Source organism: Melopsittacus undulatus, chromosome Z (assembly GCF_012275295.1).
Source record: "Melopsittacus undulatus isolate bMelUnd1 chromosome Z, bMelUnd1.mat.Z, whole genome shotgun sequence".
Lineage (NCBI taxonomy): Eukaryota > Metazoa > Chordata > Aves > Psittaciformes > Psittaculidae > Melopsittacus > Melopsittacus undulatus.
Genome location: NC_047557.1, coordinates 60683133 through 60752330, shown reverse-complemented (window position 1 = coordinate 60752330; position 69198 = coordinate 60683133). Strand labels below are relative to the sequence as shown.

At 50.6% G+C, this 69198-nt stretch overlaps 4 protein-coding genes across 5 annotated transcripts; 2 read left to right on the top strand and 2 right to left on the bottom strand.

Annotated features, from left to right (window-relative positions):
• Positions 1–1353: 1353 nt before the first annotated feature.
• Positions 1354–4417, top strand: FOXE1 (forkhead box E1). Its single transcript, XM_034072860.1, has one exon. It carries the CDS (start codon positions 1354–1356, stop codon positions 2251–2253), a length of 900 nt encoding a protein of 299 aa, XP_033928751.1. The 3' UTR covers positions 2254–4417.
• An 11563-nt stretch (positions 4418–15980) lies between these two features.
• Positions 15981–20011, bottom strand: HEMGN (hemogen). Of its 2 annotated transcripts, none has more exons than XM_031042267.1 (4): positions 19901–20011; positions 17819–17912; positions 17099–17436; positions 15981–16330 (listed from the first exon to the last, which is right to left on the bottom strand). In XM_031042267.1, exons 1-4 carry the CDS (start codon positions 19980–19982, stop codon positions 16224–16226), a joined length of 621 nt encoding a protein of 206 aa, XP_030898127.1. In that variant the 5' UTR covers positions 19983–20011; the 3' UTR covers positions 15981–16223. The 2 variants fall into 2 exon arrangements, with proteins under 2 accessions (XP_030898127.1, XP_030898128.1); XM_031042268.1 differs by having other exon boundaries at positions 17099–17403.
• A 5814-nt stretch (positions 20012–25825) lies between these two features.
• Positions 25826–28563, bottom strand: SPINK4 (serine peptidase inhibitor Kazal type 4). The gene is made up of 4 exons (XM_005141485.1): positions 28494–28563; positions 27465–27499; positions 27033–27145; positions 25826–25871 (listed from the first exon to the last, which is right to left on the bottom strand). Exons 1-4 carry the CDS (start codon positions 28561–28563, stop codon positions 25826–25828), a joined length of 264 nt encoding a protein of 87 aa, XP_005141542.1.
• Positions 28564–39582: 11019 nt separating this feature from the next.
• Positions 39583–68452, top strand: B4GALT1 (beta-1,4-galactosyltransferase 1). The gene is made up of 6 exons (XM_034073049.1): positions 39583–39875; positions 53948–54183; positions 61160–61347; positions 62713–62835; positions 64510–64614; positions 65189–68452. Exons 1-6 carry the CDS (start codon positions 39611–39613, stop codon positions 65322–65324), a joined length of 1053 nt encoding a protein of 350 aa, XP_033928940.1. The 5' UTR covers positions 39583–39610; the 3' UTR covers positions 65325–68452.
• The last annotated feature ends 746 nt before the right edge of the window (positions 68453–69198 follow it).

The window sequence follows — 69198 nt, the reverse complement described above, 5'->3', positions numbered from 1 at the left end:
AGCACTAAGACACAGGCAGAACTGGCTGTACAGCCACACACAGAAACTGCATGCTTATGCACATCCACCTTGCTCACCCAGCTGTCCATAGCCATTCCTACGTACCTGTGGACACTCATGCCATGGATCCAGCACACTGGCACATGTTTGGACACACACTCACATGTCAATACACAGCCACAAGCTCTAATGCACATCCTCGACCCCACACTGCCCTTGCACACCCATGTACCTGTGCTTGCTCACCCTGCCATGCCCATGCATCCCTGTGCACACCTGCATGCACTGACCCTTTTCTAGGACCTCCTGCTGTTCCCTTTATCCCGGGTCTCCCAAGGATGACCATGACAGCAGGCACGGAGGCTGTGCTGACTCCAGCCCCGCGGGTGGGTGCTGCAGGGGTACAAGCTCTGGCCAAGTGTTCCTCACCAACTGTGTGCACTTACAGCACTTGTTCTAACCCAGAGACCAAGGATCTGACCCTCAGCCCCAACTATCTGAGCAAGTAGGAGAGAGTTGACAGGTAGGTAATGTCCCAGCCACAGCCAGTGGAAGGATCCTTCCTAGTTGGAAGGATCATTTATCTGGAGATCCTGTGACACAAGGATCAACGACGAGCAGGTCTGACCAGGGGTAAAACAAAGCACGAGAGTCCAGCTGTGTGCCGAATTACTGTAGGGGACTGGAGGTGAGAGCCCCATTCTGACCGTATCTTACATAGCAACTCGGCACTCCAATTGTGCTGTGCAAGCACACACTTACTATCTCTCCCCACACACATCTGTCACCGGGTTGAGGGGGTAGCAACGTTTATTTCGTTTCTGCCTCTTCACTACCGTGAAGAAGTGTAGGGCTGCTCGGGCGACGCTTCCCAGTGCCGCCGACAGTCAGCATCCAGGCGGACAGCTGCGGCCGCGCACCACACCGCACCTCGCCTCCCCTCAGCCGCCTGGCGAACCGTCTCGGAGCCGCTCAGGAGTGGATCTGGAAATGCCCATGCCGCGACACCGCACCGGGACACGGGAGACCCTCCCGCTCCGCCCGCTGCTTGCTGCTTGCTGAGCGCTCCTAACGACAGCAGGAGGGATAGCGGCGCCCCGATGGCGCTGGGGATGAGGACCACGGGAGGGGAACGGGGACCGCGAGAGGGGGGCTGGCGCTGCCCCTGCCCGTTACCGCGGCGGCGGCGGCGGCACGCCCGGCCCTGCCCGCGCCTCCCGGGCTGCGGGGCGTTGCAGGGGGAGTGCCGGCCGTCCGGGCGCGGAGCCGCCGGACACCGCCGCATAAAAGCCGCAGCGGCGCCGAGCTGCGCCTCTTCGGCTCGGCCCGGCGCGGGGCCGCCCCGACGGCCGCATGACAGCCGAGAGCCGGCTGCCGCCGGGCCCCCCGCCGCTGCCGCCGCTGCCGCCGCTGCCCCCGCCGCTGAAGGCGGACGCTGCGCCGCAGGGGCAGGAGGCGGCGGCGGCGTTGGGGGCGCGGGGCGGCCGACGGCGGCGCAAGCGCCCTGCGGAGCGGGGCAAACCGCCCTACAGTTACATCGCCCTCATCGCTATGGCCATCGGGCAAGCGCCCGAGCGGCGACTGACGTTGGGAGGCATCTATCGCTTTATCACCGAGCGCTTCCCTTTCTACCGCGATAGCCCCCGCAAGTGGCAGAACAGCATCCGTCACAACCTCACCCTCAACGACTGCTTCGTCAAGGTGCCGCGGGAGCCCGGCCGCCCTGGCAAGGGCAACTACTGGACGCTGGACCCTCACGCCCGCGACATGTTCGAGAGCGGCTCCTTCCTCCGTCGCAGGAAGCGCTTCAAACGCAGCGATCTCTCCACCTACCCGGCCTTCCTCGCCGAGCGCCCCGACGAGCCCTGCCGCCTCTTCCCGCTGTCCGCCCCGCCGCCCGCGGCCGACCTGCCCCCGGCACCCCCCGCTGCTTCATGTTCCTTCGCCGCCGCCGCCGTTGCCTTCCCCCCGCAGAGCTGCGCCGCCGCCCTGCCGCACGGATACGCCCCGCTGCCCCCCGGCCCCGCGCCTTACGCACCGGGAGGTCCCGGTCAGCTGTACACGCCGTCGGGGCGCATCGTGCTGCCCGCCTCGCCGCCAGCCCCCGCCGGGCTCTACGGGCGCCGCTCTCCCGTGCCGTACCCGCCGCTGCCACACGTCTACGGAGCCGGCGGACAGCTGGGCGCCGCCGATCCCGGGCAGCGGCACGGAGCTTACCCCGGCGGCCAAGACAGGTTCGTCCCGCCGCTCTGACGCAGCGCCGGAGAGGCCGGGCGGCCCGACGGCGGGTACCGGAGCCCGGGAGAGAGCCAGCTGCGGGGTTCGCCAGGCGCTGCTGGACCAGCGGCCCTCCGGGAAGATGCTGGAAGACTTTGGTCTGCGGCTCTGCATCATGCCACCTGCCCGAGACTCCCGGCGAGGAGCGCTGCCGCCAGCCGTGCGGACCTGCGGGACCCTGCTCAGCCCTGTCTGCTCTCTCCAGAGAAGCCCTAGGGGCTCCCAAGTGCCTGGATGGGGCAAACAGCCCTTTCCTTCTCTATTGCCTTTTCTGGGGCAGGTGCCCAATGCTTCCTGACAGGTTTTCACCCCTCCAGCACCCCTCCAGCTGGGCTCCCTGGTCTGTCCAAGAAGATCTCACTTTTAACAACCTCCTCGCTGTTAATGATTTGATTTACAGAACTAAATGTCTGCTGTGGTGGGGGATGAGGGAGGCAGGAGAAAGCATTACCCAGCCTCGCATAGCCAGAGTTATAAAAGTGGGATGTGTGACACTAATGTGGCTGCTTGTCCCTCATGGTGCACAAGGCTATTGTGGTGATGCCAGGCTTTGCACCAACAACCAACAGGACCAGGGCTGGGAAGGTTTGGGTGCTGGGGTTGCAGCCAAACACGGGAAGTAAAATCCTGACGGGAGTCGTGCTCTGTGTTGTAGCAGTGGGAAAAGGTGGGACTGGAAGTATAAAAACTTTTACTGTGAGCATGTTCAGCCCCTGGAAGAGGGAGTCAGTGAGGTCCTGGGCTCTCTGTCCTTCAGGGTCTTCCCAACTTGATTGCACAGAGCCTGAGTGACCTGACCTGTCTTTGGAGTTGGATCCACCATTGAACTTGGACCTGCTTTGAGTGGAGATCTAGTCCAGAGGTCTGTGGAGGTCCGTATATCCTAAATTACTTTGATCTTAACATCAGCGTAGCTCTGTAACCTAGCAAAATCAGCACCCAGGGGGAAACCCTTCCTTCCTGAAATGAGCAAGAGTGGCAGGACATGGTGCCTTTTTATCTTTGATTGCTCCCTTGTCAAGGCATAGCTGGAAAAAAGGCTAGAGGAAAACACGGAGAGGGAACCACTGATAGGAACAGCTGTGAAGGGCTTGAAAATAGATCCATGGGGAAACTCATGAAAATCCCCCTCAACAGATCCTGCCACCCCTGAAAGTTTCCCAGTGAGACAGTGGATGCCCTGGGCTCTGTCAGGGGCTGTGAGCGGAGAGGGGCAGATATAGTGCTGCTACCACCCAAATCTCTTTAGACAGCTTCTTTTTCCTGTGGAGGTGGGACCATGTGTGATTGGGGCCAGGAGGAGGTTGGTGAGGGGTGATCCAGAGTGGTGGGAGCAGCAATGAAGAGAAGTGGGTGGAAAGTGCAGCCAGAGCCTCAGCAGGGGCTTTGGAAGAGCAGTGGGGGTGCACATACACCAGGGTCTCTTCCCACCACAAAAGGGTACAGATCATAGTATAACTTAGGCTGGGAGAGGCGTTGGGAAGCTTCTGTTCCATGGTTGTGTTCAAAGGATCGTCAGCTATAACCTGTAGTTTGCTCAAGCCTGTTGAAGTGCGTCCTGAAAACCTCCAGGGTTGGAGACAGCACTGTTTCTTCAGGCAACCTGGCTGCCCTCATGGGGGAGAAGTTTCTCCTTTTATCCACTCAGCACCTCTCCAGTCTCTTTTCATGTCCACTCTCTTGTCCTGCTGCTATGCACTGCTACAGAGAGCTCCAATCCCATGAAGACACCTGTACTTTCTGCTCCATGGAGAATTTTTCACATGAGCTCATCAGCAGGATGAAATCTGTGTGGACGCAGGTTCTTCTCTGTGTGCTATACTCCAGGTATCCAAGTGGGACATGAGAGGGAGGAAACAGAGTGGGGTGGGAAGGTGTTTGAGTGTTCCTGCAGAACAGTTTGGGGTAGAGGAGGCTAAAGCTCTCTGCAGTAGGTGAACATGAGGAGTTGCCTTCCTTGGGATTCTGAAGTAGGAAATGAGTCTTGGATTCAGGGCACCTACTCCTCTCTCAGAGATAGGGACGGTACATCCTGGGTGAGCTACCTTGTGGGCTGAGGCTGGGGCTGGGCTGGTGCTGCTGATCCTGGTCCATCTGGACCTTTTCTGTGGTACTGCAGGAAGCTGCAGCCTGTACACGGAGCTGGGGAGGTCGCATTGCATTGCATTGCTGCCTGGGGGGGAGGGGGGGGAGAGGGGGGATGCACGAAGCAGCAAGCGCAGCCATCATTCCCATCCTCGGTGCGGTGAGGTGAATCAGACGGTTTCCATCCTCATTTTCCCTCCTGAAGAGCTGTATTTTCTCTTCCAATGTCCTTCCTGGTCTTGGCATGTCTATAAGCTTCTTCCACCCTCGGTAGAGCAGAGTCCTGCCTCTGCAGCTTGGCTACCTCAGTGTAGGGCAGGTCTCCTCGGCTGCTGTGCCAGCTCGTCTCCCCACTTCCCTGTCACCAGCTGGAAGAGAAGTGAGTCTGCCAGCTCTTAGCTTTGTGACAGCTGCCTGCTGGCTCTCTGCCTGTCTCTCCTGCAAGGACTGCACTGCACCCCTTTGTTGGCAGGTTTGCTAGCTGCTTTGGGGGGTAGCCGGGAGAGGAATTGTCCTGCCTTAATGCCTTCCTTTCTTCCTTCCTGTCGGAGCAGCTATCAGTGTGGACTGGATTGTTTCCCGGAGTATAGAGGTCTTCTGGCCCTTGTTCCCCATTATTTCAACCTGTTTTTTCTCTTTGCACCAGCCCTGGTGCTAGTCTTAAGTTTCAGTCTAACAAAAAGGCATCACTGGCGATACAGGTCTTGTGCAATCTGCTCCTGAACTCAGCTTCTGCAGCAAGTTCAGGGAGCAGAACTCAGTGTCTGGAGGACATGCATGATAGAACTTGATGACTTAGAAGGCACAAATTGGGTAGGTTTGGTTGTGTATTGTTTGTGGATAAGGTCTAGATGCTTGTTATTTCTCTCCAGACCTTTTATTACCTGCAAGCTAGGGAAACCAGACATACACAGAAAGCATGCTTTCTGCAGCAGGTACAGTGGTGAGCCTGTTGCACAAGGACCTGAGACACATGGCCACAAACTGCATAAACTTCAGCCACAAGCAGCTGGAAACCATGGACAAGAGCTTTGTGCTTAGTAATGAGCTATATGGACGCTTTGAAGAACTCCAAATCTGCGCAGGGTCTCCCCTTGGGGGTTTTCAATATGAAAGTTGACCATGCTATACCTGCCCTGTGCTAGTGCTGGCAATGCTCCAATCTCCTGCTCGCAGCAAGCGTGGAGGCTCTGGAGATCCATTCCCACCAGTGCCGCTATGGTTTTGTGGCTATTGCAACCTCCCCAGGCTGCCGTGCAGGCTCAGGAGCAGCGGGTGCGCTGAACATCACACATCTGTCCAGGCTCTACCCTGTGCTGGTGCATGTGGCTGTGTGTCTCCTGCGTGACCACTGACAGAGGAAGATACAAGTTTTTGTGTCCTTTCAGAGCCATGGGGCTGAGCCTGCCTGTGAGGATATGGGGATATGCCGTGGGGATATGCTAGACAATTGGATCTCAATGTATGCTTGTTCCACGGGGATATGTTAAACATTTGGATCTCAATGTATTTTTGCCTGGCACTTTGCTTGTCATTTTCAGGCACTGTCCAAAATCAGGAAAATTTTGATTTCTGGAAGCTTTATTATAAATATCAGAGGGCCTTCCTTTTAGCACAGTTAGTCTAAGTTTCAAACTAATATTTTGATTTTTGGAGTAAGTGTCCAGTAGGTTTGGGTTATAACCCTGTAGGCAACACTTAGTGTAAGCACTGATGAGAAGAGAGAAGGGCCTTGAAAGTGCTCAGAGCCTCTTGGTTCCTGTTCTGTCTGAGGAGTTCTGGTGTGGTCAGGCCCTCTGCTAACTTTAAGAAAGGGGTGGATTGTTAGAGCCTAGGAGAACATTTTATTATGTATCAGAGGTTTTTTTGTATTTACTCTTCTACTTACAATGGAAATAAATTTTTTTTGTCCTGTTTGTAATAAAGTGTCTCTGGGAGTTTTTTCCCTACACTCCTAAGACCAGGAGAGTGATGATACAAAGCAAGATGCATGCCACATGCTGCTCCTTGCATTTTGCTGTGTCTGCTTTGCGTTGGCTTTTCTTGATCTGCTGGGATTGCTGAAGACATCGGAGGGAGGGGATGGCAATGCCAGGCCGGGGGTGGCTTACCAAGCTCCTGCAACCACTCAGGTCACCAGTCTGCTCTCCGGTCTCCCATCAGGCAATAAATGTGCCCCAGACATCAATGCATGAAGCTGCAGCCCAGCCGTGTACCTTTGCTAAAAAGGGGCAGGTATGGAAGCTAAGGTTGTTACCTGCATAAGGAACACAAGCTGAGAAGTGGGTGAGGGAATTGTGGCTGCTGTTAATGACTTTCTGATTGCTCCAGCTTGGAGCCAGGCCAGCTGGAAAAGATTTACTGTTGGAAACAGCATTGCGTTACCTGTCCTGTGGCAGCAGCACCAAAAATGTTTGGTCTGCCTCCCTGCACCCCAGGAAGGTGAGGATTGTTGGCTATAGAGGTGCAGTTCCTGCAGCTGCAGGCTGACACCACGTTCACCTTGTGCAGCAGCAGCATCTGTAGGAACAATTCACCAAGCAACGACTCTAGCTAATGCAGGGTGCAACAGGAGCAGCTCCACACCTTGGGGCAATGATCTGGCTTGCACATGGCAAAGATACTGGCAGATGCTGCCCATTCTCCTGCTGAAAGGGTGGTGACCGGCTTCCCAAGGGGTTTCGGGGAAAGCTGGTGCTCTGTCAGTAGCCCAAGCTGCCTGAAGGGTTATGAATGAGACAGAAACAAGTAGTTTAATTTGCTAAGTGATCAAAAAGCAGATAGTATCTTCTTCAATAGCTGTAGGACTCCCAGGTATGATTTGAATTAGATGACCTTTAAGGTCCCTTTCAACCCAAAGCATTCTGTGATTCTGTGATTTATCTGCCTTTGGAGGAAGCCAAGAAGTGCATCAAATTTATGAGAAGGAGTGTGCAGGGAAGGCAGCTGCCATTTGTCCAGGAGAGAGTATCTTGGAGGGAGTCCAAAACTCTGTAAGTTGTAGTTGGAGATCAGTCTGTGTGGCTGGAGATGAGCTTTAGCTGCATGGTCTAGCTGCATCTGTTACCAAGGACTGTGATGCTGGCATTAGTGCTGGCATAGAGACAATGTCCCACTCATGCAGCACCTTGATATGAACTCATGTGAGCACAGGAAAGCTGATGCTCTCTGGGAGACTGAATGTACAGAATTTTGGTGTATGGGGGTACAGTGGCCCAGGCTGGCACAGAGAATAGCTTCAGACTCTTGTCTTTACGTATGCCTGGAGCCCAGATTCATAGGAGGCATCATCTAGACAACAAAGCTGATTTCTCAGCTCACTTTTCCTGTTTGTATTTGTCTTCTCCCTATCAGAGGCCAAGAAGTCAAGGTAGGAGATGGTGGCATCAGCTGTACTTGGAAGCCAGGGTTATTTCTGGGAGCTACTTGAAGATCTGGAGCAGTCACCTGAATGTCTGTGTGAGCACACTGAGAGGGAAGGATCAGGAACCTTCTATTGGGTGATAGGGTTTAGTGTGAGGTGTCCCTGCCCATGGCAGGGGGTTGGAACTGGATGATCTTAAGGTTCTTTCCAACCCTAACTATTTTATGATTCTATAATTCTATTCCTCCCTCAGGAAGAAGGAACATGCAGCCTAACAGCCTTCATCCGTGGAAGAGGAAGGGCATCCACAAAGGAAACAGGACCCACTTCCAGTGGGATACGGGTCTCGGGGGCTTTTAAAATCCAACACCAACATTATCACCAGAGGTGCTTGACAGCTCTGGACCAGGCTGAAATACTGATTCAACATGAATCTTGGTCTTGGAGTTTACTCAGGTTTGTTTCTGTATGTATGTTGTTTTTCAGTGGTTCCCAAATTGGTTTGGTTTTCTGGTTGGTTGGTTGGCTTGGGGGTTTGTTTTGGGTTTTTTTCTGTTCTTGTTTTCAATAAAATTGCCTTTACTTGAATAACATGGGTTTGCACTCCTACAGCAACAAGTGACTGACTGCTGCAGTAGGCTGGGACCCATGCAATTGCCATGGAGTCACAGGCAATTCAAGCCATGAAGAATAAATAATTGTTATCAGTATAAAAGAAAGCAGATATAAGTGCTAGTTATCTTATTACTGACTGCTGTCACAGCCAAGCAAACTAAAATCAGCTCAGGCCAAGACAAGATCAGTCAAGACTCAGTCCTCTGCACTGTGAGGTCAACACAAAGCCATAGCCTCTGAAAAGCAATATATTTGGAAGCTGCATTCAAGACCAGGTCCTGTGTACAATGACAACCAAAGACCCCACACCAGTGGGCTGGGAGAGGACTGCCTCTTACACGGGCCAGGTTTATTATTCTTTCTGTGTGTCTCAGGGCTCTACATCTGTGTGGCCTGGTCTGCTATGCTGCAAGCAGCAGAGCCTGGGGGTTTAAGTAAGACAGGGACAGTTCTTCTCTGCTGGGGCTGTATCCACTGGCACCAACCCAGACTCCCTGCTGTGAGATGTAGGCTGGGAGCAGGGCTGGAGGCAGGGAAACATGGAGAGGCAATGGACATCTCAGCACCTCAACTGTTACTGTATGTTTTCTGCTGGCCAGCAATCAGCTACGTGTGATTTTGCAGAAGAAAGAGTGGGAGAAATTGCAGCCCTGTATGTGAGAGCTCCCACCAGTGTGGGATCCTGACACCAATGCAGTGGGAAGGAAAAGCAGAGGGGAGACACAGAAGTTCTCAGAAAGACCTGTCTGATCTTGTGGTTGCCGAGGTTTAATCATAGAAAGGGCAGACTGGTTTTTTCTTTCACTAAGTGAGCTGCAGCTAATGTAAATTCTTTGCCTGAGCACAGTCAGTGGCACAGCACAGCCTGAATTGTGCACTTGAGCACTTGAGCAAAAATGCTTTTTAGCAAATGCACTTTATATTGACTGGAGTAATTATCCTAGATGCAGGAAAAATTGCAGCAGCAAGGTCTCCAAACCCTGGCCCTTTGCTATGCACGTAGCACCTCAATATGCTCTGAGAGCTCTAGCAGGTGAGGTTTGGCTGCTTGAAAGGGAAGTGGACTGGTGGTCACATGAAAATTCCCTATTCTTCAGGTATCCTCTCATAAAGGCTGACCTCACCATGGCTCTGTTCTCTAGGCAATAGCAGAAATAACTGAGTTGGCCACAGATGCCTAGTGAGTGGTCCCACTCTGTGTGAGAGGCTGTGCCTGGAGTGCTATTGTTAACAAAGCAGAGGAATATTCACAGCTTGGACTTTTTATGCAGGGAATCAGAATCACAGAATGGTTTGGATTGGCAGGAAACTTAAAGCTCATCCAGTTCCAACCCCCTGCCATGGGCAGGACACCTTCCACTAAAGCAGGTTGCTCAAAGCCCGATCCAGCCTGGCCGTGAACACTGCCAGGGATGGGGCAGCCACAGCTTCTCTGGGCAACCTGTGCCAGCGCCTCAGCACCCTCACAGGGAAGAATTTCTACCTTATATCTGATCTATATCTACCCTCTTTGGACTTAAAGTCATTCCCCCTTTCCGGTCACTACATGCTCTTGTAAAAAGTCCCTCTCCAGCTTTCTTGTAGGCCCCCTTTAGGCACTGGAAACTGCTCTAAGGTCTTCCCAGAGCCTTCTCTTCTCCAGGCTGAACAAATCCAACTCTGTCAACCTGTTTCCATAGCAGAGGTGCTCCAGCTCTCTGATCATTTTCATGGTGCTCCTCTGGACTTGCTCCAACAGTTCCATGTCCCTCCTGTGCAGGGATCCCAGAGCTTAACACATTCATTTAGATTAAAAAAAAAAAAGGAAGTCATGTTGTGAAGAACAGTTTTTCCTCTTGGAAACAGTTTTTCCTCTGACCTATTTCATCTCCATGGAGGGTGAAGATCCCTTTTCTTCTAAATTAAAGAAAGAAGAAAGCCTGACTTGAAGCAACCATAGAACCACAGAATCATAGTACAGTTAGGGTTGGAAAGGACCTTTAAGATCATCCAGTTCCAAACCCAGGCCATGAGCAGGGACACCTCACACTAAACCATATCACCCAAGGCTTTGTCCAACCTGGTCTTGAACACTGACAGGGATGAAGCATTCACAACTTCCCTGGGCAACCCATTCCAGTACCTCACCACCCTCACAGTAAAGAAATTCTTCCTTATACCCCATCTAAACCTCTGCTGTTTAAGTTTCAACCCATTACCCCTTGTCCTGTCACTACAGACCCTAATGAATAGTCCCTCCCCAGCATCCCTGTAGGCCCCCTTCAGATACTGGAAGGCTGCTATGAGGTCTCCATGCAGCCTTCTCTTCTCCAGGCTGAACAGCCCCAACTTTCTCAGCCTTTGTATGGGAGGTGCTCCAGTCCCCTGATCATCCTCGTGGCCTCCTCTGGATTTGTTTTAACAGTTCCATGTCCTTTTTATGTTGAGGACACCAGAACTGCACACAATACTCCAAGTGAGGTCTCACAAGAGCAGAGTAGAGGGGCAGGATCACCTCCTTCGACCTGCTGGTCACGCTCCTCATGATGCAGCCCAGGATACGGTTGGCTTTCTGGGCTGTGAGTGCACACTGCAGATGGCTCATGTTCAGTTTCTCATTGACCAACACCCCCAAGTCCTTCTCCGCAGGACTACCATGAATTTCCTTTTTGCCCAACCTGTAGCTGTGCCTGGGATTGCTCCCACCCAGGTGTAGGACCTTGCACTTGGCATGGTTGAACTTCATGAGGTTGGCATCAGCCCACCTCACAAGTGTGTCAAGGTCCCTCTGGATGGCATTCCTTCCCTCCAGTGTATCAACAGAACCACACAGCTTGGTGTCATCAGCAAACTTGCTGAGGGCACACTCAATCCCACTGTCCATGTCAGCGACAAAGATATTAAACAAGACCGGTCCCAACACCGATCCCTGAGGGACACCACTCGCTACTGCTCCCCAATGGGACATTGAGCCATTGACCACAACTATTTGCATGTGGCCATCCAGACAGCTCTTTATCCACTGAGTGGTCCCTCTATCAAACTGATGTCTCTCCAATTTAGAGACAAGGATGTCGTGTGGGAAAGTGTCAAATGCTTTGCACAAGTCCACGTAGATGATATCAGCTGCTCCAACCCTGCCCATCATTTCTGTAACCCCATCATAGAAGGCAACCAAATTGGTCAGGCAGGATTTTCCCCTACTAAAGCCATGCTGGCTGTCACCAAGCACCTTGTTGTTTTTCCTGTGCCCTAGCATGCCTTCCAGGAGAATCTGCTCCAGGATTTTGCCAGGCACAGAGGTGAGGCTGACTGGTCTGTAATTCCCCGGGTCATCCATTTTCCCCTTCTTGAAAATGGGGGTTATATTTCCCTTTTTCCATTCGTTGGGAATCCCACCTGACTGCCATGATTTTTCAAATATGAGGGACAGTGGCATCAATCACTCCATCATGACACAATAATCAAACCAGGGCAAACGGTTTCAAGCCTTCCCATATGTGTGGGTACAAGATACCACCTCTCTGCCACATCAGGTCTCGACTCCGGTACATTAACGCTACCGGAAGCGCCGCGATTACCACTGTTAGGAAGGGAATCCTCCCTTTTGCATGTCCCACAGCGCCCGGTACCCCGGGAGCGGCGCTGCCGCTAGAGAGCACTGGCGGGCCGCGCTGGGGCTGGGGCCCAGCCTCTAGTTCCGCGCTGCAGCTCTGGTTCTCGGTAATGCTGCCACAGACCGGGGGCTGAGCTGTGAAAACGCGGCGCTGGAGCTGCGGCTCCGGTCTGCAGGTAAACGCGCTGGCAAACGAGGGGTGATTTCCAGGGACATGCAATTCCGTGCTCAAGCCACGTCCCGTGCTTTTGCAGATGACGTGGAAGATGGTGTGTGCAGAAGAGGGCTGAAAGTAGAATCCAAGAATCACAGGATCAACTAGGTAGGTTGGAAAAGAGCTTTAGGCCCAGCCGTCCACCAGCCAGCACTGGAATCAGACCACCGCTAAACCATGTCAGTAGGGGTCTCACCCACACCAGTTTTGAACACTTCCAGGGATGGTGACTTCCCTGGGCAGCTCTTCCAGTCACCTTTTGGTGAAGAGGTTGTTCATTCTATCCAATCTAATCCTCCCCTGGTGTAGCTTGAGGCTGTCACCTCTTGTCCTGCCGCTTGTTACTTGGGGAGAAGAGAAAGACCCCCATCTTGCTCCAACCTCCTTTCAAAGTCATTATTAAGCCTACAAAGATCAAATCACACTGTTTCTCACATGGTCATGTCTTGGTTTCTTTGTTCTCTGTTATCCGTTTTTTTAGTGAAAACCTCAGGCATCTTGTGGGTGACAAAGGCACAATCATGCTAAAAGTTCCAGGTTCAGACAGATGGATTGAGTTTCAGCCAGGGGGCTGAGGAAAGTGGCCATTCACCCTGCTTGATGTGTACAAGCCCACACTTGGAATACTGGATGCAGTTAGGGTAACCCAGTACAAGAAAGACATTGTTATTCTGGAGACCAGCTGAGGCCATAAGATACAGATCTGGAGCATAGGACAGGCTGAGGGAACCAGATTTATTCACCTGGAAAAGAGAAGGCAAGTGTGAAGTCTACTTTGCAGTCCCAGAGAGCTCCAGGGAAGATGGAGCTGGTGGGGTCTTCTCTGAAGTGCACCATCGTGGGGCAAGAAGCAAAGAGCAAAAGCTGTGATGAGGGAAAACTTTCTTCCCTTGCAGTGCCTGGGATGGGCACTTGGGGCCAGTGGTGTCTCTAATGTTGGAAATGGTAGCACTTCGTTGGAAAACCCTCTGAGCAGTCTGGTCAGAGCTGGATGTCCTTTGTGCAGGCGCTTGGTTCAAGATCTCCAGGTACCTCTTCACACTTTTTCCTACAGTTGTACGGTTTCCTGGTGAAACAGGAGAGCCAGGCCAGCAAGAGGAGCACTGCTGAGCTCGGTGGACACATAGCTACGATCCTGGCAGTAATAGAGAGGTGTTTATTCAAATGGTGAACACTGAACAGGAAGGATCAGAGCTTGCACTCTGAGCAAGAAATGATGCCCAAAGAGGGAGTGGGTATTTGCTGTCACCAGGATTTACTACTTGAAGTCAATATTAGTAAATCAACCAGAAAGTTTTCTTATCTCTGCAGGACCAGATTCTTGTGGGGTGGAATGGCTTTTCATTGACCTCTCTCTCTAAGTTGCTGTCCCACTTTTTTCTGCTCAGGCTTACCCATGACTTCTGCTAAGGGCCAGAAAACGCTCCCAGCTCAAAACACCACCCATGAGCAACATCCTGCCACAAATCACTGACTCTCTGTGAATGTGGGGGCACTCCGTTTCACAAGAGCAGTTTGAGAAGCAGGAAGGAGGTTGCACAAACCAAACAACTTCTTCCAGGGAAGAATGTTTCCTGGGAAGATATTGAAGGGTAATTAGCTGTGGACAGAGAAGAGTCTGGTTCTCCTGAGTATGATGTCAACTTCCTTCTCCCTGGCTGTCCTGTCAGCCCTCAGGGTGGCTCCCATGCTCTGCAGGACATGGGGGCAGGATCTGCAGCCCTGAGAGGACCTCACAGCAGTATGGGCAGCCTAAGCCCGTTGAGAACACCAAGCTGTGTCTCATGAATAAGGAGACAATCACAGTGGTCATACCCACTGCATATCATAGCATGCCCGCTTTGGTCTGTGTGGCTCAGGCAGCAGGTCAGAGCATCCTGGAAAAGCCTCATGCAACCCTCTTACACTGTAGTACAGCACAGCAAGGAGAAGAGCATTGTGCCAGGCACTGACTCAGTTCTCTGTGCTTGCCCCACGGCTCAGAAGCCATCTCCCTGCACTTACTCTTCATCATCAAGAAGGCTATAGTCCCAGCCTTCACCTTCAAGTCAGACCCACACCCTGTTTGTCATCCCAAAGGAAGGCATATTCCTTTATTGGACAGGTAAAGACATCTGTTTGGGGCTCAGAAAGGAGGGAAGAGAGGGATAAAGTGATGCACTGTTTGTGAGAAACAGCAGCCTCCCTCTCTATACACAGATCCATTCAGAGAGCAGGACCTACCTCGATGATGGATGCACATGGACCTCTTTGTGTCCAGCTTTGCACCTGCACCCTGTCTGTATACCAAGAGCTCTTTTACCTGACCTCTTATCAGAGAACGAAATGGTGTGTTGGGAGTGAAAGTGCTGTTGAGGAATGTTTTATCTTTTCCTTGTTTATTTTGCGATAAGATTTGTTGCTTGCAGGCGCATCCTTCTTACTGGTTGCCAAAGAACCCAGTTAGATTGAGAGCATCTCTAAGTCAGGGCACACATGCCCTGCGGTGACTGCCATCTCTGCAGAGGTCTTTTCTCTGGTTCCTGGGAGCCTGTGGTCACAGGGAGTTCTCCAGCCTTTGCAGTGCAGGACCATGTGTGTTTCAGCAATGATCATTGCCCCGTGTTCACCCTGCCTCACTCTGCCAGGCCTTTGCCACCTCTTGCACCTCCACTTAAACACTGGAGAAGGAAGGTTACGGTTGTTTTGTGCCCTCCATGACCGACAGGAGGGTTAATTTTCTTCCTAGTAGCTGGCACAGTGCTATATTTCAGCTTTAGTCTGAGAACAATGCTGGTAACACACCGCTAGTTCAGTTATTGCTCAGTAGCACTTACCCTGATCAAGGGCTTTTCAATCTTTCATGTTCTGTCCGGGGAAGTGGAAGGAGATGTTGTGTGAGTGACTGCGTGGTGCTGAGTTACCAGCTGGGCTTAAACCATGACAGTAAGAGACCTTGCTCTTTTCCCAGAGGTATAAGTCACTCAAGCTTGCATTAGCTGAGATGTCTGTGGAGACTGAAATGTCACCAGGATACATGTATAGAGAGACCCATCGCTCCAGAAGCTGCCTGTGGGGAATGGGCTGCGTTTGCTTTGTTATGGCACTGCTGGATGCTTTTTGTTTTGACACCCACCAAATGCTTTAGGGCTTCTGGTGGTGTAACTGCAGGGGTCATCCCAGGGTTTCAGACTGAGGAGGCTGTGCCCCTCAGTGTGACATCCCTGGGACCAAAGCAGGGGCATGACTCAGTGATGTCCATCCTGTCACTGGAGAGACAGTGTTACTTGTGTCACTGGTGACATACCACATCTGCTGAGACACAGAGACTTGCAGGGCTCTGGGACAGCAGCAGTGACATCCCTGAAGCCACAAAAAAGTCCTTAAATCACTCAAATGGAGGCCTGGCCAGCGTGGGAGACAGGCCTTGGTAAGACAGATAATGGCAAGAGACCTCCATCCCACATCAGGAGAAGAAAGACCCCTCGTGTCAGTTTATTACAGGAACATAAGACAGACATCTCCCCAGCCATGCACAGAAGAGAAGACCACAAAACCCGAAATGTGGGCCAAGAGGCACCCCATTCCTTCATGGCTTTAGGAGAAACTCTGTGTGTGAGGCTGCGGAGACAAGGGCACAGAGAGGTTCCTGTCTTTGCCCCAGATGCCATTTCCTAGCATGTTGCACTCAGATCTGTTTGCAACCATCTTCTGTTTGCTTGAATGCAGTGGCTCACCAAGCTTGCAGTGAGGCTGCCCAGAAACTGAAACCAAAATGGTTTCCAGGCTTTAGGAAACCAAGCTGTTTACTGGGAGGGAAAGAGACTATAAGAAAGACTTCAGACTTCAGATGATGAAACATGTGCCTGTTTTATTGTGTGCAGGAAAAAGCCCAAGCTAAGCAGCTCCAGCTAGCTAGGAGCGCAGTGAGTATGTTTGCCCTAATTCTAAGTTGAAAGAAGAGCAAAGAGTGACTAGGAGCGTATGGGCTTTGTTACAAGGAAAGAGCAGGTCAAAATCACTCTGCAGTACCTGTTGGAGTTTTTTAGGCAGGAGTCAAAACATCCTGAACAGGAAAACACCTGATCAGAAAACTAAAAGAAAAAGGGAATGTGTTCATTATCCTGGCAGAGGCTATCCAGAGGAGCATTCAGATCATCAGGTATCTCTGCTTCGGGCAGATTCAGCAGCTCCTCATCACCTGTAAGACATGTAAGAAACGGGTTATTTCACACTGTGGTGTTCTCATGTGTTACCCCTCCAGGCTGAGCTAAAGCCCCCATAGACAGGCTCCTGAGATTGCCTGTGGTGTTAGGCAGCTCCTGGTGGCCTGCCTGCATTTTAAAGGATGCAGCAGCCCAGGGGCAGCGGAGGGAAGTTGGAGAGGGTAAAGCCCCAGTGGGTTTCAAAGGGGTTTCTGCAGGAACCTGTTGCGCTAGTGACAACCTTCCCCCCATCCCAGTGTCAGCCCTGAAACTGGGTGTATTGTGGACAGGGTGTGCCCGGGTTTTGGCCCTCCCTTGCTGACCAGCTCTGGTCTGAAGAGACTGCATCTTCTCTGCACAGCATCTCTGCCCTAACCTGGCTTTTGGCAGAGCCACAGAGGTGTCTGTAGGACAAGCAGCCATTTAGGACCAGGGACCACAGGCCCCATGCCAGGAACTCTACTGACAGTAGTGGGCTTTTTATCACTCCCCATGACTTGGAGAGTGGTATCTGCCCCTACAGCCCCAGTATCCCCCCACCCATTCACAGTGTTGTGGTTTAAGTCCACACACAGCTACCCAGGTCATCACATTTGGTGGGGCAGGGACCTGTGCCCTACTGGTGCTGCAGGCTGGCTGTTGATCAGGTGGGTAACCTTGGCTGATAGTCCTCAAGAGGTGGCTCTGCACTGCTCTCAAGCCCCACAGAGCCAGCAGCTCACCCACAGCATCCTGGCTACTGTTTGCCAGCTCCCCATCCATACCTCCCATTGGTATCCCAGCACACGGGCCCTGGGCAGTCAGCACAGATGACTGCTCCTGTTGCACTGGCTCAGGTGGCGCTGGCTTGAATGCCACTGCCTCAGCCGTCTCCTGCACCTTAGGCTTGGGCTGGAAAACTTCCAGTTCTTCCACGTGTTGTTCCACTGATTCTTTTGACTGTCCTGCCTGCAGTTCCACCTCCGATTCCACCTTCAGTTGTGCTGCTGGTTTGGGTTCCACCACTGGCTGGTAGCTCGTTCCTTTCTTGTCTCCTCTGTTTTTCCTCTGCTTTTTGATCTTTGGCTCCCTGCAAGGGGATTTCACATGAATGATGGTTGGGCTTGGGGTGGAGGACTTTGCCTCCTGCCCCAAGGCCTCTTGCCTTTGCTGTAATTGTGCCCCAGTCCATCCCAGCAGAAGCTGCCCTTCCCCAGCCCTCCTCCCCTGTGGCTGCACTGGCAGGTGGGAGCTTGGCACCAAAATCTCCCCCAGCTCCACGCTGTGGCTGGAAATTCCTTGCCACCCAACCAAGCACCTACATAACCACCCCCATCTGACTCTGCCCCCCAGTGCCTGCCTAGACCTTCACCTTTCTCCACCGAAGACTGATGGGGCCAAGTTCTGCTCTCTCCCTGTGCAAAGACCGAACTGCTAGGATGCCATGCCTGGGCTCAGGTTAAGTGCACCAAGAAAACAACCCCACAGCATAAGCAGGTTTTTACCTATAAATCCAGTAAGCTGAGTTCTTCTCCTGGGCTTTTTCCTTTCTTTTCCGGAGCATCTCACGGTCTCTCAAGCGCCGGGAGATAGGGATTTCTGCAAGGAAAAATTGAGTGTTGACATGACAATTCAACACCTCCCTGCCTGTTAACAGAACACTGGTGCAAGAAGCCATGCTCTTTTTGTCATGAAGCAGGTGAAACTGTTTGGGTGCTGTACCTCCAGCTCAGCCTCAGTGGGTAGGATCTCATAATGAATACCCCCAAAGCTCTTGTGCTCCTGTGCTGAAAGTTACTCTGAACTTCTAGTTGCAATTTTCCTGCTGATGCTGCAGCTCTGGGGTGAGGAGAGGATGAGCCAGAGGGCACATGCTTTCCTGTAAGCACATGCTTGTGTGCATTAGGATGAGATATGGGGGGTGATGCTGACCCAACCAGAGAACAGGACAGGGCTAGTACACATTGCTGGAAGTGAGGAGACTGGTCCCTAGAAACAACAGCTGCCCCAAGCTGGACTGCAACTCTGAAGAAGACCATGTCAGGGCTGAAGATGGACTGACTCTTGTGGGTCAGACTGGCTCCGATTTAGGCAAGATGTGCAGGTTACCTACAGCCACCAGGAGAAAGAGACACCCTGCATCCCCATCACCCCATGCAGGGCCAACTTTAAAATTACATCAAGCAGTGCAGGGCCTTGTCCAGGGAAGGAGGAATACCTTAAACCCTGCATATTTGGTCTCTGCACCACCCTCAACCTTTATGTTTTTTCTGCTTTTCTATCCAGCCGTATTGGCAATGTGGACTGGGTGCCTCCTGCCTTTCCCTATGCACCCCTAAAAGGAGTATGGCTCTCACGTCTCTTAGCCCCTGTTAGACAGAGAATGACTGCAATGAGCCCTCCTCAGTTATGTTTTAATTCCTAGGAGCCTGTTCAGGGCCATGTTTGGTTTCAGTCTCAGGACAGTGCTGATAACACACTGATGTTTTTGTTGGTGCTAAGTAGCGCTTCTACTTCTCAAGGACTTTTCAGGGTCTTGTGCTTTGCCAATGAGCCAGGGAATTAGCCATTCTAGAGGAGATTTACCACCTTTTGCTCTGAGCACAGTAGTGCCATAGAGGAAAAGAGGGCTCCTCTCCTAAAAAAAAACCTAGCCTAACAAGAGAAAGGGCACAGCAGTATGCACAATTCTGAAGGCAACATACAATGATAGTGCCAGAGTCTCTTAGTGATGGCAGGGTCACCTCAGCATCACTAGAGAGAGTGTCAGCCTCTGAGTGCAGTCCAGCATTGAACTTGGTCTGCACAATACAAGCAGACATTCACCAGTTGTGAGGCTGTTCCCTGACACGAAGCAGTGTAAGAAGCAACAGGGTACAGCCAGCAGGAGATGACCCTGCCATGCACATAGCAAAAGGAAGAAAAGAGCCTCGAATGATGAGGTTACAAGGTGCAGTAGCAGGATCTGCTTCAGTTTAACTACTAAAGTACTTAATCCTTTGCACACCCCTTGCACAGCCAAGGTAAGTAACTTTCCCTTTTGATAGGTCCTGTGACCCATAAAAGCGCTTTAAGCTGCTTGCAATCAGTTTCCTTCCCTACCCATCCTGAGCAAATTGTTTTGCATGAGTAGCAAACACCACTCACTCCTTTCTCACTGGTCCAAGGGAGCACTCCCACAGATGCTCCAGAGCTGTCAGCTGTTAACACTAAGCAGGAAAGATCTCAGTAAAACATCTGTGTCCTGGTGAAAAACAATCTAGGTAAGAACACAAAGGTAGAGTTGAAATTAAAAGAAAAAACTATCCATCAAGCTAAAAGAGCAATGAGACAGTATTGCCAAGTCTGCAGATAGGCAATATATTGATGCTGCCAGAGGGATTTTGAGTTAGAAAGCATTTACAGGTGCTTCTGCCTCTGTGATCTGAAACATGACACAGAAAAAAACACCCTTGTAGTTAAGTGTGCATCCTCCATCCCCCAAGCATAAACTGTTAATTATTAACTCAATTTTTAGAAACCGCTGGTGACAAAGATCATCCTCTCTCCTCCCCAAAAACTCACGTTAGGAGTGTTCTCATCCTTACCTTCCTCTCCATGGTGTTTATGGGCCACAGCGGGTGGATCAGAAAGATCAAAATTAGTATTGCCTTGCTGTGGACTAGCCATGGCTCTTCCCGGTGTTGAATAGGAAGCAGCCTAACTCCCTCAGAAGAGCATCTGGAGATACTGGTGCAGCATAATGAGGGCTTGAAAAAAATGCAGACTGCCCGCCCAAAACCTCTTATCTGGCCTGGCCACTAGCAGGATAATAATGTTCTCCTTATCAGAGTGCAAAGGTATAGAGTCTGCCCAGGATCTACTGTGGATTGCGAAAGATCCACACAAAGTTGGAGCAAAAGTTAGCGCTTTTATACAGAAAATAATTATAGTTCAGATAAATTTACACTCATTGCTGCTAAACTGTAACTCAAATGCCCTCCTTTATAGCAGAAAGGAGCTGCACAGCAGGGCAGGATGCAGCACTGCCTTTCTACTGGTTTCCAGAGTGGGGTGCAGAGAACTGTTATTAGTCCTTAAGGACCCCTTGTGAGGTCTGAAATGGGATGTATGCTATTTAAAAGGTGTTCGCAGAGGACCCTAGTAGTGCTGGTGGGAAGGGACCTCTGTATCCACTGCAGCCCTTCTCTCAGCAAGAGTTTCTGCTGCACAAGTTTAGAGCCCTGTGGCATCGTACACTTTGGAAACCCCTACGGATGGAGATTGCCAAATTCATGCGACCTATCCAAGGGCTGCACCACCTTCCTGGGAAATCCAGACAGACTGTCACTCCAGCCTGTTTGTGTCACAAATGCCTGTTTGTGTTCAGGACTTCCCTGTGACTTGTTGGTCCAGGCTATGAGCAAAGCACTTCTCTCAGGAAGCAGGATTGCAATGAGTAGCCCTAGTAAAACCAGTGGGAAGACCCAGCTGTCCCCTTGTCCACTGCAGATTACAGGTTACCTCCAGAGAGGTGGGGCACGTTTAGCAGCCCCAAAAGGAGCAGCAGGGTGGTGGCAGCAGAGCAAATACAGGAAGGCTCTGATATGGACGGGTGGGCCAGGATGGCATAAAGAGATGTGAGGCTTCCAAGTCATTCACAGGGAAGTTTCTTGTTGCTCAGTCACAAGTGAAGGTGTCCTGTGCTGGTGAGGATGTCCATGTTCCAGTACTGTATGACGCTGCTGTGCAGTACCAGAATCATGCAGACTTCTTGAAAACTGTCTTGCAAGGTGCTCTACCATGCAAAGACAGAGCTGGGGGAGGAAGAAAACACATCACATCTCAAAGTTCTGGGCTTCTCACTACAAGACAGACATTGAGGTGTTGCTGTGGTTCCAGAGAAGTGCAACAAAGCTGATGAAGGGTCTGGAACACAAGTCTGATGAGGAATGGCTGAGGAAACTGAGGGGGTTTAGTCTGGAGGAGGGTCAGGGAGGACCTTATTGCTCTCTACAACTGCCTGAAAGGAGGTTGTAGTGAGATGGGCTTGGTCTCTTCTCCCAGGTAACAAGCAATAGGACAAGAGGTAGCAGCCTGAAGATGCACTGAAAGAGGTTTAGATTTGATATTAGGAACAACTTCTTCACAGAGAAGGTGCTCAGGCATTGGAACAGGCTGCCCAGGGCAGTGGTGGAGTCATCATCCCTGGAGGTATTTAAAAGATGTGTGGTGTTTAGGGACATGATTTAGTGGTGAACTTGACAGTGCTGGGTTAACAGTTGGGCTTCATAATTTGAAGGGTCTTCTGCAACCTAAATCATAGAATCGTAGAATCACAGAATGGTTTAGTTTGCAAAGCACCTGAAGATCATCCAGTTCCAGCCCCCGACCATGTAGACCATGCCACCCAATTCTCTGTCCAACCTGTCTTTGAACACTGCCAGGGATGGAGCATTCGCAGCTTCTCTGGGCAGCCCATTCCAGTGCCTTACCACCCTTATAGTAAAGAATTTCTTCCTTATATCTAACCTGAACTTCCCCTGTTTAAGTTTAAACCCATTACCTCTTGTCCTATTGCTACAGTCCCTGATGAAGACTCCCTCTCTGTCATCCTTGTAGGCCCCTTTCAGATACCAGAAGCTGTTATGAGGTCTCCATGCAGCCTTCTCTTCTCCAGGCTGAGCAGCCCCAATGTTCTCAGCCTGTCTGGGCAGTGATCAAGCCCCCTTATCATACTCATGGCCCTCTGGATTTGCTCCTGCAGCTCCATGTCCTTCTTATGTTGAGGACACCAGAACTGCGATTACGTATGCCTGGCCATAGCAAAACTTCACATCTAGAAGCATTCTTACAAAAAAACTTGATATATTCTGGGCTGCTTGTAGATGATATGAAACATAGAAGACGGGATGGAAATCTCTAGGTGTTTCAGTGCTCCGTGGGAACCAGCTGCGTGCTCAGTCTGTGGCTAACTCAGCTTCCCACACCCTCCATCTACTCAGTCACTCCAAAGCCTGGTGGGGTCCGATAAGTGGCTCTTGACTCAGCAAAACATTGCCATATGACACTGCAGAGATGGTACTGTCAATATTTCTCCATTCCAGCAATCTTCTGTCTGGGTAGAAATGAATAGATTTGTAAAGAACGTTTGTAAAAGAAAGAGTTGGTGTGCCTTTAGTGTCTTTAGGGGTGCTTAATGGAATAGATGAGCTTTAAAATCTTACACAGCCTGCACTTGCATCTTTTCAGAACTGAAATCTCTAGAGAGCCTCTTAGGTGCAAATTCATTTAAATCTCAAGGAAGTGATTATCCCATGGGAAAGCTTTGGTGATTGATGACTGAAAATTACAGATGCGGTTGCCTAGTTTCGAGTTGTTTCTTCTCTGAAGTGGAGGTACTGAGCGGCAGAGACTCTCCCGCAACACCAGTGACACTGGACTCATTTTAAAGCCCAGATTACCTTCCTGTCCACCACCAGCACCAGTAACAAAGAAGACTTCTTTTCCAGCAAAACTCTATAGCTGATGTGGCCAAAGCTGCATCCCTTTTGCTATAGAGATGAATTTGTGCAAGTATATTAAACTTCCCGGCCAGTCTCAGTTGCACGAGCTGTTACAGCTGGACACTTTACATATGCCAGGTGTTGCTTCCCTCCCTTCCTCTCCACATTTTGGTTCAGGTAGCCCTGGATTACCTTCACTGATGCTTCACAGGTGAGGAACTGGAGGAGCTTAACCAGATGTCTAGCCCCCTGAGCAGCACCAGTGTCACAGAACCCTTGAGTGTCGGTGGAGCTCCTTGGTAGGGGCACACTCCCAACCTTGGGTACATCTCACTGTGATGGTCCCCCACATGGCTTTTACTACCCAAAAGCTCTGAGAATGCTTTGTCCAAAAGACAGCTGGACATAGGGCAGGACCTTCTGTCCTAGGCCCATCTCCTGACACTGTTGGGACTGCCACTGAAGACACCAGGCTTCGGACCTATGCATAAGACAAAGCTCTTTACAAGACTCAGTGTATCTCTCTTTACCCCTATCTGTCATTTCTACTACAAAGCAATATCCAGAGACTTGCATATCCCTCCCTGCAGTCAATGGATGCAGCCATGAACCCAAGATTATCACACTGAACATGAGCAGCTGGGGAGCTGGTCTGCTGTCACTCTAACAGGGTGTCAGGGCACTTCTCCAGTTTTGTCTCACATGACAACAATAGAGAAGCCATTTTCAGGCTTGAACTTCACTCCCTGAATTGAGGCAGTTTTGGGGGCAACTTTCCTGGTTGCAGCACACTTCTCTGGGAGCTGGGCTACCAGTGAGTAGCTCTGTGTGATGAACTATGGTGCCTGTGAAAGCAAATAATCCCTTCCTCCCCCTGACCTGACTGAAGCATGAAAAGATGGGAAACAGGTGGATAAATTCAACAGGCAAAACTGCATGCAAAAGTACAAATCCAAGTTTATAGCCCCTGCCACTGACCTGTGCAGTGCATATGCCTTGTTGCCAACCAGCTGCCTCCTTAGTCTTGCCTGACCTTGCTAGACACAGATCTGCTAGGCTTCAAGGTTAGGCTTTCTGCCCAAGGTCTGTAGTGGTGTTAAATCAGCACCTCTCAGGGTCTGTCTCTTGCTCTTGAGCCATATCAAAATAAGCAGGTGAATCCAGCAATCCCTGGGGTGTATGGGTATCTCTGAATCCACCGCATGTAGCATCAATACTAACAGGGCCCCAAGGCTGCTCAAGCTTTGACCCTGCATGTCTGGCTCACAAGTGTGTGCTTTAGTTCTGTAGTATCTAGATAAACAATCCACATTGTGCTGGAGGCATGCAGCTTTCCTCTCCAGAGGAGTTGTCTGTTTCTTCCTAGCCTCTGCAAATAAATAGATGTGGCTCTAAGGGTATACAGAATGAAGGGCTGCAGCCACTCTGCATGTGCAGGGGAAAATGGGTTCCAGTTATGCACCATGCTATGCTGTATCTTCCCTCAGCCCTGCCAGAAAGCTGGGACAGAGCTGTCCTAATACATCCTGCATGTGGCTAGGCTGGCAGCATCAGGAACAGAAAACCCCATAGGGAAAATGCATTTGTGTTGTTCACTATGGAAGTGTTTTAGGGATGATAACCCCACCAAAATCCATCCCTATGGTGCATTTGATGGTCTGCACAGAAGGACTGGCAATACAGAGAACAATGTGCAGCCAGACCACCCCTCCCTTGCTACCTGAGGGTTGGAAGGGAGCAAACAGGCTCGCAGATCCCTGGGACAAATGAGCAGATGGTGTAGTAGCAGTAGCTGTGGGTAGGTGGGCAAGCTGTCTCCCCTCCTCTGCAGAAGTGGAAAGGGTCCAGACATGGAAAACAGAGATGATATAAGCTATGGAGAACTCCGAGCAGCTAGGTTGCTTGACCATCTCATGTGCACTGGGCTTTCACTCAGGTGCCTGCACGTGAGTTGTATATATAGCAGCAAATCAGAGCAGTGTGATTCCCTATGGGTGAGCACAGACATGTCCTGGAAGGGTTTCAGCTCACACTGAAGTACTTTTAAAGGCTGATCAGAAATATTAACCAGTCATTCTGGAGAAACACAACATCTTGTGCAGAATTGAATTGAATTCATCAGGCAAGTCCTGGATTAGCTAGCTCCTGCTGATGTCTGCCACAGCAAGCAAAGGGAGCCCCTTGCATACCCAAGTTGTACAGTCTTGTTACAGCTATCTTGTGAGAGGTCGGTTGTGTCCCATCTGGGAGACAAAAGAACAGAGGAAGCCCCAAGGACTGCGAACACACACTTAAATTGTTACCCTGGTTGGACTGTGCCAGTCCTAGAGATGGCCCTGACACCAGGAGCAACCTAGACCTGAAATTTGGCAACAAGACGGGAACCTGCAATTCCCAGAGAGCAGTTCTGGGTAATTAGTGAAGTTTGGTAGCTATTTTCAGGAATCAGGAATCCTTGATAGAGCAGGAATCAGGGGTCGCTTGTGTACAGGGTCTCCCCTTGGGCTCTTTCCAGACTCCTGTCATGAAAGGTTCTTGGATAAGAAGCGGAATAAGATCTTCACTGAGAAGTGCACATGTTACTATTTTCAACTTACATCAGCTCTGGAAGCTGTTGTGTCTGCTAGGGAGCCAGGAAGATGTTTTCTCCCATGCTGGAGAAACTTTCCTTTTGCTAAGTTGCCATCCTACAGAAAAAAAAACATCTGCACCTTCTCCACCGGAATCTGTGTGCTTCTTGCTACTCCCACATGGCCTTTTCCACAAGAATGTGCATGAGATAATACAGTGCAGAGCATCACTTTACAGTGGATTTGCAATGAATGTTTTGACTGTATGCTTTTAGTAGCCCTTTGTAGGAGCCACCTTATGCTGTTTTCCCTCAGCCTTGCATAAAAGAAGTGCTGTTGAAATAAGACTGTGCTCATCATTTTATTATTCACCATCACTAACTTTAACATGCAATCAGTACAGAGCACGCAGGATCAATTAATCACCTGTTTCTCAGCTCAGGAAAGCTCAGATGTCTCAACAGTCCCCATATTTCAAAATCCGGATGTCTTGCCTGGTTTTCCTAGAATAACAGAGGAAAAAAAGCGTAAGTGCTCAAAAAAGTACTTTGCATGTCATACTTTGGCTCCTGTCCAGCCCAAGGAACAGAGCCGACTGGTATAAAATTGGCTTACTTTCCTGTCTGGAAAGCTGCTGTGGCTGCAAGCCATCCTGGCCCACAGTGTCCCCTCCTTTGTGGGTGACGCTTGTGGTTGCTGCCCTGTTTTCCATCACCCACTGCCACCAAGAAGAGTGTGGCACCATCCCATGTGCAACCATAGGCTGCTGCTAGATCCCCAAGCCTCCCATGCCCCAGACTAGCTGGACACAGCTACCCTGTACCTCCCTGCAGCTTCCCTTGACAAGCTGGGCATCCCTGTCCTCCTGCAGCCTAGCACACAATTTGTGTTACCTGCTGTGCGAGTGCACTGGTGACCTGTGTTCAATCTCATCTTCACCCTCTGGCCCTTTCTAGTGGGATCTCCTGCTCAGTCACTCCCCAGTCTGGGTAAAATCAGTGCCCCAAAGCAGTCTGTGCTTCTCTTAGGGTTCCTGCTGCCCTAATCCTAAAGTTTGTGGTGGTACCTTTTGTTTGAAGTTATGCCAAAAGAGGCATGAGGCGCGTAACCAGACATCTGCATTCGCAAAAGTCCCTTTGAAGAACTTAGTGGTGCTGTTTGACTCTCCAGACTAGACGCTTAGTTGACTTTTTGCCCAAGATCCACTCTCCCTTCTCTGATTGCAGGCAGCCCAAACGGTGGGACCTGCTCCCATCCTGGACAGTCTCTGCTTGCCAGCACTCATGTCAGAGGCCTTTTGGCCATGAGCTCCTGACCTCACCTTTTTCATCTGCTGATCATGCAGCCACAGATGGTCTGACTTAGCAAGATGATCCAATGGATGAATAGTCAGCTTTTCTGTGGGATTAGTCCCCTGCCAACACAACAACCTAAATCCCCCAGCCTGCAGCTGAGTGGTAGTTACTGAACATGGTGCTAGGAATGGGGCAGGAAGCTGCAGGCAAGGGCTGGGGACATGCCTGCACCTATTTTCAGGCACTACCAGTGCAGGACGGTGAAGCTCCCAGGCACAGGGGAGCTTGAGTGACAGTATTTCCCAAGCACCCAGTTTCAGATGGCCACAATTAGGCATCTGGAGGTCTCTGCCAAGGGCATGAGCTTACATTTTCTGCACACAGAGCTGGCATTCATTGGTATATGTGTTCCCATCGGTCCCACAGACAGGCAAGTACAGGAGGGGGCAGGCCTGCAACTCCACTGTCTCTCTACACACCGGCTGAAAAGGAGAATCCACAGCACCCATGTCAGTACCAGAAGCACCCACTTCTTCCTCCCACAGCACCTGGGAAAGAGCAAGTCCTGCCAGTGACCTGGTTCCCCCTGCCCTGGGCAGGGCACACACAGCAGGAAAACAGAGGGCAGGGGCTACCATGTTGCTCAGTGGGGCCAAGAACAGGTCCTCAGATGTGGGCTTGATGCTGGAGCACCAGCACACATGAGGCTGAGGATGGTTGCTGGGAACAGCTTTTCTCCCAAGCATGCTAGGCACTGAATCTAATCTCAAGCCAGAAACCACAAAACCAGAAATCTCTTACCTTTCTCAGGCCATTCCCTTCATTCACCTCTGCCCCTGAAAAAGAGCAGAGGCCCATGAACATAGCAAACCAGTGACTGGTGGCAGGAGCATGAGACATCAACAGGGATCACATCCAGACCAAAGGAAAGGCAGGGTTGTACAGGACCCACTCAGGACCCAGATCAGCTGTGTGGGTTTTGTGAGGGGGGACCAGTTTCCTGCATGCCACCCTCCCAGCAGCACAGTGCACAGCCTCCATCCTCAGCTGAGATGGCTGGGGCAAAGCTGGCAATGCCTGTTCCTGCTCACTAATCCCTCTGCTGACGGCCTTCTCTCCCAGTGTCGGGACCAGGAGCTCCACAGTGCATCCAGCACATTCCATGAAATGTGAACCCGTGGAGTGCAGAGCAAGGGGTGTCTTCAGAGGGCTGAGGCTGGGTGACTCTGCACAGCCAGACAACAGCCATCCCAGAGAGAGCTGCATTCTGTGGGTTCTTCTGTAGTCAGGAAGAGCAGTAGCAACAGTTCACAGCCCATTTGTGCTGTGCATGAATATCCTGGGAACAAGAGGGCTTATACACAGGCTGCTGTGGGACCACCAGTGACCACCAGTATGTGCACCTAGGTAGCATCAATTTTCCAGAGTCTACAAATAGCTGCATCCCACATGAATACGCTGAGCACACAGTGTGCTTGCAAAGACTTGCAGCTTTTCATGGCAACAGAACAACAGTAGTTGATACCACAGTATACGTGCTGTCCCCACATATCCTGGTTCCTGCCTGCATTGCGGGCTGTCCCCTGGCCCACCACTCTCCTGAGGGCAATACAGTTGATAAACCAGCCTATAACACTTGCCTATAACTGGCACAGTCTGTTTGCCCCAATCCTTCCTCCCCACCATGCTGCCCCTGTGTGTGATTGCCCTCCCCACCTCCTCTCCAAACCAGAGAACCTGGTTCTTTCTGCTCTCCCACCCATTTCTGGTCCATCCATTGCTCCCAGCCCCCCACCACAGAGCCATCTGCCAGCAGCAGAGCAGGCTTACCACTGGCAGCGATGAGAGCAACCAGTGCTGCTGCCACCACCAACACCACCGGCAGCTCCTGCGCGGGCATGGCTGGTGCGGACGCATGCATTCGTGCACCTCGCTCCGAGCACAGCTGCCTTTATAGGAAGGGCATCTGTTTATCTCAGCAGTGCTGGGAAAAGCAGCACTTTGATCTGCACTGGGAGCAGCTGCTCTGTGCACCCAGAGGGATCACTTCGGTGCTCGCACGCTACTGATAAGCTGCTAGTGCCACTTGCTGGCCTAAGGTACTGGAGGCTGCTTTACAATGCCTTGCACTGTTGTCTGGGTTGGGCGATGCTGCTTCTCTCTGCTGCTCACAGCCAGCTCACCCTGGGTGTATCTCACCCAAACCATCCCTCCAGCTTGGCAGCTGCTGCTCTTCATACGTAGCAGGTATGCCCAGTTGGGCTGGGAGACTTCTCATGGAAAAGAGGAAATTGAGGCTCATTTGGGCGGCTGCACTGTGGCTTGAGCATTATGAGACCCAACCAAGCAGATACTCATCTGCCTGATGCACAGGTCTGGACCGCAGGAGTGGGGTCCCAAATACACAGGCAGGAGGCCTGCTGTCATGCTGCAGCAAGCACACCCCACCAGAGGGTGGGATGGGAATGGCTGGGGGTGGAGAGGGGCTGGAGGAAGTGAAATTCATGAATGGGAGCAGGGAGCTGAAGCGCAACCACTGCCTTTGCTCTTCTACCCATCCTGATGGGCAGTTTGATACCTTTCTCTGCTCACCAGATTGGTCACATAAATGGTTGCAGCTGAGACTGACAAAGCAAAAATATCATAAGATTCGGTGTGCTGGAAGGGGTCTGTGTGCATGGAAAACCAGCTTAAATACTCAGAGGGAGGGGCAGAGAGCATGGAGAGGATCCTCCATGGGAAGAAAAGACAACTGTTCACTGAAGAACTTTTCTGCAAGCATCACCAACCCAGAAGATCCCAGGCTCTTTGCCTGCAAGTCAGGATGCTCAGTGTCAGGCTTTCCACATAAGCATCTTCATCAACCCTTTGTGAAGATCTGAATTTACCACATGCATCCCCACCTTCCTCCGGTGAATCAGTGGCAAAGGGTAAAGGACGGAAACAAAGACCACTGTGTGGAAAGTCAGTGTTGTAGCTAAAGACCAGCACTGACTGAAAACTCCTCTGGGACAGACTTTGTGGGGTTGGAAGTGACAGAGGGTCTGCTTCAGTGTAGGAGCAGGCAGCAGATGCTGTGTGGGCAAGGGGCAGGAAGGGTGTAGGTGTCCTACAGAAGCCACCATTTGCCTGGGAGAGCTCCAGACACCCACAGCGGGCACATGTGCACTTGCTGAGGAGCTGACCATGACTGCTCAGGACATTCCTTCCCCACAGCCTCCCTGAGGCTTAGGAAGGTACACACTAGCCCTAGATGTCTGAGACAAGGAAACAGCTTGGTGAGCATCCCTCCTCATCAGAGGGGTATGGGCACTAAGCAAAACTGCTTTCATCCTTGCCACTGGGAGGTCTTTCCACCAGCTCAGCAGGGCTGTGAGCAGGTTCTGGGAAGGAGGAAGGTGACTGATTCAGGGTTCCCTTTGCAGAACCATTCCTCTGCCCTGCCAAGGCAGCTGTGCACATGTTTTATATTCCCTCTTCACAGAGTTTACACAGCTCAGTAACCTTTGGCTGTTATTATTATTCCACTTTGGAAATCCCTCAACTAAAGTAAATACTGAACTGCATTAACTGTTATTCCTGAAGCACATGGGGGCCTGTTGTTCTTTTTTAATCTAGTACTAGGAAGGCCAAAGTGGGATCCGATGGTAGACTGATAGTAGCAGCAGCAGCCATTGTTCCTGAAGCTAATGAGGGCCTGTTCTTGTTTAAACTAGTACTGGAGAGTCCAAGGAGGGATCTGACAGTATCCTGACAGTAGCAGTAGCAGCTGTTCCCAAGGCACATGGATGCACCTTGGTCTTGTTTAGTCAAGTGCTAGAGAGGCCATGGTGGGACCTGATACAGCCTCTTGATAGTGCCACGTAACAGAATAAAATGCAACAAGCACAGACTGCAGCCTTGAGATGTGCGGGTCACAAGCTAGGAAATAATTCCTACAATGGAGATCAAGCAGCAACTCAGACCAGCAGGTTGGTGAGAGATCTCCATCACTGGTGGCCTGTGTGCAGGGGCGCAGGTGCCCTGTCCAAGCTCTTCCATGCACAAGGTTTAGTGGGCCCTCCAAACCCACCACCAGTGTGCTGGGTCCTGGGGACACAGGAGCTCTCATCTCCAGCACGTGTGGCACTCACCTTTCAAATGTGGTCTCAGCCAACACTCAACTACATGGACACCATGGGGCCACATCCTGCAAATTGCTCACACCCCAACACTCAGCCTAGCTGAGGGCCTTTACAATAGTCTTCAATGCTTTCATTACCGAAAAACCCACACAAAAGCTGATGGCCTCCAGTGCCACCCCTGCAGAGAACCATGCTGTGTCACAGGTTCCAGGCATGGCCTGGCTCTGGATCTGTACAGGAGGCAGCAGGTTATGTGGTGCTGTTGAAAACCTGTTGGCTGATACATGGCTTGATCTGCCCCCATGTGGTTCTTCAATGGTATTCAAACATAAGAGATGACAAAGGGGAAATCACCTGTTACAAGCTGTTTTTGTCTTTTTCTGCTTTTCTCTCAAGCACAGGCTTCCAGACCCTGCTGAAGGTCCTGCCTGCTCTCCACCTCATAGAAGAGGTGGGGAAATTCTTCCTTGGGTGGAACTGGAGGGTTTCTGGGGGCTGTTTGCCCTCACACTGGCCACACAGCTGCAGCTATGTCTGACACAGTCACACATTTGAGTCTGGGCTTTCCTGCTGTGTGTTGCAGGTGTCATGAATTGGGCTACCTTTCTCCTGTCCTTGGTGTGTCCCAGGCTCCCAGTGCTACAGGAACACACGGGGGAGCTGCTCCCCATTCCCTTCATCAGGAACTGTAGCGATAGGACAGTGGGTAATGGACTTACACAGGGGGAGCTCAGGTCAGATATAACGAAGAAGCACTTTACTGTGAGGGTGCTGAGGCGCTGGCACAGGGTGTCCAGAGTAGCTGTGGCTGCCCCATCCCTGGCAGTGTTCAAGGCCGGGTTGGATGGGGCTTGGAGCAAGCTGCTCCAGTGGAAGGTGTCCTGCCCATGGCAGGGGGTTGGAACTGAATGAGTTTTAAGGTCCCTTCTAAGCCAAACCATCTCTCTTGTTGCCTCACGGTGCTGCCCCTGACTTTGTGCTTGTACCCACAAGCTGACTGGCACCCTGTGTCTGCGCTGCCTGCCCGGATTGCTCGTTGTAGCGTGGGCCTTTTCCATGGCTGTGCCTCCTAGTAACCACAGTGCCTGGGCACTGGTGGCAGCAGGTCAAGCTGGATTACATTACATTACTCTTTCTCTGTGTCTGCCAAGTGGCCTTATCTGACGTGTGGCCTTGGATTTGTCACCGCTCCTCCCAGCACCTGCCAGTTGCTGGCTGTTATCTGCTGCCTTTCCTGGATTTTACAGCTGTTCTCAGCCTCACATCTTCCTGCACTTGCACCAGTGTTTTAACTCCTCTTCTGCTGCTCCTCCAAGGGCTTTTGCATAGCAGCAGAGCTCCCCAAACACCCAGGTAACTCAGAGCAGAGCACTGCCAACCTCTGAGTCCACAGTCTACCTGCCTGCTGCACAAGGGAGCAAGTGAAAAAGAGGAGGGCAAGTACCAAACTCATTTCCATCCTTAGCTTCCTCCCTGCTCCAGATGTCTCTTTTACAGAGATGACAAGTCTCTGTTGTGCCTCTGCTCACCCTGAGGTGTCTTCACAACTAGAAGGGAGAAGGACTGATTTGTTCCTTTGGATGCAACAAAAACCCCACAGAGATGCAGGTGATCAAAGGTTTTCCTTTGGCTATAGAGGGGAACACCCCATCACACATGAGGTCATTACTCTGTGTAACCAGGGCAGGGAGCAGCTATCACCACTTCCCAGAAGTTTTGCCAGAATATCTTGGTTCACACCGCACCTTTGGCTGCCTGCTTCCTCTCTTTATTGCTGTGGGTAAATACCCCCACAGGGCAGGCAGTGAGTAACACTCATTGATGATTCAGGAATACCCCGGTGACACCACTGCATGCTGCAAGAGTGCAGGACAGGGTGAGCCCACATGTGAGTCCTCCTGCCTGCTGACCTCCCCACCAGCACAGGGTCAGTCAGGACCAAGGTGGCATCAGTCTGGACAAGACTAGAGCTTCCCACCAAGTCAGGCTGTGCGCCAGACCTCAGAGGTGCAGCAAGCAAGGGGCCCATCCATGGCACACCTTTTTCCCCTGCTTTAACTGCAGCTGGCAGCAGTTGCTGCAGCTTGCCCCAGTCCATGGATACCTGTGTCTCTTCTCCCTTGGATGTTTGCCTCTGCCTGTCTGGATCTCTGGACTACAAGACATGCTCTGAATGCATCTGTGGCATGCAAATGTCCTACAGCTCCTTGGCAGCTTAAGAACAGTGTCGACCTTCTTTTTCCCATATGCTCCCACATAAAGGAGGGGTGCTCAAACTGTCAGTGCAACAGATAATACAGCACAAAACCATGGATTTACATTTTCCCTAGGGAATTCTCAGCATGGGTAAACCAAGCCACCATGCTGCCATAAAGGAGGGGATGAGGCTATGCTGTCTGTGCTGGGTGGGCAGAACTCTGAGCTAGGTGGGCTGGGACTGCTGCATACTGTGCCTTCTTACTCTGAGCAGACAACAGTTAACCTGGATGCTGGCAGCAGGGATAGGTGTATCTCTGTCCCAGACATGCCAGTGTTCACTCTTGTTTATCTGAGAACTTGCCCTCACTGTGACTTACACAAAAAAATAAAGAAGAAGAAAAAAAAAAAAGAGAAAAGTCATATTGTGGAGCCTCTTTTTCCCTGGAGTTTGTTTCTGGGTGGACAAATCTATACTGATTTGTTCATCCTTAGTCTTTTTATACCGTCTGAGAACAGTGTTGCTAATTCCATCTTGTGTAGGACTGCATGCTGTCATCAGCCTGAATTTAGCATCACACTGGAGGAAAACAGGTAGCACATATGCTAGCTCTACTCTTCAGAATGACAGCTGCTCTTGACAAGTATTTGTGGAGGAGGTCCCTTGGCTTCTTCGGGAAAGGCGTGGTCTTCCCAGTCTGCCAGTTGCTAAAGCCCCCACAGCTACACTGGGATGAACCGACGTAAAGAGGGATGCAGTGTAAGAGAACCAGGGAAGTGGTTTTGTTCCTCCATGCATTGGGGGGAGGTTGTTCTGTAACACTGCATTTGCATGGATTGCTGGCAGCAGTGTCACCCAATTTTCCACATTGCTCTTGGTAACATTCACACTTCTCTCCAGTTTCTCCTACTCATCCGGGGGTGCAGCATCCTTCTGAAGAAAACTGGAGGAACGAAATGCTCTCCAATGCACTGTTTGTACAGTGACTGCAGGCACACACGCTGGTAAGTGCTCTGCCAGTAGCTGAATTGCTAGAGAAGGAAGAAGCAGGTCTTACACACAGATGCTAAAGGCAGAACTGTGTGTCATTGAAATTGCTGCTTCTGAGTTCAGAGGGTACATTGGCACCCTTCCGAAGCTGCTGCACTGCACAATACCGCCCCACAAAACCAAACCACTGCTGGCAGGAGAAATTAAAGAGGAGCTGTGCAAAAAGGCTTCCAGGTCTGTAAGATGATGTCAGGTGTGAGTCTTGCATTCTTTCAAAATGGACCAGTTTCAAGCCTTTATTTCACATAGCGGGCAGTGCACATTGTAGATAAAGTTGTTGTCTGGTCTCTCATGAGACTTCTTTCTGCAGAGACAGTGCTATCCCTTACTTGACTCCAACACCTTGGCAGAAGAGCTCTGCGTCCCACACAGGCAAGCGGTGGCCTCACAGAGCCAGACCTTGAGAGCAGGGGCCCATGCTGGGACATGCAGCAGGGTGACCTGCAGGTGGCATGGGGCCATGTCCTTGCCTCTGTTTCCTGCCCTGTGGAAGTGCCCTGCTCCACACTGCAGTCCCTGCAGCACTGGAAAACACTAGAGGAATGTGGCACTATGCCCCACAGTGATGTTCACCCATCCACCTACTCACTGTGTCCCAGAGTGGGGGAGAGACAGAGCAGGAGGATTCAGACTCCAGGGATATCCCTGGGGTTTTGTGTGCCTTGAAGGAAGCAGTGAACTGAAGAGGGCCTCCCCATCCCATTCCAGGAAGAGGAAGCATCTGTCCTGCTGGCATGCCTGGAAGTAGCCTTTCCATTACAGCACCCACACTGAATTTACTCTAGAGCATAGCTGCGCAGCACCACACACAGGCTGGAGCCCAGACTGTGTGTGCATACACTGTGTCCATCCCCACCATGCACACGCAGGGTCTGTCACCATCATTGTGGGTGCAGGGATCAGTAGTGGGCACTTGTGAACACAGGCACCCCACACACTGACACACCACACAGCATGGGGTGCACGGCCCCATGGCTCCCCAGCCCACTGCCCCTTAGCGCTCTTCACCCAGTCCCCACCTTGCCTTCCTGCCTCTCATCTTCCTTGCTTCCTGCACACTCTGTGCTCATCCCAGGCACCACTTTCATGATATGGGGATGCACAGTTCATGTTCATTGCTCCTGTGAGCAGCCCGGGGCTGCGGGCTTCACCCCAGTGCAGTCCCAGACTGGACACATGTGCAGAGCGGCTGCTATCCCCAGGGATGCTCAGGGCTGCTGCAACCACACTGAAGAGTGGGATAACAAGCACAAACTGCCATTTTCCCTAGAGAAGCCAACATCATGCATGGTGGGCTTGGGGCAGGCTGGTAGGAGAGCTGCTGGCAGGGCTGTGCTTCTTTGTACCCTCCCTGGCCAGAAAAGGGCTTGTGAGGCTTGGCAAAGACATACTCAGAACACCTCCTGCACCTCTATTGTCCTAGCAACCGTGTTTTCCCGTGGGACAGGGCATTTCCATGTGGATACACCCCTGCAGTGCTGGTAGTGACCACACGCTGCTCTTCAGGGGGGAAGTGGTTGCCCCATGGCAGCAGTTGGCTGAAACACTGACCTCAGCGTTGACCTAGAAAGCCAAGTCACACTGAAATAAATCCTTCTTTGAGCTGCAGGATTCATAAACCCCTGTTTGGCACATATTCACATCCTTCCCTGGGTTCTGCCATGCTCCTCAAGGACTTTGCTTTTCTTCCAAGAGCAGAAGGGTTTACAACCACCCTCTTCCCGCTCATTACAAATGTCTTGCTACATTACCAGCAAACTTGTACTCTGTTGCACCCTGATGGCTTGTTTCAGCAAGTATTTGGGATGTTTATGATCTCTTCCAACTGCCAAGTTTGATTAAAATCAGACTTACAAGTTATTAGCCATGGTGGACGGACAGATCTATTCATGCGCAGCAAAGCAGTATAGTCACTCAGCAGGTTTTTGGAGGGAGAAGGAGGCCAAAAATTATCTTCACCAAAAGAAGAATATCACCCCCACAATGAAGCCAGGGAGCTAAATACGGTTCAGGCATAACTGAAAAAGTGAGATCTCCAAGGACTCTTCAGAGGTTGCACTGGGTGGAGATTGCAATGGTGAAAAGCTGGAGAGGGCTGATGTGCAGTGTGTGCAGCTGGACCTTGCCCAAGGATAGGTATGTGCTCACATTTCCTTTAAGGTCTGCATCTCTATTTCCTCATTCACAGGTTCTGTAGGACATCTTACCTCTGTAACAAAAGAAGGTGTGTCGCTACATAATTAGATACCTATATTTACCCATACATACATGGCTGCATGCCTGTGTGTGTCCAGAGTATAAATGATTGATCCCTGATGGCAACAGAGGCTTCTTTCATCACAAAGCCCCTCTCTACTTCCAGATCTGTGTTGAGCAGGAGCAAGATGGTGGTCCCGTAGGAAAAACAGCAATATTTTCATACCACTCACACAAAACATGGCAGGCATTCGTGGCAGGGTGCCACAAAGGACCTGTGGAAAAATGTGTTGGACACTTCCCGTCCCTCAGGTGTTTGTGTGAACAGTGTGTTGCAACTTCGTTTGCTATTGCTAGATAAACTTCATAAGTGACGTACATAGCAGTGTCACAAGAAATTTACCTGAAGTCACAGTTGAGGTCTGACTCTCAGTGCACCGCAGGGAACTTCCCCTAAAAGTGCCCAGTTCAAAGCTGAAAGAAAGGGAGGAGATTTGATTAAGCACAAGTCCAGGCATTTGCTGGCAGCATGAAATGTGGGAACTCTAAACTGATTTGTGAGTTCTGAGGACCAGATTATCTGCTGAGAGTCGCATTGCTGGGTTGCCTCCTGCTAACTGATCCATAAAAGACATCTGGAGAGCCTGATGCTTAAAACTGGGTTTGCTCATTGAAGTAGGCAATTTATGAGCTGGCCATTAGCTGAATGTTGACCGAAGAGTATCAGCATTAATGGTATTAGTGTCATGGACACCAGCATTTTCATTGTGATGCTTACAACATCATGTTTAACTGAAGCACAGGGTGATTATCTGACTTACTTGACCTTGTGGAAGGTGTCAGAAAGAACTGAGAAATGTGTAAATGAACAGAAAAGAGGAAGTAGATTTTTCTGTCAGTGTGCCTTGACTGCAGAATAATTCTCCTTGAGCTTCCTCATGGCAGAAGTGGTGCCCATTTTTCAAAGGAGGTTTCGGGAGGTGAGTGAAAATCACTTAGGAAGGGCAAAGAGACACTTAGACCTAAAGTCAGATCCTTGTCCTGCCAGAAACAGGAAACTTCTTTGTCCCAGAGCAAGGTAGATTTGTCGAGATTCACAAAGATCACTGAGCATTTCAGCTTTTAAAGATGAGTGCAGATTCTCCCACCGATGGCAACAGCCATTCTTCCTGGGCGCTCTCTTTCTGTTTCTGCTCTCTTATCACAAACCGAGGCTGTGCCCTGCTGGTTTTCACCACGGTTAGTAGTAAAAAAGTGTATGTGCTTGCTTGTGTGTAGCGTTGAACAGCTATAGTCCATGGGACCAGATAACAAAACATCAATCTGGCACTGTCCAGCCTGTCCAAACCTCAATACAAGCCAAGAGAAACATCTGCAGCATGTGATCTCATGAAAGAGTGCCAGTCTTGAGACTGAGAAACAGCAGTGTTGGCAGAGGTCAAAGGATGGGACATGGTATGCTTCTTCAAAGACCACAGATAGCATACTAGCCTGGAAGAGTACTTTTGAGCAGTCACTGAACAAGCACTGAAGGAGCATCCAAACTCCTGGATGGGAGCCCAGTTCCACAGACCAGCACTTTGGCGGCCCACCAAGCAGCACTGGAGGCCACTGACATCAGTGGACCACAAGGGCTGAGGGCAGTGGGAGTGCTGTGTGTGGGTGTTGGGAAGTAGTTTTAACCAATGAGAAGAGGGTAGATTCACTTCTCCTTTCAGAGACTTGGCTTTCATGAGACCAAGTAAACAGTAACATTAAATAGTAGCGTTAAGGACTACTGGCAGAAGTCCTTATTTGTCACACTTGAAAACCACTTGAGTGTCACTGGGTGTCCCTGAAGCACTGTGAGGCCCATGGGGCTAACCAGATAGATGCAAGGCTGCCAGACCATCAGCTGTCAGCCTCACCCTGTGACTCACCGATGCCCGTTGACTTCTCTGCAGCCAGCAGTGAGCAAGGTGCCTGTAGTACCAGGGTTAGTGCTGGATTCCTGGCTGCCACTTCACACGTGAACCCTAAACCCTCTCACCACTGCTGCTGCTGGTTGAGACAGAGTTACAGGGCAGCTCCAAAGAGGTTTCTTTCCAGGCTGGTGAGCTTGCCACTCTTAAGAGATACATATAACTTCGAGGGATGTTGGATGGTGCCCAGACCTGCTTGCCCAGGCTCTTCTAGTGACTTGAAGGACACAAGGAAACTCCTGCCTTAGGAATGTGGGGCACCTCTGGGACAGCACACCAAGGAGGTGGAGATCCCCATACTGGACAGCATTCAAGGCTCAGAGGGATAAAACATAGCTGGCTTTACCTGCTGCTGGCAGTAGTCTTGCTCCAAACAGGATATTTGGCAGGAGACCTGCAAAAGGCCCTGCCACCATTACTGCTGGGGTCCTGTGATTTATTCAACAAGAAGGTGGTCCTGGCCTTTTTCATTTGGCAGAAAACACGTTGAAACAAGCTCCACTGAGCTGACAAAAAAACCTCCAGTTTACACTTAGTTGTGCCTAGTGAAGTCTATCTGTAACTCTCCAAGGGGCAGGAGCCCAAAGACATCCTGCGCTATCTCACAGCAGCTCCCAGGGGCCTCTTAACACCCTCTGATATAGCCCAGCGATTTTCCATGCTGCTAGTGACCTGCACGAACCCACAGCCACCGTTACCACGCGGTATTACCGGGAACCGTGCTGGAAAGACAGGTAGAAGGGAGCAGTGAGATCCCACGGGCCAGCGCTGGCAGGGGGAGGCGAGGGGACTGTGACGGGGATGACGAGGCGTGGATGCCGGGGAAGGAAATGCCGAGGGGAGAATGGCGGAGGGGGGGGGGGGGGAGGGGGGGGGATGGCGGGGAGGAGGTGCCGAGAGGGGGGATGTCGGGAGGCGGGTGCCGAGGCCGGGAGGTTGCAGGAGGTAGAGATGCCGGCGGGGGAGATGCCAGGAGAGGATACTGCGGGTGGGGAGATGGCGCGGGGGCTGCGGTGGGGAGTGCAGTGGGGTATGCCGAGGGGGGATGCTGTGGGTTATGCCGGGGGAAGATGCGGTGGGGTATGCCGGGGGGGGGTGGTGCGGAGGGCGATGCAGTGTGAGAAGCCGGGGAGGGATGTGGTGGGGAATGCGACTGGGGTTCGCAGGGGGAGATGCGTGAGGGAGGCCGGAAAAGGAATGCTGGAAGGGGGATGCGGGGGGATACTGGGGGGATGCTCGGGGGATACGGGGGGGCTGCGTGGGGGATGCCGGTGCGCCCCCTGAGGCGGGTGGCTGTGGGCGGGGCGCCGGGTACAGGGCCGCCCCCGGTGGGCGGAGCCGCCGCGGTCCCCGCCCCATCCCTGTCTCCCGTCGTCGGCGCGGCGCGGGCCGGGCGGCGCACCCCGCCAGCGCAGCGGCATGAAGGAGCCGTCGTTGCCCGGCACCTCGCTGCAGCGGGCCTGCCGCCTCCTCGTCGCCTTCTGCGCCCTCCACCTCTCGGCCACGCTGCTCTATTACCTGGCGGGCAGTGCCCTGGGGCCGCCGGGCAGCCCCGAGCCGCCGCCGCGCCGCCCTCCGCGCGCCAACCTCTCGCTGCCGTTCTCCCGCCCGCCACCACCCACCGCAGGGTCCCCGCCCGCCTCGGCGCCGATGGGCCCATGCCCCGAGCCCTCCCCGCTGCTCGGTGAGTGCCGCCCCGTGTGGGTTTGGGGCCCCCGTTTCCCCTCCTCCTGCCGCCCGACGGGTGCCCGGCGCCGTCCGCTCCGCGGGGAGCACGGGGCGGGTGGAGTGCCGCGGGTCCGCTCCCCGACGGCAGCTTCGCCGCCGGGTCCCGCCGCCGCGTGTCGTGTCCCGGTGTCCCTGTTGGGCGCGGGGTGACAGCGGCGTAGCTGTCCACGCATGCCGCTGGCCGGAGGGGGATTGTGGGAGAATCCCTGGGGAGCCGGTGACGTGGGGGATGCTCTCGCAGACGTGTCAGCGAAGAGCGGAGCCGCGGCGCTTTCGGGGAGCGCGCCCTCCCAGTCCGGCTGGGTTTCTGGTTGCCCTAGCGGTTGGGTAATTTCCTCTGGGAACTCGACCCAAAATACTGCTCTTGCGCAATCTCACAGGAAGGATCAGACGGGCTGTTGGCGCTGTGCAGCCTCCCGCAGCCTTTTGTGTGCGCGGACCTGCTCGGTGAGCAGCATGGATTTACAAAGCGCTGTGAGGCAGGGTCATGAATACAGTTGTTATGCATCCCAGCGGCGCTTCCCACGTATTTGGTGGTGTTATGCAGTATCCTGATACGTGGCAGCCTGGAGTGTTTTTTATCTACACTGGAGCTGTGCTCCCCCCAGGACAGCCTGGGTCCTGGCAGGCGATTGGCAGGTCTGCTGCCTGCTGGTGGTCCCCATGTCTACATTGAGCACCTGTATCTGGTTGGATCCACTTCCTGTGTCAGGAGGCAGCAGTGAGGGAAGGTGGGCTTCAGTTTTTTCCCTACCCTTACAACGCTCTCACCCAACCTGACATTTGGAGCTGCTGCTCTTGAATAGATCCTCCTGCGGCACAGGTAGAGTTCACTACCACAACCTGAGTCATCCCAGTGGATAATGACCTGGCCACAGGCTAATTGGGCCCTGCAGCCTGGGGTTCATCTCCGTCTTCATCAGTGTGCCACCTTAGCACGGGCACCTTTATTACCAGAGATCACAAAGGGGAAGAGACTTTCAAGAAGCTACCTGTGGTTTTCAGTTTACAAAACCAGCACAGAAATTCATAGATTCTCTAGGTACTCACTGGTCAGCTGTCTATGGATCAGTGTGTCTGCATAACAAATGACTGGCTTGTTATTTTAGGAAAGCGGTTTTGAGGTCACTAAAAGGAACTGTGCTATGTTTTTTGTTGTTTTTTATCAGTATCTTTCACTTTTTTTCTCCCGGATCACTTTAAGTTGAAAGTGGCTTTTCAGGCTTGTCCTCATGAAGTGGACGTGGGAGACCTTTATGAATATGGCTTTGCTTTAAATGGTCTCCACTTACCCTGATCCTCTCAAGAGGGAGTCATGTGCTTTTTAAATGCCTGGAATTCAGAGAAATGCTCTTAGTGTCCTCAAGATTGAAAGCATTTATCAGAGTTACTGGCTGAAGGATCAGTTAAAGTATTTTAAATTGTCATTGTAACATCTTCAATGGGATTTGCTGAATCTGCCAAGGGCCAGATGAGGCTATTGGAAGTGGTTACAGATGTTCAGGGTGCTCCAGAGCCATGTAGAAAGCAGCTCTTAACAACACAGTAGGCAGATGGTTTCTAGCTGTGTTACCTTCAGTACTTGTGGGGGTGCAGTTAGTTGGAGGCCAGCATCATCCCGGCTTCAAGGTTTGTAGCCAGAGTGTAGGTGAGAACCTTGAAGCCAGTGTACAGGCAAGAGACCTGATGGGTATTTGTTTTTTCCCCTGCTCATTTCAGGTTTTATTAGCAAACAGCATTTGTAAAGCAAAGCAATCATGCCTCAGATGAGTCTGCCCTGATCAGCATCTCCTGTATCTCCACGGCCAGTGTGGGGATGCAAAGGTGTACACTCCACAGGCATTTCTGCCACTTAATTCACCCACCCAGAATTAAAAGAAAACCCTCTTCTTTTTGTGCACAAAGCTCCTTATCAGTATGAGTGTAACAAGCAGTAGCCAGCCAGCTGTTTCTTGTAGTTCCCACCTTCCCAAAGCCATGGAGAAGTGCTCCGATGGGAGCAGGTAGCTCCAACTGACCTGTGCCCTCAGCATAAACCTAAATTACAAATGCACTTCAGCCTGGTTTTTATTATTTTCTGCCCTCTCCCTCCCCCATCATTGGGGAGCATGTGATGAATCACACAGGATATGTGTGACTGAGCTGCTCATGCTTTTTGAAAGGTCACATAGCCAGGTACTCATTTCAGAGGCACACAGTTTTCTTCCTAGTGATGTTTAGAGGAGTAGTTTACAATCCCTGCTTTCTGGCACAGCAACAAACACATTAGCTGAATGAGGTTTAATCTCTACAAGGAGCTGCCAAATTTAAAATGCTTTTATGGCTCACTTGCCTTTATTTGTTAAGCATAAATCAGGGCTGGGTAAATAATACTATAATTCAAGTTTGAATTAAAAGTCCTTAACAGCTGTAAAATTCTCTGATAAAAGTTAATATAAGCATTGTGGATTTATACTCAAGTTCAGAGCTGTGTGTCAATGAGTATTTTAACTGGCATATTGAGAAGCAGACCCTGCTTGCTGCGGTGAAATTGCAGCCTTCGAAAAAGCCCAAAACCGAGTGAATCCAGATATATTCTGTACGTGTCCATTTACCACACTGTTGTATTCTTTAGGAGCTGTAGAAAAGTATTGCTTGTTTGGTTTTTTAGAAGTTTTGAAGTTGTTCTGTAGAAGCAGGATATATGTTGGCCTGAATGCTTTTGAAACAGTCGAATGCTTTTCTTCTACCTATTCTATGAGGTCTTTGTGTTTTGATGATGGCGTAGTTTATGTGCCTGCTGATTTTAGGAGGGAACATGGAAGAGACAGCTTCATTGGTAGTAAGATCCCTCTTCAGAAGAGCTCATCTTAAAGCAGACTGTATGCTTTCTGCAGAGCAGATTCTCATGGCACAGGCTTACCTGTGTAAGGGATTTCAGGGATGTCATTTTCAAGTCCTACTCGATCAAGAGCACGTGTTGTTTATGAGGGTTATTTTAGAAGACAGCTGTCTCCCAGCCATTTTTGACCCTCATTCAGATACCAGGTGTGCCTGGTAGGGGATGGCAGGCTGAAGAGATCTGTTCATACCCTCAGCTCTGTGAGTTTCTCATGGCAGAGACAACCCAAGTGCCTTAGACATGTTGCCGTTAGGTGTCTGGCTCAATAGCTTTTCAGCCCCAGGTTTCAATTTCAGCCCCCCTTAGGCACTAGAAGCTGCTTTAAGGTCTCTCTGGAGCCTTCTCCAGGCTGAACAAGCCTGGCTCTCTCAGCGTGTCTTCATAGCAGAGGTGCTTTGGCCCTTTGAGCATGGCCTCCTCTGGACTCACTCCAACAGGTTCACATCCCTCTTGTGTAGTTGTCCCCAGAGCCGGATGTAGGACTGTAGGCAGGGTGTCACAAGAGCAGAGGGTCAGGATCACCTCCTTCGACCTTATCGCTCATATCAATAAAGTCATGCTCCTTTTGATGCAGCCCAGGATTCAGCTGGTTTCTGGGCTGTGAGCTCACGCTGAAGCCGGCTCATGTTGAGCTTCTCATCAGCCAACACTCCCAAGGCCTTCTCTTCAGGGATCTTGGGCATGCGGGAAAAACAACTGCTTCTTTGAAATGCCAGAGTTCTGGGTAGAAACTGTTGCTTCCCACTGTTGTCAATTCATGTTTAACAATAAAACAAGAATCGAGAGGAGCAAGCTCCTTTGACCAGCTTGTGGGTGAGCAGCTGTCATTTGGTTGGAGGACCCATGGCGTGGGCATTGTCTTCCATGCGCTGCTTCTGATGCTTGTGTAGTCAGTGTGAGCAGTCACTCTAACCTGTAGGTGCTGAAGTGATGAGGGTATTCTGATGCTTTGAGGTTTGGAGAAGACTTGTCAAATCTGTGATGATGCTGAGTGCCTGTATTACTGAAGTTTTTAGAGGCGGTATGCTGCCTGAGAGGCCAGCAAGTTCACAGATAATCTAATGTAAGGCCCCTGTATAGGTGGACATTGCATGGGCAAGAGTGGAGGATGCTTTAGCACTCTGGTAGAATCCTAGCAGAGTGTAATCTGAGGCCAGAGAGTGAAAACTCAAGAGGTGCTGGGAACACTAGTTTTTAAGGAGACTTAGCTGGTGTTTGTGCCAGAGGAGGTTGTTAGGTTTGGCATGCCTGGGGTCTGGTTCCTGTCACATTGCCCACCTGCAGTCATGGGCTCTTGTCTTGCTGGGGAGGATGGATTCTGCCCCAGAAACTGCAGACTTCTGAATCTGTGAAGTCACGATACCAAGTGGTGGAGAAGGCATTTGCTTTACATGCAGCATCTCTCCCTCCTCTCACCTGAGCCTGCTATTGTCTGATGTGCCTTTTTTTGCTTGTTATTTTGAACCTTTCCAATACAGCCACCATCTCTGCCTCTTCCCACCACTGCTACCTGCCCTGCCTGGGTGCTGTGGGCTTTACTTTGGTGGCTGCAAGTTGGGGTTTGTGCAGTGTCCCTCCACTGCCTTGTGTTGAAAAAGTAAAACAGAAACTCAGAAAGGAGAGCATGGAGAGGGCTGAGGGGAGGGGGAGCTCACATGTGGACTAGTTTGCTCAAGTTTAGGCTTTCTTGGCCTCAAAAGAGGGGTTGAGAGACTGTGTTAAACTCCTCTAAAGGGTATGTTTAAGCTGTTTGGCAAGGGATCGGGTGTGCGATCCTGGTAAGGCTGCTGACAGCTCCACAGCTACCCATGTGGTCAGGAGCACTCGCACCTCCGAAGTGCAGGCGTTCCCTGTGGCCAAGCAGCAGCCTCTGTGGTAAGAGCATCCCTAGCATCCTCTTAGCTGGTCAAAGTGGAAGTCAAGGACTATTCATTGGCTTTGCAAATGGAAAGGTACCGTGCCTGCCTGGAGCGCAGCTGTTTCAGGGATACAGCACCACAGATGGAATGCGCTGGGGAGGAAAGGAAAGTTTCCCATCTCATGCACGTAGAGTTTTATAATGTGCTTGTTCCTCTGCCAGCATCAATCTGAAGCAACAGCTAGTTTCCTTGGAAATTGGGCCAAGTTTGTGTTTGGAAGGAGACAGGCGTTCGCAGCTTCCCGAACTGCACTGGGATGCAGAATTCAGTTCGGTTCTCAGCTTTCCTCCTCTGGTGTGGAGCTCCTTAGTATGACTTTGCTCAGCAGATGGAGGACATCGTCACTGTGTTAAGGCCCCCCACACCCCAAAGGGTAGCGTGCTGGGGGTGCTCTGGGTATGGTGGCCTCAGAAGCAGCTTGAGGAAGCTGCTGTGCTCCACTGCTCACCTTCCTCCTCTCCTAGCTGATGGACCCTCCTCTCCTGGCAGCATCTTGCGGCCACTGCCCCATTTCCTCCCTTCTACACACTCTTCTCCATGGAGGAGGAGCGGTTTGGGTGCTGCGGTGGTGGTGCCAAAGATGTGGGTTTTCTGAGATGTGGATGGAGGAGCAGTGTCATCTCACTGAGCCCTGTCTCTCTAGCCTGGAAACAGCACATAACTCAGCCCGTTGCCCCTGCAACAATGTTTTCTACTGTATGAACCAGTGCCCAGAGACCCTTGCTGCAAGATGTGCTCAGTGAGCCAGGCGTGGATTAGCACCTCTGGGCAGGTAGGCAGTGGCTGCTGGTGGCAACAGGGTATGGCAAACAGCCTTTCCAGCTGCCTCTCAGCTGCAGCTGAGCTGCCGTGGCTCGGGGCAGTCCCGAAGCCCCTGCAGATGTTTGTCTGAAAGCGGGCTGCTTTGCTACCTCCCCACGTTGGACTTGCTTTGAGAGTGATTGCCTACAAGCACATCTTGCTGAAGCTGGAAGAGTCCCTGCAAAGGCTTTATGGGGTGGGTTTCCCTGTGCGCTGGGGCAGTGGGGTCTGGGCAGCATCACCCCAGGCATACAATGCTCTGCTCCTGTCCTCATCTCCCTGCTGCTTGCTGGCAGCACCCCGTGCTTTTAGGGATGTTCTAACCCTGGCATGGTTTTATGCAGATAGACACACCTCCACCCCACCCAGGATAGCACTGGGATCTGGATGCAGGCACTGCTAATTGTGTGGGATGGGATGGGATGGGGCAGGATTGCTGGGGGCTGCCTTATGTGTTGGGGCTGCCCTGGCAGAGCTGTGTTCCCGGGATGCCACTCATCCTGAGATTGCTCCTGTCTTCCCATTCTGCCCCGCGGCAGGGTGGGGGGTTCCTGGTGGGGGGCAGCTCAGCCTTTTTCTGATCCAGGCCCCTGTGTTTGTTTGTTTTGAGTTTGCTGTTTGAGGGCCTGGAATTTAATTTCACAGAGGCAGTGAGAAGGGCTAATCGCATGCAGATTTCCCGGCTCAAAGGGAGACAGTTCAAAGCTGCCACCATGAGCGGGAGCATGTGCTGGATTTCAACCACCCATGAGGACTCTGCTTCTCTCCCAACAGTACCTTCTGTGGAAACAGCAAACTTTTCTCTTGAAAGACACCATGTCCTGATGGTATGAGACCTTGTGTTGGAATAGGCAGTGTTTGGAGTTGAGTTAATATGTGTTTGTCTCTGTCTGTAAGTGCTCAGTTAATCATACAAACTTGCCATCATGCAGACCCAGTGCTGCCAGTGTATGTGATGCACCCTTGTGGGTTTTTCAGCCTGTTTCCCCCAGTCGAAGATGCCAGACACAGTGTGAGTCTGCCTAAGACAGGCCCTGCACTGGTGTAGCAGCAAACGACAAGGCTCAAGCCTTGCACTGACATACCTGACATCTGTAAGGGGGTGCAATTTTGCCTTTGTACACCAGCAATAGAAAATGTATCCTTGTCCTTGGGAAGGCTTTGTTTCCTCAGTGGGATATTTCTAAGCAGACCTAAGGATTATTTTTCTTTAAGAACACTCATGGGGGACTGAGATGTGCGGGCAGCAAGGGGCAGCAGCTGCCAGCCGGTCTGCAAGGAGGCAGAGATGTTTTCATAGAAGCACAGGAGGGTTAGGGCTGGAAAGGACTTTAACATCATCTAGTTCCAACCCCCTGCCATGGGCAGGGGTGCCTTACACTGGACCATGTCATACAGTGGTTCCCATGCCAGGACAAGGGCTGCTTGGGGAACCAGTCCCATCCTCCACCACAGGGCTGTACCCCCATTTCAAGTCTGGCTGGTCCTGTCTGCGTAGGCGCTGGCATGGCTCTGAAGTCGAGCTGATTTTAATGGGAAATACTTTCTTTGCTGAGCTCTGGGATGCAGGTACCTGCCTGCCCTGGAGTGCTGCGTGGGTCTGAGGGACCCCTGCTCCACAGCCTGGGGTGGGGGGACATGCCCCTGCATTGTCTGGGGTGGAGCAAGGTTTGTTTTTCCCAGCCGTTCCCTCTTCTGCCGGGCCCCTGCAAAGAGAAGTTTGGGTTGGGGTTTTTTTTCCTTCCTGTAAGTTTTGCTTCTCATTTTCCAGCTTTCTTTTCGCATGAGGTTTGTCTGAGCCCAGCAGTCCGGGTGTGCACGTGGCTTGGCGGCTGGAGAGCACTCAGCCAGAGCAATGGAAATGTTCTTCTCTGCTCTGTTTGGAGAGGCATTCTTTCCAACCTCCGTGCTGCATGCTTTTGCTTTCATTCTCATCAAATTAAATACCTGAGGTTTGTGCCTGGCTTAAGGCGTGCAGGTGAATTGTGCCACTTTTCCCAGAGGAGTGCTTAGGAGGGCGGTTTGCTCTGATGGGTACCTCTGCAAACCAACCCATGAGCCCAGCTGCCCTCTGTGACATCTTCTTCTGACGGGGCTGCACTGCCCTCCTGGGGAAGGGGTTCTCCCCCACTGCATCCCAGCTGAACCCCTCGGGGCTGCCCTTCATAGCTGCTGCCCCACCTTGTATTACCTGCTGCCACCTTCTTCGATGGAGCACGATGCTGCACCCCTTGGGATGCAAGGGTATAGTTCTGGGCATCTCTTGAGTTTTCCAGTCTCTTCTAGTATCTGTGGTCTAGGGAGACTGGAGCAGCTTCTAGATTTGTTCTAGCATCCAGCCAAACAGATTCTGGGCTGTTGGTGCAAGGTCCTCTCATTTGGGTCAGGGGGATGCGAACCAGCGAGTACACGTGCTGGCAGCCTCATGCAACAGGAGGACTGGCTGTTGTGGCACGTGTGGCTGCTGGGAAGTAGGGGATGGGAAGATTACCAGGGCTATGGGGCTGGTTCCTGAGGCTTGAGTGTTGTGCTGCCTCTGGCGTTTCGCAAGCCTCACCTTTTGCTTCATGTGAGAAGCTGCTTCCTGTTTGTGTACACCATGACGGCCGCCCCGGTGTCTGAGCCTGCACAGTACTTTTCCTGTGCACCTTCCCTTAGAGAGGAACGCTTCTGAGTGTCAGAGAGACTGGGGGGGAAGGAGGAGGTTGGCTTATTTTTGTGTGCACCTTTCCTATTAACCTACCACTGCCAGCTGTAAATCCTCCTTTCCAGTCTCTGAAGTGTTTGCTTTGGGTGAGTGCTTTTGCCAGCTTCCGGCAGTTGGTTACTCATGTTTTCGAGGTTTTCTTTTGCTAAACACGTACAGTGGAGGCTTGCAGAGCTGCTGTTGGGACTCCAGAGGAGGCCACAAGGATGATCACAGGGCTGGAACACCTCCCATGTGAAAACAGGCCGAGAAAGTAGGGAGAAGAGAAGGCTGCTTGAAGACCTCATAGCAGCCTTCCAGTATTTGAAGGGGACTGTCCTCGGTTCAGCAGTAACAGTCATTTTTCTCCTTCTTAGTAGCTGCTGCAGTGCTGTGGTTTCGACTTTCAGCCTGGGAACAGTGCTGATAACACTGATGTTTCTAGTTGCTGCCCAGTAATGTTGACTCTGACCAAGGACTTTCTGAGTTTCATGCTCTGCCAGGGAGGACAGGAAGCAGGGAGGAAGCAGAGACAGGACACCTGACCCAAACTGACCAAAGAGGTATTCCAAACCACAGAACATCATGCCCACTATATAAACAGGGGCAGTTACCCGGTAGGGCTAGATCACTGCTAGGGTCGGGCTGGGAGTCAGTCAGCAGGTGATGAGCAGTTGTATTCTCTTCCCTTGTTATTTCCCTTATCATTATTATTGGTGGTAGCAGCAGTGGTTTGTGTTATACCTTAGTTACTGGACTGCTCTTATCAAAACCTGTGGGAGTTACATTCTTTCAATTCTCCTCCCCATCCCTCTGGGAGCTTAAGCCATGACAGAGGCCTACAAGGATGCTGGAGATATACTCTTCATCAGGGACTGTAGTGATAGGACAAGGGGCAATGGGTTCAAACTGAAACAGGGGAAGTTCAGGTTAGATATAAGGAAGAAGTTCTTTACTGTGAGGGTGGTGAGGCACTGGAACAGGTTGCCAAAATAAGTGGTAAATGTGGCATCCCTGGCAATGTTCAAGGCCTAAGGCAACATGGTCTAATGTAAGGCATCCCTGCCCATGGCAGGGGGTTGGAACTGGGTGACCTTAAGGTCCTTTCCAACCCTAACTGTTCTATGGTTCTATGAACTCTGTAACTCTGAACCCAAGGGGTGTCTGCCTACAAATCCTAGGCCGTATGGGTGACCAGAGTTACAAGTCCACATAGCTCTCTCATGGCTGCCTGCTTTTAGCAAGGGGCTTAATATACAGTGACTCCTATGTCAGGCAGTCACCTTGACCTGGAGCATAAAGATTGAAATGGAGTGAATCGGGCTGAAAATTTTACCTAGTAACCACAGATGAGGATAGAATTTTGGCCAGTGGGACAGCACTCCTAGCAAACTTCACACGCTTTCATGGCATCAGCAAATCGTGTCCTGAGTCGGCATCCTTGTGAGGCAACAGCCCTGGCTCTGCTTGCTACCCAGGCAGTCAAATTTCAGTCAAAGTTATTGTGCTGGGCTCAGCAGTAGCAGTCATTTTTTCTCCTTCTTGGTAGCTGGTGCAGTGCTGTGTTTTGACTTTCGGGCTGGGTATGGTGCTGATAGCAAGTATGTTTTGAGTTACTGCTCAAATGTTTACTCTGGCCAAGGACTTTCTGAGCCTCATGCTCTGCCAAGGAGGAGGGGAGGCCGGGAGGAAGGAGAGACAGGACACCTGACCCAGGCTAGCCAAAGAGGTATTCCATACCATAGCACGTCATGCCCAGGATGTAACGGAGAGTTACCCGGAAGGGCTAGTGCTCTGGGAGGTTGGAGGAGGTATTGGTCGGTGCTCGGTCGGGCAGGGTGGGGTGAGTTATGGATCGGCAGCTGGTGAGGTGTTGTATTCTCTTCACTTGTATTTACTTTATCATTATTATTATTATTGGTGGTAGCAGTAGTGATTTGTGTTATACCTTAGTTATTAAACTGTTCTTATCTCAACCCACGGGAGCTACGTTCTTTTGATTCTCCTCCCGAACTCTCTGGGATTTGGGGGAGCAAGGGGGGGAGTGAGTGAACGAGCTGTGTGGCTGGGTTTAAACCACAACAGTTATTTAAAAGTAGCAACTGGAACCATAATTCTAGTCCCCAGCTGGAAAGCCCCTGTTTGCAGATTAAGCTTCAGCTTTGTCCTGCTTGGGAAGTGAACTGGAATCACTGATGCGCAGCGGGTGGTATGGTGCTGTTGCTTTTCGTCAGCCACATTGCTTTACCAGGTCTAGCTTGTTTTAGCCATTCTGTATTTGAAAACAGCCTATTCAGGTTTTTCACCTTTTTTGTATTCTTACTGACACCAGTGAGTGTATTAACTGGGTGATTTGCATCAAGCCTGCCTCAGAAGCATCTGCCTTCCTGTACACGTACAATGCCAGTGCCTGGGGTCTTCTCACTGACCTCTGTGTAGGCTGCATCCCTCGGGGCAGCATTTGTATGAGGGTGTGTTGCGTTTAAGCTGATTTGATTAACTGGAGGTCAGAGCAGCACAGATCGTCTCTCATCAGTGTCCGTCAGGCCCCTGAAACTGTTAAATGTCTGTCTTCCACAGCTGGTTTTTATCATGAATGTTTTCCTCTCCCATCTTTTCCTTGCTGACCTTCTAGCCTCCTGAAGGCAAACAAGAGCAAGCACTGGCAGGGTTAGTTGTCCATGTTTAGCCCTGGGGGGCTGGTGAGTGCCAGCCTGCAAAAAGCCTTGCTTGGAGTGTCCTGGATAGCTTGGGGCTATCCTTGCCCGGCTGGAGCTCACAAACCACCAGTAGATTTCCCCTCTAAATTTTCCTAAATGGAAAACTTTTGTGCTGTGCGAGTGAGTGTGAGATATTAAAGGAGCCTTTGTTTATTAAACCAGAAAGCATCCCCTGGGCTGATGGGGCTTGCAGCTTCCCGGGAGCAGAGACCTCATCCCTCTGTGGCAGGAAGGGGCTTGCTCCATAGGATGGCAGCTGCCCAGTGCCTGGGAGTGGGTAGTGCTGGCAGGGCCCTGTGAAAGGATATGCTGCTTCAGCCCTGCTGGTTCCTGCAGTGTTCAGCTGGGTCGGTCCCGCTGCTGGCAGCAGCACATGAGCAAGGCAGGGAGATAGCATCCCTGGGCACAGATGCCCAGCATAATCCCATTTGCTGGCTATGGCCATGGTTAGGTGAACCATTCCCACTGCAACACCCTTTGCTGTAGGCATCATCCTGGCTGTGAGTGCCAGTCTCCTACTGGAAGTAACACTGAGGGACAGAGGGACAGGGGGAAGCAGGCATGGATGTGTGCTGGGGCCAGAGGCAGCTCTAAGAGAGCATTCACTGCAGGAAAGAGGTACCCCCATTCAGAGGAACAGACACACTCTCCCAGCTCCTACTGTGCTGCTCCAGTGCCTGCCCTCTGCCTGTCCTACTGCATGGGGAGGCTGTGCCCCATGCCTGGTCATGCCACTGCATGTTTCTTCCTGCGCTGGTTCCTCCCATTCTTGCCTCTTCCTCCCACTGCAGAGTGCCCTCCAGACTCTCCCTACAAGCTGCTTTTTGACAGAGGAAGCTTTGGCCCTGGCTGTGCAGCTGCAGGGCAGGCGGCTGCAGGACCTGTGGGGCAGAGATGGTGGGGAGCCAAGCAGGCACACTGGGGTGAAGCTGGGAACCATAGGGGTGCTGAGGGCACGGACAGACTGATACCAATGCTGGAGCCTGAGAAATCATTGCCTTCTTTCTCCTTGTGCAAGAGAAACATGCAGGCTTGCCCATTTAACCTGTGCAAAATGTGGAGATCAGGAGATCCCTTCGCATCCTGCCCATGATGGCAGGTCCTACAAGGTCTTACCTCCATTGTGCTGGCAGCAAAGCCTCCTCACTGCCTCTGGGGATACACCAAGCACCTTTGCCTGTTTGGCTGGTCTCCTTGCCATCTTCAGCCTTGAGGGAGCATGCATTTTGAGGAGCAGCACAGCTGAGCTAAAGCAGCTTCTAGATCTGTAAGCAGCAAGTGAGCTGTACACCTGGAGCATTGTTTCTGCTTTTAGTGCAGTCACATCTTGGGGTATGCACAAGGTTGATTGGTGCTGCCACTGTCTTTCACAGCTCTAAAAGTCACTTGTGTCTTTTCTCACAGGGCTCTGTGAGGCACTGTGACACACACACACAGACATGTACATGCTGTGTGTGTCTTCAGAGGTGCATTGGGCGTCTCTTCAGCAAGTGCAAAGAGGAGATGGGAGCTCTAAGACACATGTGCCAGTGAGTGCATGCACACACATATGTGTGTTCACACCCATGTGGAGTAGAGGCAGAGGGTACAGCAGCTAAATCTCTAAGGAGTGATCCTCAGCCTGGTGTTTACAGTTAAGATCTGCTTTATGTGCGGGGGCCTCAGCATCTCTGCCCACTGCAGAGGCTTCAGTGGGAACAGGGTTTGCCTGCAAAGCCCAGTTTAGTAGCTCACCATTACTGGGAGCAGGACATGGCAGCAAGAGAGGTCCTTCTGCAGACCACTGCTGTGCTCACTGGGTTGTTGCAGCCAGCCTGTTCACCAGGGCTGGAGCTGCTGGAAGCAGATACCGTGGAAAGGCCAGCCTGGATCTAAAGAGGGGGCATGCACAAAATGTGATCCAGTGCTGTAGAGCCACGTGGCAGAGCAGAGAAACCCTGGCAAGTGATGAGCACTCGTGCAGGCACACGAGCCAAAGTCTTGCAGAGTAGGTCTTATTGGCTGTATCAGTGCCTGGGGCTGTCACTGCCCTTTCTCACTGAGTTCGGTTTTGAACAGCTATCTCAGTGGCTGCTGCCCTCTCTGTGGTGCCAGGGGGGCTTCTCAGTTTTACACATCAGTTTTGGCACAGATTATTTTGGCGGTTTCAAAACCTGCCACTGTTGAAACCATATGCAGGAATTGCCAACCACCATGCAAATCTGGATGTGTTTTTTTATAGCAGTTCTAATGTGGGACTTCTAATAAATAACAGGCATGCCTACAGAACACGGAAAATAGGAGAGAAAGAAAAAAACAAGAAGAGGGGTTTTTTTCACTTTGCATGTGTTGAGCCTTGGTGTAAGTAGTGGCATTGGTAGGAGAGCAGGGTTGTTTGAGGAGTGCTCTCAGTGTTGTGCAAGATGGGTGAGAGCACAGAGGTAACACTCTTCTGTAGACCGGTTTTGTGGCACACATGCCAGTGCTAGCACCGCTTCTGGTTTGCCAAACAGATGGGATTGTAGTGATAGGACAAGGGATAATGGGTTCAAGTATAAACTAGGGAAGTTCAAGTTGGATATAATTAGAAGTTCTTTACTGTTAGGGTGGTGAAGCACTGGAACAGTTGCCCAAAGAAGTTGTGAGTGTTCCATCCCTGGCAGTGTTCAAGGCCAGGCTGGACAAAGCCTTGGGTGACATGGTTTAGTGTGAGTTGTCCCTGCCCATGGCAGAGGGGTGGAACTGGATGATCTTAAGGTCCTGTCCAACCCTAACTATTCTATGATTCTATGACTCAATTGGCGTCAGTGACTTGGTTGGGGTCTAATACCAATAGGCTACAGCACTTGCAGGTTTGCTCTGAATGCTATTGTACGGCTGTGCCAAGCTTCAGCATCAACGTGCACCACTGGGATGTTGTGTGCATCCAGCCCACTGTATTTAAAGAACAAAACAAACCAGGAAAACAAACATGTAAAGGATGTATGCTCAGAGAAGCAGATCATGTGTGCTAAGTTGCTTTGTGCTGTGCCTCTCTTCCAGTTGGTGCGCTACATGTGGAGTTCTCCCAGCCTGTGAACCTGGACGAAGTGGCGAGACTAAACCCAGAGGTCAAAGCAGGAGGTCGTTTTGCTCCGAAGGACTGTATAGCACTTCAGAAAGTAGCAATAATCATACCCTTCAGGAACCGAGAGGAGCACCTGAAGTACTGGCTCTATTACCTGCACCCAATTCTCCAAAGGCAGCAATTAGATTATGGAGTGTATGTTATCAACCAGGTAAGATGCTCAAGGCTTAGATAGGCCTTTGTACCACTATGATTAATAGTGTCTATGCCCCGTGAAACAGAGGAGTGGTTTCTTTGTCCTCAGCAGCAGTGGTGTGGCAGGCAGGCGTAAGGTTGCTTTACAAAATAAATAAGAAAAAAAGAAAAGTGAAAATTAACATGAGCAATTAGAGCAATTTTGCTTCAATGGTTGTGATGGAAAATCTGAGGTTCCTTCTTCTGGTCAGGCACAATTCACTCTGAAGAGCTTCTGCTTAAAGAGCCCACCTGGTGAGGAGGGAGAAAATGCTTAATTGCACAACCCAATGTAACAATCTGCTACCTCTTTCCAAATGGTCCTTTTTCCCAGCTGCTGCAGGAGTTGCATACAGAGATTTTTAAGGTGACACAGTAGCATTAACGCATAATCTGGCATTGGGTGTGCCATAAAGCTGTAGGATTTCACTTTCTTGAGCAACTTCTATTCTTGTCAGTAATAGTACACAAAGTGTCAGGATGAAGAAAGAAAAGCTGTGGCAGTAGAGTCAGGTGAGTGATCTTCAGGTGAATAGAACAGAAAAGAAACAAGGGTTTTTTTTGTTGCTTTGTTGCATTTTTCTCTCAATATCTGATAGCCTTAGACCTGTCTAAGGAAAGAAAAAGGCATGTTTCATTCCAAGTAAGCTGTCTTAATTTATACCGTAATGGCGGTTAAATAATTGAGTGTTGTTCACACCTGGAGAAGCCTAAGATGTGTAGGCATTTGCATGGGCTGCAGTGTGAAAGGGCAGATGTAGTTCTGAGGGCCCCAGAGGAGATCACCAGCTGAACAATCTCACAACACAGTTTCTCTTTTGGATATGTATTTATATCCTGTTTTCTCAGCTCTGTGAAAACTGGTGTGAAATAACATGATTCTTTAAAGGTAACTCCTTAAATGTGTGGATCAGCTGATGTGTTCGTGCATATCAAACACCAGGAATACTGAAAGTGGTCGCCCAAGCGATACATTTCCTCACAAATTGAAAGCAAGGAGAGACCTTTTTCTAGAGAGGAAACTGATACTCCATTACTACTATTTCTCTTACTTTGTTCATTTCCAGGGTGCCAGAGATCTGGGCAGAAGCGATTTGTGGGGAATTAGTGGTAGCTCCCAAGCACAGCAGCCAAATTGCTCTGGTGTCTGCAGCCAGCTGTGTTTGTGGCTGCACTGCTGAGGACACAAGGTGTTTCTGCAGCATTCTGTGCCCTAAAACTGAGCCCTATAAGGTGTCCCTTCCTGTGTAATGCAAAGAGCGACTGGTGCTGCTGCGGGACAGCAACACAGGGCCAGCCCCACCCCTTCATCCTTCAGGCTGCATTCCTTGCACAGCAATGTTTACTTGTGCAAGGTACTGGTGCCACGAGGCTGCTTGAGCCATGGTCCCCACCGGTCACTGGGTGCAGGTGGGTGATGGTGGCAGGGCAACGCACCTCCCTTTCCTGAGTGTGGCTTGGAAGCAAGGTGTGTTGCCAGCAGTGGTCCTGCAGTGGCTTTGCGGAGGACCCTGGTCTGGGGACAATGCTTGTGAATGAGCAGCTGTCTCAACTGCAAAGAGCCACCAGGCAGGCATTTCCCCATCAGTGGTGTTCAAGGGTAAGGAAAGCAAGGGGCCCGGTCCCATAGTACTAATGTCGGTGCCTGTAAAGGCAGACACTGTCTGAAGCCCAGTTGGAGTTCCTGCTGCTGCTGCAATGCTGCATGCTGACTTGCATTGCCCTGCATCGCTGGCTCCTCTTCTTCTCTGGTCCTGTCCTCCAGCACTAGGGTTATGGGGCTGTCTCTGTGCTCTAAAGTAACGCTAAAGTTACTGAAGCAAATGCTGTTTTCAGATCCCTTTAGCAAAGTTTGGAATGAGAGAGAGTGATACGCAGTACACAGGCTATATACACCCTGGACACATCAAGCAGTCAGATCTAGGTTAGTAAGTGAGACTCCTTGATCTGTAAATTAAACATGCTCCTTCTGCATGCCCCTAACAAGGTATGTCTGGAAGAGTCGGAGCGATCAGTGGTAGTAAACCCACTGGATGTGTCTCTCAAGGGTGAGTGGAACACTGAATGTAGAGCGCTGCAGAAAATGTATTAATTCTGCCAGAAGTACAGTAGGAAAATGGTCTTATTTCTCTGCTGTCTTGACGATTGCTTTTCTCTTTTTCTTGTCTGTCCTTCCCTTTGCATCTGCCCTCCTTTTTTTATTTTATTTTTCCTTCTAGTGGGGAAATATTACCTTTACTTGTTAATCCTGTCTATATCAAAGCAATCACTGAAGCAAGGAGACTTACTGTGTGATCTGGTTCTTACACGCTGCCTACGTGCTCTTCTGTGCTCTGCATCTCATAGAAAGAAAGAGGAGCGCTGAGCCCTGCTACTGCTGCACTGGTAATGTCAAACTTCTTCCTTTCAGCGCAATGTGTTTCCATCACAAGTCTGTCCTGTCTTCACCATGCTGTACTTGTGTGCCTGAATGCCTCAGGGCAGGACTTGGCTGAAGTCAGGGGGATAATGTTTGTAAATGTAACAGGAGCCAGTGGAAAAAATATATATTATGCTTCACCCTCCTCACGTGCCCCAAGCAAAACCTAGGCCTGACACAGGAAATAGCAGTTGTAGGACTTTTCAAGATGTGGACATGCGGCTGTACATGCTTGCTGTAGCATCCACTCGCAGCCATCCGAGCTTGATTGCACCGAACGAGAAGGCAGTGGTGACATTGTGGTGCCGCAAATAGCTTTGCAGCTGGACTGAAGTTGGGGAGGCGTTGCAAATCCCCTGAAAACCATGCAGTTCAGCCGTGTTCCACTGGCCCCTGCAGTGTTCTCAATAGTGATTTTCCAGAGTGTGTGTGTAGATGTGCCTGCAGAGTGGTTAGGCCATCACACTGATCCATGTTATTCTGCAGGAGGTATCAGGACCCCCCAGGTTTGTGGGCAGAGGAGGGAATTGTGCTCAGCTCCTTCTTACCCTCTCAGTGGTGGGGGAGGTGAGTTTCCTCTGCAGCTCCTTTCTCCTAAGCATCTCCTTCTGTCTCTGTAAGACTCTGGAAATCTGTTTCTACCTGCTCCTCAAGACCACTGGAGCATGGTCTTTAACATGGACATTGTGGGTCAGGTTGATGTGTCAGATCTCTGACATAGCTAGCAGCCTCCTGTTGGAGGTGATGGTTCTCTTCTAGCTGTCCAGAAACATGTATCCTCACCATTACCATCCTGAGACCTGGAGAGCATAGGATTCAAGTGAGAGAGATGCAGCTACAGGTCCTCTGCAGTGCTGTGCAGTGTTCAGGAGGATCTCAGATCTGCCTTCTATATGTAATTGGGCTGCAAGATAAAATTGGGATGGATGTCTTCTTGCTGATTTTCAGGTGCTTTAGCTTGAATGACAGTTCCAAAACTTCAGTTTTATCTGGTGCTAAAAGAAGGTAGCATCCTTTGGAAGGTCTGGCTGAGCAAACCAGAGTCAGCAAAGGTAAGGGATGGGAAGTAAAAAAGCCTCCATGTTCTTTTGCTCAGGCTGATTGTCTCTGGGTGTGAGAATGAGTTAGTGTCAGATCCTGTAAGACTGAGGCAGGAGGTTGTCCTCCTTCAGCCAGTCTCTTGTGGACCACAGAATGGGGATGGACTTGAATGTATTGGATGAGACAGGGAGACTGAAATCAGGAGCCACAACCTGGTGCTGAGTACCAGCGCTGAACTCAGACATGGGCTGAGTTTCAGGACAAGAGAACATAGGGAAAGAATTGTCAGGGGAGAAAAACAGCAAAAGTGTTCTTGGACTATATCTCTTCTGGTTGAAGACTATATCTCTTCCGGATGCTGTGTTTAGAGCTTGGCTGCACTGTCAAAGCAGCAGCCCTTGTGCACTGTCTGCATCTTCAGGATGATGCTCCTCTGTCTAAGCAAATCCAAACTAATCCATTTCCTTGTGACAAATAACAGGGAGCCTCTGTGGGATGAACTGCTGCCAAGCAGAGGCAAGGACTGGAGGTTGCTTCAGCTGTGCTTCATCTGTTCACTGAAGGAGTGGTACTGTGCCTTTTGCTGTCCTGGCAGGGACAGCAGCACAAAAAGGAGATTTCCCAACTCTGCTTTCTTTCAAAAAGCTGTGGATCAGTCAGAGATGGAAGTTTACAGCATGTGTCTGAGTTTTGGGAGATCTGAATCTCAGGTACTGCAAGCACACCAGTGCTTCCACACTGCCTTAGGTAAAGAAACAGAGCTTTCTCCAAAAGAGCAAAACCTCTTGTCAGTCTTCTTTCACTCCAACACAACGCTGTAGAGCCCTGCATACCTCCTGGGACAGAAAACCAGCCTCCTACCATCAGAGGAGTCACCACTAATACTAGCATTGCAAGGCTTGCTGCATGAGCTACCTGCTCACTGTAAAGTTACTAAAAAATGGCTTGAAAAGGAGTTCTCTTATTTGGTTGTGATCTTTTTTTTATTCCTCCCCCCCCGGCCTTTTGGATCCCACAGTGTGAACCTGTGTGTCCATTTGGGAGGAGAGCAGCAGTGCCCACGTGAAGTGTTTGGTGTGTGTCTGGTCCTTCTCCACATAGGGGGCCCTGGTGTTGGCTCTGATGGGTGAGGGGACAGGAAGGGTCCCAGATACTTGTGATCTGGTCACTGCACTGCCCTTTTGGGTTTTTTCAGGGAGAGGTTTAAAATCAAAGCTCCCCATAGCACTATTAATCCTCAAGTGTCACCTAGAGCAGTTAGAGGCCACCTGAAGGCATGGTTTAATTGTGGCTGAGCCTCTGCCTGTAATAATATTGGCGTGAAGCACCCTTTGCCTTGAAATTTCATTACAAAAAGAGCAGCCAAAGGGTATGAAATGAAGACAGTCTTGTAGACCTGACCCCAGCAGGTGCTCTGGGGTATGAGCACACTGCATTGTGCACCAGCACCAGGAAAAGCCCCCATTTTGAGTACAGAGCCAGGGCTGGGTTTGATGCTGTGGGACCTGAGGAGCATGGGGCAGCTGGTGCTGGGCAGCCCCCTTTGCTGGGGGAAGAAAACCCTTCAATCCCACAGCCTCAGCCGCTCCCTCTCACCAGCCTCTTTGCTCATCTCACCCTCATTTACTGCACTCAGGTTTTCACTGCTCTTACTTACAAATGATGGGTGATCATCTTCCCACCACCTTAGTAATTGCTTGAACCCTTTTGGGTTTTCGGTGAGGATGCTGAGAATCCTCCTCCATGAAAACTCACTCCTCCCTGTGAAACCTTTTATGCCTGAGGCAGGTGATGAATGCTTTGAAAATCTAGGTTTGACACTTGAATGTTAAAACCTTCATTTGAAAGGTATCTGTGGCTGTTTCAAGAACCTGCCTTGGCTCTCTAGCCACAGGTCCATTAACCAGTCTGGATTAAACAGTTTCCAAAGTGATTATTTATTAACCAGGCAAAGGCAGCCGGGATGAGGTGATGTTTTAAGCTGCTGCTCCTTGGGCACAGTATTTTACCTGCCTTGATTCGTGTCCCATGCTGGTGTGGGTACCAGATGGTGTGGGGATGACTTGCCCAGTTGGAGAAGTGGGGGGTCCTTTGGCTCAGTACTGCTCAGAGAATGTGGAGGAGGAAAGGTGGGATGTGGTAGCAGAGAAAGAACCTGGCAGTCTTGGTTTCCAGGCTGGCAAAAAACTTCAGCCTCCTTCGGTGATGTCGTATGAGTTTCCTTCTGCCTGCTTTGATGCCCTCCACAGGGTTTGGGTTTGAAGCTGTTGCTGCAAAGTTGAGTCCTTGATTGGAAACCCCTACTGTCAAACCACTGGTATTCTTGGGTTTGTGGGTATGATGTTTTCCCAAGAGTACTCGAGCAATTTGCAAGCCTGTACTTGTGTTCAAAGCCATGTGTGCTTTTGAAATGTGTCTGCCTGTGAGAGGCCAGGCTGATTCTCCTCAGGCACCTTATTGCTTAGGGAGGAGAGCAGATATTTTCCTGCCCTGCTCCACAGGTCCCTTTGTAAATTGTACCTGTTCTGGGGTATAAACGTGCCCTGCTGCAGTGTCACCTCTGTTCAGTCCTTCCCATCGTGGTGACTGCCCTCCTGGTTCCATTTTCTCCACGAGGCTCCTGGGACAGGTGGTGGGTCGTGCTGTGCTCGGGTGCTTGGTGTGTGAGCCATAGCCCTTGCAGGAAGCAGGTCACACTGTCCTGCCATCCAGTAAACACGGCTGTGTGTCCCAGCAGTGCCTTTTCCAGGGCTTGGGCAGCATTCTGCTCCCATGTGTGCACAGCTGCACAGGACTCGTCACAGGAGCAGGAGCTCCTGGTGCCACGCGGAGCTTTGCTGATCAGGTCAGGCATGTGCTGCTCAGCCGAGGCCATGCCAGTCCTGCAGCCCTGTTGTAGCAGAGCTGAGGAGGAGGGTGCTGCAATCCAGGCCACAGAAGGGTTTTGGTCCATGGTCCTTATCCTGGCAGTAAGCTATAGCACTGCCAAGGTTTCTCTGCAGCAAGGGTTCCATCTTCCAGAGGGGCTCATTTCTCTTTGATTTTCTCAGCTGCTGTGGGAAGTCCCAGCTGCTTGCCCTGGCAGTCCATAAGTCACTGAACTTTAATCCAATTATCACAAAAGTCACTCTTGAAATGCCTGTGTGTGGGGTGGGATGGGGGAACTGCTCAGCATCAAACCTGCCTTCTTGGAGCCTTTCACCAAGAAACAGGAGCTGAGCCAGGTCCAGCCTTTCCTCGGCAGTTGCCCCTGCCCCTGCGGTTTGCAGCTGGCTCAGATGCTGTCGTTTTATGGACAACATTCCAGGGGGGCTCCCTGTGGATGTCCTGTGGGATGCTGGGGGAGAGATGCTCAAGCTCGAGCTCAGTCTGTCACAGGCACACCAACCCCATGCAGCAACACCGGTGTCCGGCAGCAGGTAAGAAACTGCTGATGTCAAATGTTAAATTTAAGTCACTTAACTGCTTTTTTCTTGTTTTTGTTTTAATTTAGGATGGAGAGGAAGAGTTTAACCGTGCTAAACTGCTGAATATAGGATTTGCAGAGGCTCTGAAAGAGTATGACTATGATTGCTTTGTGTTTAGTGACGTAGACCTCATCCCAATGGATGACAGGAACACCTACAAATGTTACAGCCAGCCACGGCACCTCTCTGTATCCATGGATAAATTCGGATTCCGGTGAGATGCCTTTTGGAAGGGCTTTTCATTCTTCATGTTGCTGTTAGGCTAACAGGCTAGGCACAGTGTTACACATCCCCACCCTCTGTGAAAGCATGGGAAAATGTCTCTTGCAAAAGCCTGTCTTGGCGTGCGTGTTCCTGTAGGGAAAGGGTGGCTGGGAGCAGGATGGGATCGGGTCGGATCAGCTGGAGGGGAGGAAAGGGGGAAATGCAGCTGAGTGGTTTATTAACATTCACAGCTTCTGGAAAGTGAAATGCAGAGCAAGGAAAAACTAGGAGTCTGTAGTTCTGCAGATGCCTGCCTATCCCTTCTTGTGTTTCAGGTTGGAAGACAGCTAGTGTTTCCACACAGTCTGAAAAGTGAGACACTCATGCAGTGAGAATTATGTGCAGCTTTAAAAAGACTGCACCAGATGCTATTTTAAGAGCAAAATGAAGTATTTTTGGCTGTTTGATATTGGGCCACTGAGGGAACTGCCCTAAAGTCTGAGAGCAGCACAAACGAAATGCCTTTCAGCATACATTTGCACTCAGCAAGCTGCTCTAGACAAAAATGTGTCTTTTCCTGTCCATGTTTTCCTTTTCTTTCCCTACCCCAAATCCCCGGTGGGGAGTTCAGAAGCTCATCTATAAAGTGAAAACCAGTCGTGGCCCCTGGTGTCCGGTAGTGCTAAAGATGGTGTTGGTGGCAAGACCCCGGCACATCCCCACTCCAGACCCTACTAGCTCTGCTTAGAGCACACAGTCACTAGCACCACAGCAGCTGAAGTTTCTTCTTGCAGCTAGGTGAAGCTTAGAGCAGAAATGCAGGCCCTGGGAGTTTCTTCTGCTTGTTGAAGCAGATGCAAGGTCTGCAGCAGGTCCTGGTGATCCCTGTGTGGGCCCCCTCCTTGTGCTGTGGGTCTGAGTTTCATAAGTCCCCAATCCCTTGGTCAATTGTCCCGTTTTGCGCAGCAGCTAGTTGGCTGTGGATGTGTAAGGTCATGCTGCTGGCTCAGCTGTGTGCTATGAGCTTTCCTTTGGCGCACTGTGGAGCCCCAGGAGCCGTGGGAGAAGGTTCTGCAGCACCTCCAATGCCTTGCTGCTCCTGGGGCATGTATGTCACCCATCTGCCCTTTGGTGAGGCGATGTGCTTCTCACCAGCCTGTCCTTTGAGGACAGCATACTTCTAAGCGAAAGGCTGTAGCCATTGCCAATTGCCAGCTGTATTTGGGACTGAACCCACCAGCTCCTTCTGCTTTGTGGTGGGTGCTGGCTGATTGCAGGCTGGGATGAAGGACTGTGGCAAGCCCTGTTTGGGTGGGGAGGCTGCTCCTCAGCTAGCACCTCTCCTCCTCTAATGTCCTTTCCTCTCTGCTTTCAGGCTGCCTTACAATCAGTATTTCGGAGGTGTGTCTGCCTTGAGCAAAGAACAGTTCACAAAGATCAATGGGTTCCCAAACAACTACTGGGGCTGGGGTGGCGAAGATGATGACATTTATAACAGGTAAATAAATACACTCCTTGGCACCTGGAGTGCTTCCAGGGTGGAGATGAGCACAGATCTGCTGCTGTCACCCGGATGAGGGGGTGCAGGATGTCTTTTCACCCCAGTCACGGGAGCCTCCCCTCTGGGTGAGGGAAAGAGGTGTCTCAGTGAAAGCATGCTCTTCCTGCTGGGTGCTGGCACCCATCTTGCAGCTCCCAAGGTGGGTCCAGGTGACAGAGATCCCACCCCTGTCCCACACACACGTCACGTGTTCACCACACACCTCTGGAAGCATCCACACCAATGCACAGGTTGGAGCAGCATGCTTATGGGTCTCCCAGCACTGGCTGAAGAAAGGGGATTCAGGGCATGATGAAAGGAGAAACTTTAACCCAATGCAGTCCAAGGCTTGCCTGGGTCTGCAGCCTGGTGGCAGATCTCTTTGTTCCCAGGAGAGCTTTGTTTGTTGGTCTGTAAGCAGCATTAAAGAACACCGAGAGCTGTCGCTTCCTGCCGGGAAGGAAACCAAACAAGGCTCAGAACTGCAAGAGAGGAGGAAGGTGTTTGCATGGGGCAGGCTGGGACCACCCCTCCGTGAAAACCAAGGCAGAAGGTGGACATGGCATTGTGCTACCTTATGGATGTGCGTCCCTAGGACAGTCACTGAGAGTGAGAAGTCATTGAGGGAGTAGATTTGGGAAGCAGTCTTCATGTTTCTCAATGAAAAAACCACTCTGCATGGTCTTTTCTCAGGGCTTTCCAAGCTTTTCTGGAGTTCCAGAAGGAAATTCCTAAAAATGCTTATACCTTCCTGAGGTTCAGCACTTCTGTTTGATAAACCAAGTGAGAGACAACCTTCCAGTGGTACAGGGCATTCACAGCAGGGTGGTAGTCCTCTCTTTTCAGGACACTATTTTTGAGCAGCAGAGTATGCTACATAGGAATGAAAAGGGAGACACAAAGATAAAGAATCACAGAATGATTTGGGTTGGAAGGGACCTTAAAGCTCATCCAGGTCTAATCCCCTGCCATGGGCAGGGACACCTTCCACTAGACAAGGTTGCTCTAAGCCCCATCCAACCCGGCCTTGAACACTGCCAGGGATGAGGCTGCCACAGCTTCTCTGAGCACCCTGTGCCAGCACCTCAGCACCCTCATGGTGAAGAAATCAGGTACTTCTCTAGCATTGGTGTGCATGAACTGCAGGTGCCTTGCGGAGAGCGTGCGAACAAAGGCAGGCTGTCACTTGCCCAATGGGTCTCAGCAAGAACCACTGTGGCTCCGACCGTGTGTCCCCTCTCTTGCTCCTTCACCACCATTCACTTCAGTTTCCACCAGCACTGCAGTTTTCACATCCCAAATGAATGCTCTTCTGGCTCTTTTCCAGATAGGTTAAAAACTAGGTGCCTCCCATTCGCATTCCAGCCTTCAGCCTGGAACAAGATTAATGTGGCCAAAGGCCACTGTTGGTGTAGGTCAGAGTGTAGTGAATTAGGGGGTCCTTGGTATTTGCAGGGGGACATCTCTTCCTCATGATGATGTGCCTTTGTGGAAAGGGTCTGGCTTTCCCCTGTCTTTCAGCATTGGCAATCCTGCAAGAGGACTAGCAACAGTGGTGGTTTATGGAAGAAGTGGCAGAGCATCCAACATCTGTTGCCTGTCACAGGTGCTTAATACACTTGCTTTTTACAGGCTGGTGTTTAAAGGCATGGGAATATCTCGTCCAGATGCCATCACTGGGAAGTGCAGAATGATTCGGCATTCCCGGGACCGGAAGAATGAGCCCAACCCTGAGAGGTGCGTGTCCCCGTACCATAGCCAGTTCAAGAGGTGCCTCCCACCCTCGTTGCTCCAGCTGCTTGGCTTCCTCTTTGCCAGGCAAAAAGCCTTATCATGGAAGGCCTGTGGCCATCCCCTTGCTTGCTGACCTTTCTGTGAGCTGCCCCTTGCTCTCCTCACTTTATTACATTGCTACAGACCTTTTACCCAATATTTCTTCTTTTTTTTTTTTTTTCCTTAAATGCAGCAAATTACTCTCCAAGTAATTGTTTCCAGCTTGTCTTTGGCATATAAAACCTGAGCTCTATTGCAGAGCTGGAAAAGGACCCATGTGATTTAAAAGCTTGTCTGCTTTTTCCTGGCTAAAATTTTACCCTCTAGAGATGCCTTTGCCCACTGCTCAGGCTGGCCAAATCTGAGAGTTTGTGGGACCCATACTAACAATATTCAGGTTGTATTTAAAACACGAGATGCTTCCTGAGAGGTTATAGAAATGTCGTGCAGAATTCAGGTACTTTAAATGGCTTTTGCCTTTTTCTTTCTGTTTCTCCCACCCCTTCCTTGTTTTCATTTTCTCTACCACCTTCTGCAGGTTCGACCGAATTGCTCACACAAGGGAGACAATGAGCTCTGACGGCTTAAACACGCTATCCTACAAGGTCTTAAGAACTGACAAGTACCCTCTGTATACAAGGATCACAGTGGATATTGGCTCACCAAATAGCTAACATCACCAACAGGAGAGAGACCTTGCCTGTGTGGACATCTGGCCTCACTGATGCTTTATATCTGCTGGTTTTCTAATGGTTGCAATGAACAGCAACAACAACAAAAGGCCTCTTTTGGCATGCCAAAGTGTCTCCCTTATTGGTTGGACAAGTGCTTTTATTGTTTTTTTTAAATTCCAAACTTGACTTTACACAACTTTCTAGCTCTCCTTTGTTTTGTAAGTCCAGGAGCTGTACATAGGAGTTGTAAATACTTACTTTGCCAGAAAACATTGAATCTGATCTGTTTGCTGCAGTGCTCCCCATGTTGAGCTTATTACTGGACCCAAACTGTACTGATTACAACTGTGATGCATCAGCAATTACTGCCCATGACATTTGATATTTTAAATGAGGCTGTTGAAAATATTCCTTTTAATTCAATCCTGGTTTTACTTTATGAAGGACTGTAAAATGCTGCTAAAATTGTTCAAGTTTACGCTTTGCATTAGATTTGGTTTGGGGTTTCTTTGTTTTTTAATGCAGACAACACCATATATTTTTCTCTTATAGTGACCAAAACAAACATTTCTGAATGCAGAGCAAGTGTTGAACTAGCTGAATTCACTGAATGTCATTTCTTTTAGCCTCAAAGGAGGCTTTGAATGACTTGAGCCAGAGTTTGCCAGTAAGCTCTCTGCATAGTGTAGGAGCAACACAGATGGCATCTGCAAAAACCTCTGGCTTCAGACAACCTTGCTTCTGGATGTCACAGTGAGTTTGTGCCTCACCACAGCATCACCTGAGGTCTTTTGGGGAGTGGAGGGGGAAGGTGGTTGGGTTTTTTTCCCCTTGGAAATAAAGAGGGGTTAATTGGGTTGCACAAAGAAATTCTGGCCTTAAAATCTGCTGACACATGTTAACAGTGGTAAAAGGTTACCAGTTAAACATTGTCTAAACTGAGGGTTTTTTTCCTGTAAGGTCATGCATAAAACTTGAATTCACTTATTACTCTTGTTGTTGTAACATTTTAATAACTTTTAAAAGTTTTTTAAAGTAATTTGTATATCATAAGCAATATATTTAATACCAGATTAAACTAGGGTGCAGCATAATAGGATATGATTCAAGGCCTCTTTTATCTTCAGACGAGTAGGCTCTTTATGTGCGTCATTATTATAAGCCATGTATTATATTTGCTCTGTGTATTTGTCCATAAAATCTCCTGCGGTGCTGAGATGCTTGCAGCAGGGCTGACATCCAACTGGTCTTTCTTTGCCTTAAGCCTGTTGCAATTGTGTCCTCTACCAGGAAATTCCCTTCTGACTTTCTCAGGCTCTGAGGCTCATGCACGTTTGCAGTACTGTTTTTTGTCAGACACCCTGCTTTTCCTTCCCATGACCATGTGAAAGCCGCAAGTACTGACACCCAGGGAGCTGGTTTCAATGATTTAAACCTCTCAGCCAGAGCCGAGAACTGAATTCCTTCTGGTGAGTATGCTGCCAGCAGCTCTGACCACAGCAATTTGCACTTCCTTGGCCTGTGCTGAAGGCTGTTAAAATCAGGGACACTCATTGTTGGATTGGGGATCATCTTCAGCACTGCCTTTTTTTTTCTTTTGGGGTTTTTTTTTCTCTTTTTTTTTTTGTGGCTTGGATTGGATTTTTGTTGATACCCGAAGGTTTTGCTGAACCCTGCGCTGCAGGGGTGGGATCCTGCAGGGGACAGGGGACACTGCATTTCTCCTTAGGCTCATTGTGTGCATGCAGACTTCAGTCACTAGGGAGACACCCACTGCCTTTTCAGTCTTGCTTTGAAAAGTTGTTCAACCCCTTTGCTTAGAAGCTGTTGCTGTCCAGACCTGCTGTTTCAGTAATGCTGGGAGCTGAGCAAAGGTGGGTTTGCGTGGAGCAGGAGCAAAGCACAAGGAAATCATATACCTTTCAGAGCTGTCACTGGTGTTTATCATTGCATTAAAAACCTGACTGTGCTTTGGCAGGTCAGGCTCCAGCTCTTGCAGGTAAGGGAATACAGGAAGAGGATGCGTTGCAGAAGTCAGGTCAAGTCTATCTGTAAAACAGTGGTATGGAAGTAGTCTGAACCAGTAATGGAAACACAGATGGGGACTTCAGGTTTTACTGGTTCAAAGGTGCCTTAGAAGCAGGGCCCTGCTCCCACAGGTGGCACATTAGCACCAAAACTCACCAAGGCTGGCTGAAAGTGGCAGGTCTTGGCAGAGAACACATCGGGTTTGTGCTGAGCCCTTTGCAAGTTGAGCAGTTGGGACCTTCGGCTGTTGTGGTGTCTGTCTGTAACAGGTTATGCCTAGGGGCTGCCTGTTGTAACTGAGTGGTTGGTTTTGTTGGGTTTTGCGGTTATTTCCTTGCCTTGGGATTCTCTGAAGATTAGAAAAAAGTTAGTGTAACGACTCATTCTGCTGTTTGCTGAAATCATTGGATATTGTGGTGGCGGTCTGAGCACTTGTTTCTGGCTGTTGCAATCAAAGGTTTCTACACATGTGCCTTGAAAGAGCAGAGAAATGGAAACTGGAAAACCAGGAAACGTGAAAACCATTTTCAGCAGAGAGGCACTAGTGGGTGAAGAAACTGTTGCTTAGTTTCTCTTCTGCTGCTCAAGCTGCAAGCCATGTAAAAGCAGAAGCTGCCTTTCATTACTCATTTCACCTTTTGGTGCTGACCCATGATTTCCAGATACCCCCATGTAAACTATATCAAACTTGTTAAATGCTCTTGACTCAATCTGCCCATGAAATTTCTCTCACTTGGATTTTCAGGGGCCTTTCCTACAAACCCTCATGTTGACACAAATGAATTCTGGCCATAGCCTGTGGTGGGTGGTGGTTTTTCCTCTCATACTGGTAACAGCACTCAAAGCGATACTGTGTATAACGGCTGAAACCCAGAGCAAATAGCTGCAAAGGAAATGGTAGTGCTTGGTTCCTTTGGGATGACTGTTGGGATGAAGGAGGATCCTGGAATGCATCTTTTCCCTGGGCTATTACTTGTCTACTGGACTGCTTATGGGTTTCCTGTAGATGGTTTTGCTTTTGCATTTTATCATTTCTGTATCAAGGGATGTATAATCTGATTCTTACTTTACTGTTCTGTCAAATAAAGTATTTTCACTTATGCTGTCTGCCTGCATTGCTCTGAATTACCCCTCTGGCTGGATGGGAGTCTGGTTGATGGGGTGGACTGAGCCATGTCTTAGCTTCCTTGCAGTAACTTCCATAGGTTGGAAGGGACCACAAGGATGATCTGGTCCAGCCTTTCTAGGCAAAGCATGACCTAGACGAGATGTCCCAGCACCCTGTGCAGATGAATCCAAGTGTCCAATCTTTTAAGCTCTCTCTAGCTTTCCGCCCCTCTGGCTGTCCCACTGAGTGAATTTCTGCACTGCAATGTTTTTACTGGCATTAGAGAAACAGGGATCCCCACGTGACACCAGAAAACCATAGCATAAGCCATTTACCAGTGGGTAGAGGGACAGCACACAAACCCCTCCTGAAGCCAGGCAGGGGATACAAGCCCTCACCCAGGCTGTCGGTTGGCTGCTTGGGGGAAACAGGCCACTGCTTGCTCCTCGGGTGCTTGTGGGTTTGGCTAGAGCGTGGAAATGCAGAAGTCATTCCTGGGAAACTGATGCAAACGTTTGCCTGTGTTCCTTGGCACTTTCTCATGAACACAGTTTCCATGGAAGAGATCCTTCTGGCTGCAAGTCGGTGACTATGACTAGGCGGCTAGAGGGAGTGCTCAGCAGGGAAAGGGGCTTGCTCCCAGCTGGGGCACAGTGGGCAGGACATCCCAAAGCCTCTCAGTTGTGTGGAAGTATGGTACTGACAGAGGGCTCTGGAGCAGGCTACTGGCCTCTGCCA

Coding starts and splice junctions, on each gene's coding strand:
- SPINK4 (XM_005141485.1), bottom strand. CDS start 28,563: ATGCCCGCGCAGGAGCTGCCGGTGGTGTTGGTGGTGGCAGCAGCACTG. Junction 27,500..28,493: donor TGCTCTCATCGCTGCCAGTG/GTAAGCCTGCTC, acceptor GCTCTTTTTCAG/GGGCAGAGGTGAATGAAGGG. Junction 27,146..27,464: donor AAGGGAATGGCCTGAGAAAG/GTAAGAGATTTC, acceptor TCTCCTTTTCAG/CCGGTGTGTAGAGAGACAGT.
- B4GALT1 (XM_034073049.1), top strand. CDS start 39,611: ATGAAGGAGCCGTCGTTGCCCGGCACCTCGCTGCAGCGGGCCTGCCGC. Junction 54,184..61,159: donor GAGTGTATGTTATCAACCAG/GTAAGATGCTCA, acceptor GTTTTAATTTAG/GATGGAGAGGAAGAGTTTAA. Junction 61,348..62,712: donor ATGGATAAATTCGGATTCCG/GTGAGATGCCTT, acceptor CTCTGCTTTCAG/GCTGCCTTACAATCAGTATT.
- FOXE1 (XM_034072860.1), top strand. CDS start 1,354: ATGACAGCCGAGAGCCGGCTGCCGCCGGGCCCCCCGCCGCTGCCGCCG.
- HEMGN (XM_031042267.1), bottom strand. CDS start 19,982: ATGGCTAGTCCACAGCAAGGCAATACTAATTTTGATCTTTCTGATCCA. Junction 17,913..19,900: donor TAAACACCATGGAGAGGAAG/GTAAGGATGAGA, acceptor TTTTCCTTGCAG/AAATCCCTATCTCCCGGCGC. Junction 16,331..17,098: donor TGCTGGGATACCAATGGGAG/GTATGGATGGGG, acceptor CATGTCTTACAG/GTGATGAGGAGCTGCTGAAT.